General features: G+C 37.6%; 2 protein-coding genes across 3 annotated transcripts; one reads left to right on the forward strand and one right to left on the reverse strand.

The window, feature by feature from the left end:
- Positions 1-7,758: 7,758 nt before the first annotated feature.
- On the forward strand, positions 7,759-22,680 carry LOC145997020 (carboxypeptidase B-like). Its single transcript, XM_083133641.1, has 5 exons — positions 7,759-8,271; positions 11,445-11,544; positions 17,953-18,108; positions 19,260-19,799; positions 22,284-22,680. Exons 1-5 carry the CDS (start codon positions 7,858-7,860, stop codon positions 22,481-22,483), a joined length of 1,410 nt encoding a protein of 469 aa, XP_082989767.1. The 5' UTR covers positions 7,759-7,857; the 3' UTR covers positions 22,484-22,680.
- Positions 22,681-25,159: 2,479 nt separating this feature from the next.
- Positions 25,160-40,301, reverse strand: LOC145997398 (carboxypeptidase B-like). 2 transcript variants are annotated; one of them, XM_083134394.1, is made up of 5 exons: positions 39,872-40,301; positions 37,003-37,108; positions 33,529-33,684; positions 31,938-32,477; positions 25,160-27,025 (listed from the first exon to the last, which is right to left on the reverse strand). In XM_083134394.1, exons 1-5 carry the CDS (start codon positions 40,271-40,273, stop codon positions 26,820-26,822), a joined length of 1,410 nt encoding a protein of 469 aa, XP_082990520.1. In that variant the 5' UTR covers positions 40,274-40,301; the 3' UTR covers positions 25,160-26,819. The 2 variants fall into 2 exon arrangements, with proteins under 2 accessions (XP_082990520.1, XP_082990521.1); XM_083134395.1 differs by lacking the exon at positions 25,160-27,025 and adding an exon at positions 28,550-29,171.
- Between the last annotated feature and the right edge of the window lie 20,698 nt (positions 40,302-60,999).

A 60,999-nucleotide genomic window follows, 5' to 3' on the forward strand; every position in this document is an offset into this window, starting at 1 on the left:
AAACCCCAGGAAAGAAGAGGATATCAGTAAATGTGTGGCAAATTTAGATACCTTTCAGCAAGATGCTACTCGTTGCCATATTTACTCTTATTATTTATTTTATTTATTTATTTAGCAAAAGATCCTTAACAGAACCAATAGTTCCAATTACAAAGAATCATATTAAAAATATTTATAATAAAGATTAAATATACATTTTAAAAATTACAAAATTACAAAACTACAAAACAACAGAATTACAATATTACAAAATACAAAGCAAGAGATAAAAAAGATAAAAATGGCAGGAGGTATGTTACACAAAGTAACAGAACAAAATACAAACACAATATAGTACAATCACAACAGAGTACTGCTAAATACTTTCAGATACAAACATATTATGCATCGCACAATAGACGATGAACACTAAGATTAATTATACAATTTGTACAAATATCAAATCCATATAATAGTAAATAAGGTATGACTTTAAATACATAGTATCAATAAAAATAATATAATATAAACACAGCTTCAATCAAATTTACTGTGAATTTAAATGATTAGGCAATGACAATATATGTCTATTTATTATTGAGCTATACGTTTTAAAAGGAAGCGCGAAGTCTACTTTAATTCCCTTTTGAACAAGGTTGTTATAATTTGTGCATAGTCTGATAACAACTGAAGATTTATGTATATTGTTTCTCGATTTATCAATAAAAAAAGGAAGCAAACACCTAAAATTTATTGGCTTAACATTAAGTTTAAAATATTGCAACACTTCAGGCGAATCTATTAAGTAATTCATAATCTTATAAAGTATAAAATATTGAGCTATTAATCTTCTAGATTTCAAAGATGGCACCTGAAAATCTACAAGTAAAAAATTATAAGAAATTCTATTTAATACTGCTGAACGATTATACTTTTTAAAATACAAATATCTTAAAAATTTAAACTGAATTCGTTCAATATTATCTGAATGTACTGTACTTGATAAAATGGATCCCAAATTTCACTCAAGTATTCAAGTCTTGAACGAACGATTGCATTATATAGGTTCATTAAAACTTGCGTATTCTTAAAATCTTTAGTTGACCTAATTATAAATCCAAGACTTTTATATGAATCCGAGCAGATGTAAGAATAATGATGTTTATAGTTTAAATTCTTATCCAATATTAATCCTAAATCATTGATTACATCTACGCGTGTAAGTACACTTCCATTAAGAATATAATTAGGAAGTACGACTTTTGTTTTATTTGTAAACGTTATTGTTGAGCATTTACTAATATTAAAATATAATTTATTCTGAACGCTCCATTGATAACAAGCATCTATATCTTTTTGTAATAAGATAGCATCTTCTGGAAGTATAATGCCTTTAAAAATCTTTAAATCATCTGCATACAATAAGCAACGTGAAAACTTTATAACAGATGGAAGAAGGGGACCAAGATTTGATCCCTGAGGGACACCTGAATATGCTGTATATACTGTCGATGTAGCATATTCATAAACCACTTGTATTTTCTGTTTTTCAAATAAGAGATAATTATTTTTAATAAAACATCAGATAAACCAAATGAAGAAAGTTTATTTAATAATAACGTATGATCAATCTTATCAAACGCTTTAATAAAATCAGTGTATATAACGTCTACCTGAATGTTTTCATTAAAAGAATCCGAAATATATTGAGTAAAATACATTAAATTAGTGAAAGTGGATCTTTTTGGATAAAAACCATGTTGAACATCAGAGATATAAGGCTGAACATGAAATAAAATTTTACTATACAGGATCTGTTCAAATATCTTCGCTGGGGTTGAGATTAGCGCAATAGGTCTATAATTTTCAATGTTATTAATATTTCCTTTCTTAAAAATAGGCGTAATTTTACTAATTTTCCATTGATCAGGAAAGGTTTGTGTCGATAAAATTAGATAAAACATAGTGGAAGTCGAAGAGGGTCGGCACAACCTTTATAAATATATGAGGGTATTTCATCTGGACCACTTGATTTCTTAGATTTAAGTTTTTTCAATGCTTTCACATAATCCCTTGAAGTTATAGTATTTATATTTAAACAGTGAGAAACACCCAAAGTTTCGCCTCTAGGAATATCATATGTTGGAGTTACCTTATCATAAACACTGCTAAAGAACCTTGCAAATCCATCTGCAATATCCTGATTAGACGTTAGTGTGGCCTGTTGATATGTCATAGTAGACGGTTTTAATTGAGGTTGCTTCTTATTTCTGATATATTGCCAAAATTGTTTTGAATCATTTCGAATTTCATTTTGCACATTGTTTACACAGTTTTTGTAGGCTAAGTTTATTAACTTCCTAGACTCTCTTCGTAACTGAATAAACCATTCATTATGATAATTAGAAATAAGTCTTTTACGCCTATGTAATTCCTTGCGTTTCAATATTCTTATTATTTCACCATTAAACCAACAAGGATACGAGTTTGTTTTATGAATTCTTTTCTTTGGAACATGTTTATTAAGTATATCATAAAAGGTCTGATAAAACTTATCAACAGCATTATTTGGGTGTTTACATTGAAGCAATTCTTCCCAACTACCACCAGCAAGATCCTGATGCAACTTCAAAAAATTAGCTTGCTTAAAGTTAAAACCCATAGCTGAGTACAATTTATTTCGAGAGCCCTTTAAATTAAAAGGTAAATTAAATAGGAGGAAAGATCATCCCACTGTTGGGAAACTGCGCGTTTCGTTGAAAGATTCGGGACTTTTTCAAAGTGGGGAAACATCTTTAAGGACAATCATAAAATCTCTGGGATTCACATACAAAAAAAATAATGAACGCAAAATACTGATGGAGAACCGTTACATTTCTGCATGGCGATGTAGATTCCTCTGCGAAATTACGAAGCACAATTTTATCTCATGTTATATATCTGATGTAACTGACTTGTCTTATCTTTTTTTTAGCCATATTTTAAACAAATGCATATAATGTAAAGTATGGAGGCATATGGGGATGTGGAGGTAGGACTCCACACATTCTCGACCTCGACCTAGGCCATATTATGGAGGTGATGTGGTTCACCGACCGCCTTTACCCCAGGTTTGCTCCAGGTACTCACTTGGACTGAGTCGATCCCGGAGCCGCTCGGGATATTTGAAAAAGTTCCACAAACCACCGTGGGTCGGTCTCCCGCGTGAAAGTCAGACGCCCAACCAACTGGACTTTTGTGCACTTCAGTTGCGGTATAATTGAAAGATGGGCAGACTTTAACGGCGACTTCGGAAAGAAATGGTTATTGCAAGTGTATACATATTCAATATTTTCAGAATGGATTGAAAAGGTAACCTGTAAACAATGCCCGTTTCGTTAATTCGTTCATGTTGTAAGGGAGATGGAAATGAAGAGAGAAAACAAGAACGCATTCATCATTGTTATTCTGTTTTCCTCGAAAAACAATAAGACATTCATCATTGTTGTTCCTTTTCGTAACACGTTTTCCTCGACACAGCGTCATACGGCTGCACTGCGTACCGTACCGCACGATATGGCAACACCGCGATGCGTGTTCCTTCAGCTCTCAATGCCAAACTAACTTTGCTGCAGGTATAGCACTCTGTGTTTGGCATAATGGAAAAATCCAGCATCATCTCGAAAACTTGGGTCCCTGGAAAACTGAGAAATTGAGTTCTAATGAAGATATTTTGAATAAATATACATTTAAAAAAATCTCCAGATCTTCATTGTAACGTGTGAACATTTTAAAACCGGCCCGAGCATTTAGTTACAATACATTCCGGGGTCGGTTTTAAAATGTACACACTACTTTTACTCTTAAACCTCTCACGCGCTTTTAAGGATAAAGAATGAAAGGGAACTTTAGTTGGCGCTGGACTGGCTACCCATTTGCTAGTTTTCGCCTCACACGATTAGGCCCGTAGCTAGAATTGATACCAGGGAAGGCTCACGAGCTATCTGGGGGGTTTTGTAAACCAAATCCATTTTTATTTTAAGAAATGACAGCATTAAATGAAGATGTGTGTATGTAGGGGGGGGGTCATTAACGTATATAAAATTTATCAATATCTTACAGATACTACATTTTTCTACTCTTTTAAACAATCTCTTGAAATGTTAATTGACTGATACTGAAATCATCCCTTACACACTCCATACTACTTCATATTATTCAGATATTTATATCATACACAAGAAATGCACAATATTCAATCACATTGCCTGCTACAGAACATTTCACCCCCGGCCGAAGCAATGAAACTCCCCATCGTTCCCAAAACTTGGAAACTGTTAACCTTTGATTGATGCAGATGCGAAGTGAATTTGCATGATGACATCAAAGTCACAGATTTCTGTCTAAAGGGAGGTCGCAACAGGGACAGTGAAGGTACAGATAGAGAAGCTTCCCTATGAAAAATCTTACAAAGTGTAGATAATCTTCAAAATACTTGCAGCTACTTAGACTCAGCTCATAAACAAGATGAGAGAATGTAATAGTTGCTCTTCATGTTCTGTGGATTTATCTTTAAAGTTGTGAGCTGTCTACATTTTCACACTTAACTGCAAACAAATTATTCAAAATAGTTTTACCTAATGTCAAGGGTAGCTGATGGCAGTGCCCGGGGGGGGGGGGAGTGACGGCAGGTCCAGCCCCCCCCCCCGGCCCCTGTCTGGCTACGGGCCTGCACACGATAATTGTTACACCATAGCTACTTGTCGATAGTCTTTGTTCCTATAAGACATTGAGCAGAGCGAGGGCAGACAATCTCTGTAAAAATGGATGAGCAATTTGAAGAATGTTGTAGGATAATTACTGCTTTGTGCTTTTATTAAAAATTAAAAAAGAAAAGTGTGGACCAATGCGTACCGAACAAGCTTTTTAATTAACTCCGGTATGCATATTCATTATTCATACATGAGATTAGCAGGATTCATTCATTAATACTCTGGCCTTCTTAAACCCGAAGATATATGGCTGCACAGTGCCGCAACTTCTGGGGGGCGGCAAGGGGCATTGCTCCGGCCCCCAACCCTGGGTGGAAACCAATCACAATCCCCGTTTTTGTTACAGTCTCAAGTTCATAGCCGTAGATTGGGGGCGGCAGGAGTCTAAAGAGGTGGGATAGTTAGGGGACAGAAATAAAACACCGGGAATCGAATCCGGGACCCCTTGATTACATACTGAAATAAAGTAAATAAACATAGCCTAATGATGGACGATTTGCTTAGTAATACTTACGCATATTGAGATCGAGCCAAACTATACTTTTATGAACCTAATACATTCATTTGCTTATTGTGCCGCTAGAACGTGGCTCGTGTAGCGACTGGAAGTACGTCGCTTGAGTCGAAATTGGATACACCAGTGCCGTCACGTGGCCTCAAATTTGGCCGGAGCTTATTTTTTTTACATAATTTAAAATATAATGACAATTCAAATGAATTACAAGAGAAACAGATATTGCTGTGAAACATACCTTTCTACCAACGTTGACTCTCATTTAAACAAGAACTGTGCTCTCCTGTTCTTCTGCTCAGCAAATTTTGTTATTACTTTTTCGTTGAAGCCCTCTAAGATTGAAATGTATTTTTTCTCTATTGTAAGCAAGTGCCAAGGCATCTTAAGCAGGTTTTAATACGCTTCAACCTGCTGAAACATTGTTCAGATTCAGCTGTTGCCACTGAAGTTATTAAAACTATGTTTGTCATTTTTACTATTTCTGAAAAGGTACCCTGTAAATTATTTTCAATGAAAAATTAATGCAATCTACTGATAGAGTTTATGTTTTTAAACCCTTCACTATAATAAAGAACACGAAGTTCACTCTTTAGCTTTCCCTCTCCTATGAAGGGATAATAAATCTAGGAAAATGCCTGTTTATAGGTTGTTCTCTTTCATTATGTCCTCGTAGAACAAGTTTATTTCGACCACGGAATTTTAAGCAATCAATAATTCTATTTAATATATGCCTATTTTCCAGGAGTAATTCATTTTATCTTGTAATTAACAGCCTATGTCCTTCATCAATTTGTGTTCGAACATCAACCTTGCCAAACTCACTCTAACATAACATAAAAGTCACCAAAACACTACAGTACAACACGCGAGATCGAACGCGACGCGACGGAACTAGTAGCTCCGAATCAGCACTCAAACCCATTGCACTCTCCCTTTCTCTCTCTGCTAGCACGTGACCTTCACTGTAGCGTAGGCCACGCCTTCCTTTGCGACGTGCCCCGGAGACCGATAATTGACACCAATGCCGCTAGGAGCGCTGTCGTATCGATTGCAGCAGACGATGAACTTACGTGGGTAAAAATCGCCTTTTAAAATACTGTGTGATAGTTATGCGTTATGGTGATTGATAATTACGTCCCTTTTTTCTTTAGGGGCTAAGCCCCGGAAGCCCCAAGGTACGAGGCGCCACTGGGATACACGAAACTCTAACTCAAACACGTAGATTTAATTTGATGAAAATATTTCACAATTACAAGTAATCACGTACTACTTACATTGTAAACATAACAAAACATGGCATAAGAAAATATCAAATTTGCTGGAGAGGACAGGAGGGGGAGGGGCGGTGAGGCGCTAAACCACATTTCTGCCTAGGGCGCCGAAGTATCTAGCTACGAAGCTGATATGCTTGGTACTTGCTGTATTGCTGTATTGTAAGTTGTAAGTTGTAAGTTGTAAGTTGTGCCACATCAGTGGCTGACCCAGAAGTAACAGTCGGGAGAGGTGAATTTCAGTCGGGTACCTCTCATTTCCCCGAGAATCAATTCTAACCTACACATGAACTGTTTTGTGTAAACAACATATGATGCTGAACAGCAACCTCGCTAACTTGCATGTTCTGTCGATTAGAGTAGCTATTGTGTTGGAAAAAAAAAAAAAAAAAAAGGAATTCAGGCCTGGGATAGATGGTTACTTTTGTATGTGGTTATCAAAATTCCTTCCATTTGTATGCTAAATTGAATTATCAGATATGAGGAGTAAAGATAATAAACAGAGAAAATAAGACCAATCATCAGAGGTTCTCCGGTTCGATTCCTTTTGAGTCATGTTTTACAGTGGTTCGGATCAAATTTAAACTGTATATCCAAATTATCCTATCATGTGCATAAAGTGGACTTTAAAATAATAAAAAAAATATTCTCGAGCCTGTTGAACAAAATACAAAAAATTCGAGTCATCAAAAATATTAGGCATGTTAATATATTAAAAAACCTGCCAATTGGGAGGGGCGATCACCCCTATAGCCCTCCCCGTGGATCCATGCTTGTGCCACATTTCTCAATAAATTAAGGTAAAAAATAACTTTTGTATGACATTTTCATTGGATATTCACAGCGGCTGCATGATCGTCCGTATTTCAAAGAAAACGACGTTCATAGTTAAAAAGACTGTTGCAGAACTTTACAATTACATTAGAGGGAAATCAATCATCATAGCTGGCATTAATGATCCCGACAACTTCATGATGCAACCCAACAACATGCCCGCATGCACATTACCGGGGTTGAGAGAACGGTTCAATCACAGTTTTCAATACTGGTAGCGCCCTCCTAACGCTGTTGGCAACACCAATTCACAACAGGAAAAGGCAGTGAAATCAAGCGTTGCATATTCCGCAAGCACTTGTTTGCAAACGTAATTAGCAAACGGTGTTGCTAAACTCACCTTGACATATCTGTGCCCACATGCTGGTCAGATCTTGAATAAAAGCATGTAGTTCGGGACAGTGTTTTGAGTTTTGTGGAAATTCTTGTTACCTTAACCTTGTTTGAAGCTGCTGCTGTTGTGATGATATAAGAGTTTGTTATTGTTGAATTACGTTTGACGTCCAAGATGATTTTGTTCCATGCCTGTCTTGTATTTCTGCTAGGTGTAAATTTGTGCACCGTAGCGACATCTATTACCAAAAAAGACAACCCTCTAAACAGTGGCGTTCGGGAAAGACATGTAGGAACCAAATACACCGGTTCTCCTGAACCTGTTGAAGATTCTATGAACGAAGACACTTCTAGAGTTGAATACGTTGGCTACAAACTGTACAACGTTTCAATCAGAAGTAAGCAAGAAGCTAGAACAGTTTATCAGTTTTCCACTTTGGACGGTGTTCACTTTTGGACCATTCACAGGTGGACGTCCAAGACTGGAGGATATGCACATTTGCTGCTCGCACCAAACGTCATCGACAACGTCACATCCGCTCTAGACTCCATGGAGATATCCTACAGAGTTATGGTAGAAGATATACAGGTATGCACTTACGTATTTTCTTTCAGGAAGGGGGAGGAAAGTTGTTCATGCTGAGAAAGTAGACACACCGCTTGTTTGTCTCCTCCTGTGGGAAAACAAGCGCCAGTTTTGCAAACTGAAGGGTTTTATTTTCTATCAGAAGGTGAAATTTGTCCTAGGGTTGAATGTATAAGTATTCCAAGCAAATTGAACATCAATATCAATATACCTATTCGTTTTGTTTTACACAACAAAAGCTTCAAGAATAGAAACATAACGGCAAAAAACCTGCAGACAACTTCGGCGCTAGCACACACAAAAATTGATTCTGGGTTGAAGAATTCCATTGAAGGTCATTGGGGCTGTTGCAATCCCCAAAGTGTTCATGACTGTTCAAGTAACTCATTACTTCAAAACAATTATTGAGTTATTTTTTGTTTTAAGTCCACTTTGTGCACAAAAAGGCTAATCGGGACTGGACCCAGTGTGCGAATTAACGAGGGAGATGCCGGGTATCCTCACCTATTTTTTTATTCCCTGCCAGGGATGCTGTTTTCCTTCTCAAAGAAAATTGAATTGAAATGATAGTGTTGATATTTTACATTTATTAATGCCTTCACAAGAAACTTGTAGGCAGGTTAATTTAATTTTAATTTCATTAATAAATATTAATTTAGGCTAATCATTTTGTGGTTTTGATAGTACTTTTCTTAATTCTATAATTAAATATTGTAGCTATATTTTTATCTTAAATACAATTTCCACTGTAGTATAAAGGATTACACAACATTTAAATAAGCATATTTCTATTCTATACATTGAGCATATAAAGTCCATCAAACGAATGGGCTACCCTACAGATTACAGATATATTTCATATTTATTTATTTATTTATTGATAGAGTCCAACAGGCCGAGCCCAATTATAGTGCTCTAATTAAATAATTACATAATATTACTACAACAGATTCACTTCAGTGTTCCAGGAATAGTATTAAAATTGTATAAACTCATTGCAAAAGTCAATTGTGTTATTTACACTTGAAATTGTGTTGAAAGAGTTGCACTGTATATCTTTATCTGTGGTTGCACGCTCTCCACACCGGAGAGGTAGAAAGAATTGATGTTTTCGCTTGGGCAGTGCCGGACCTACAAATCTTGTTACCAAAGCCCCCTCCCCCTTTACCTACCTACACACACACACACACACACGCACGCACACACACACACACACACCACACGCGCGCGCATAATGTACGTGTATGGGTGTACAATTATTGACCTCATGTTGGCAAAGTCACATATAAGGGCATAGAGGGTGATTCAAAAGTCCCTTACATACCTTATAAAAAGTAAAGGAGTTAGGCTGGATGCAATTGGTCATGATAGAAACAGGTTAGGCTTAGGGGGAACGACATTGGTGTGCTCCATGCGGAAGTCCGCCATATTGGTGCCCGCCATAATGAATTCAACTTATTTTTTTAAAAAATGTACGACACTCAGACCTGGAAAATGATACATTTGTTACAATCATGCAGACTTTTTCCTGCATTTCTCGAAAAAATTCTAGGCTGACTGCCACGCGGGAAATCCGGGGTGGGTGATCAATGGTCGGAATTGTTCCGGCTCTAGGGCCCACCCAGCCTCAAATCAAATGGTATCCGGAGGGGGGGGGGGTAAAGAAGGCAGCAGCGTGGTGCTGATCACATTACCTCCAAGATGGTAGACAGAAAATATGTGGAGCCATACCCTAAATGTGCCTCCTGGCAAGGTGCCTTGCACAGGATACTTTCACTTTACCTTTACCTGTATACACGTATTGTATTCGTTTCTCTACCCATGAGTAACTACGTTTATATTTTACATACGCATATACGAACTCTCTGCTATGTCAATGGCTGAGGGCCCCCTAAAAACTTACTTGTTTCAGGGGCGCGTATTTCACGTGTGCACATTGAAATAGAGATTGGAGGCGTGGTTTGTGTATGAATGCTTCCTATTGGCTAGCAGACTGGGTTAACACTTTTTGTAAACCACAGACTACTATGCCCCAGCACAAGCAGAACCATCTGGTGGGGAAGACAACGCACTCGAATAGTAATCAATATTCGGAAAGCGAACAGGCTTTCTTATTGTAAATAATAAAGGAAATAATTTAAAAAATATTACGTTTGAAAATTCTTATACAATTACTAAATATACTGGGTCATTTTCCGGTTTTCGTCGCATGCAAGCAAGAAACATTTTGAATTCTTACTTTAAAAACCTGTCAATCCCTTGAGTAGCGCCAAAACCTTAATTTTGACTATGTTAGCGCGCGCCTATTTGTTTTAAAAAGAGTTGTTACAAACCAGATGTAGCAACACAGAATGAAAAGAAAGGAGTTTCAAAATAGAAAAGTAGATGGCAGCACAAGGTAAAAGAATGTAAAAAAATCGTTGGGAGGATAAGTATCGGTTTAGTGAAAGTGAAGCTGTAATAGAAACATGTAGAAAAGATGAAAGCAACGTATTAAAAGTAGATAGTAGATGGGAAATAAAAATATAAGTGGTTTCCAGCTTTCAACAAGTTCAAATTTATAGTCAAATTGTTAGGCACGCCATAGAAGTACTCAAAAAAGTAAAAAAAAATTGTGACTCCAGCCAACCAGAAACTTCTCCATTACAAACCACTTCCCCAATCTCCAATCTCTAGTTCAAATGTGCACATGTGAAATATGCCTCCGGTGACACCCGCACTGCGTGGTTTTGCGGGTTGTAGATCCGGCACTGTGCTTGGGACGTGTTTTCGAAACGGGAACATTGAACGATACGGTTGATAACAAGCTGGAATCGTCTATTACACCTTATACTACTTAATACAGAAACAGCAAGTCATTTACTTGTCGCCGGAGTGCTAGTTGGCTGAAGTTGTTCACTGAAAGTAGATTATGGTATGAATGGAAAGTTGGATGTTCTCCACAGGTTAAATTTGATGTATCTAAGGAACTTTGACTGAATACGTTCTAGTCTGTGAATTAAGTCTATTTGAGCGGGATTCCAGATTATTATTACATTATACATATATATTACTATAATATTATTATGTAATAGTATTTAATTAATAAAAGGTTATTCTCCATGTTCCATATAAACTGTCAAATCTGTAAACATTTATTATAGTTATATCTAATTAAGCACACTTTATTCTTGCAGAAATTCATTGATGCATTCCAAGCGGAAGAAATAGACGACGAGGAATTCGAAGTAAAATATGGTCACCGTATGTCCTGGGATAGATATCACCGATTGAGAGGTATGTAATTCAAGTTTTTATAAGACCACAATATAGACCCTTTTCTATATCTTGGTTAACTCGCGACGTCGAGGATGAATGAAGAAGAGATGAAATTGATGTGGTAAACATAACTAGCTCATAGGCGATTCCTCCATGTAGGAAGTGAGGAACTTCCCACAGTTCATTCACACTTATTTCCAGTTTTCTTCTTTTTTATAAGTTTAATGAGCGTTATGAGGGCAATGTGCTTACATTTGCTCCAGCTGCAGCCCAAACGACAGTCGTTCTGCTGCTGAGGAAACTCGATCTTCCACCTACAGCGAGATGGGCGAGGGGTGTGAAAGGGAGGGGGTTGCTCGGTTAAATGGCCAGCGAGGAAGCATCCAGGGTTTCCTCATTCAGTGATGCCAACCCTAGCATTATGGTTCTAAACCTCGCATAATTTGAACTTTGCTCGCACCTAGTGGAACCATAAGCAAAAAAGCCTGCGCAGAATCGCGGCTCCTGTGCACCGTACTCCCGCATGGAGGGGAGGGGCGAGCTGAACGGAAGAAGGGAATGGTGCGCCGATACTTTTCGTCGAAGGTTCTTTTCCTCGTGGTCACTCTATAGCACTCCTTTGTTTGGTAATGTGCTCTAAACGCGCGTCCTTGGGAGACAGATGAATTTAATTTAAAGGAAGATACTTTGAGGAAATATATTTTATATCTAATTTGTACTTCTCTAGAAGACTTGTTTCAAACAAAAGGAAGTATGCCGACTAAAGGACAAGCATTTAGAATCACATCCCGGTCCTTCCTCTTGTTCTAATCTTTTCTATATCCTCCCCGATTAGGAAATGAATATTTTATGAAAGGAAATCAGTAGAATGTTGGAGGTCACAAATAATTTTCTCCAATATTTTCAAGCACACAATACTGCACCCATTTCATTGGTTGAACCATTGTAATTGAATTGATGGGCAAAATTCTCAATGTTGCTTAACAGTAGTAAATAACCCAAGTTCCACAACTCCAAAATAGCTGCATAAATTGAACTTAAAACTACATAATTAGTTGCATTTGGCATAATTTAAGAGTTGCAGCAGCACTTCTTCTTATCAGGAGGTTGGCAACGCTGTTCTCAATACACACAACAGACAGGGAGGACCTCAAGAACGTCGAACGACAGATAGACGTATTATGTGTAATACGTGTAGTCGAACCAATCAGCTTGGTTCACTCAAAAGTTCGAGTATGTTTTGGAAACAAGTGGCGTGGTGTGTGAATTTTTATAAGCTAACTAGGCCCATACTCAGGATTTTTTCTATTCTTTTGGTGGGGGCAGATTCGAAATGCTGGTGGAGTATCAGATGCGACAACGACGCTATGGTAGTATTGCAGCTAGACTCTGGACATACAATTCCAGAGTTGGAAAAATTCAACTTACCCTTTCCCAACCAGACAAGCAATCAGCAATACAATCGCTTACAGACCAAGGCTGTCACACAGAGTAGAGTTTGGTGCTTCTTGTTTACACTCAATTCTCGGGAGTATTCGAATATCATGTTTTCAAATTTCCTTTCATTTTCTTATTCTTATGCCACTATCATTTAACAGCCATGATAATTCTATGTTTAGAAATTATATGCATTAGCAATGATTCTTGTAATGAATCGGGTATCGAGACATCTGGTAGCCTCCTTATTGGTCTTAAATTAAAACGACCAAATATTGCAGACTTCTGGAGCTTGCCTATCTCCACAAACAACCCATTCATTTACGCAAGAGAAAAATCGAAATTCTCTCATATCTGAAAAATTGTCAATGATATTTTCGTATTATTTTTGGGACTGCATATAAATATTTCATTGTTAGAGGGGCATGGCCCTCTTGGATACAGGGTTACAGCTAACATTCTAAAGCAACGGATGTATAGAATTGAACGCATTTTCAAAGTCTTTCCTCGGTCTGGGGCCCTTCAAGCATCTGAGCGACGCTCGCTCAGCAAGATTTTCGCTCGTTGAGCAGACGGATCGTTTACTTGACGCTGTTTGCACATTGATCAAAATATCAGTGCCTTTGAATAATCTGTGGTCAATGTGGCTGCGTCGAGTGGACAAGATTTTGGAGTTTGAAAAGCTGTTAAGTATGGAAATGGAATAGTTGATGTGAACAAAACTGTCGAAATTTTCATTTTCACACCCTTGCACAACTTTCCAAAACTACGGTGTAGTATATTTAATATTTGGAATAAACAACACTTTCATTTTAATACAATTACAAGAACTGTAATATTACATCACCTTCTGTTACTTGAACCATAGTCCATGCTTGAACTTCCTCTTTAATTACGCTATATCGCAAGCCGTTCGTCATAAATATTTCCTCGTTGGTCGCCCTTCACCCGCGGCTCGCCACTCCGCCATTCTAGTTAATACAGTTTTCCTCTTCTCTCCCTTGCCTCACGAGATCGAAACACAAAAACGCTATATTCTGTGGCGAGCAAGGTTCAAGTTCGCTCAGCGATCAAGTGAGCAGCGCTCGCCGAGCAACGCCTATTTGGCCGTCAAGTAGCCGAGCGATCACGTTGCTCGCTGAGCGCTCAGATACTTGACGCGCCCCAGCTTACCATAACTTTCTACACCTAAAAAAAAGCCACGGGTCGCCACTGATACCAGCTCCTTCTAGTTCGCTGCACTTTTTGACTCTCTCTGCACTCGCGCGTCTTGTTGGTTACACGGTGCAACACTGTCTCGTCTACTTCGTTGATTTGATGTCAAGTAGTGTGTTTGGTGTCTGCACCGTTTGCACTACGTACTGGAGCAGCGTGGTGTATGGTCACGTGGTGCGTGCTATAATATCTAACCAAATGAACGTTTAAAGCAGCAGACAGGCATCTGTTGAATCTTCTGAACTTGAACACCGGTATAGACGGTGTTAAAGGCGGAGCTACAGCGGAGCATGCGCACTCGTCTGATCCTCCTTGAACATCCGGTTACGCTTACGATGCTATGGACGGGCAAAGTGGAGATTCTTTTACAAGGAAATAGGGTGTCAGCTGTGTAGCATATGGTTGCACAGTTCAATCGGGAACAAATTTATTGAGTCAAGTATCACTTCGTAGGTTTCCGAAGGACGTAGAGAGACGAAACCTGTTGATACAAGCAGAACGAGAAAGGATTGGTACGCGGAAAGGATTTGTACGACTTGCATTTTGTTACAAGCATCTTGATCGTTTATCTGCGTATTGTGTTGTGGTGAAAATCACGCCTCTTAGTGAGGTTTCAAACCGAAGCGACACGCGACAGCAGTGGTTCGTACCGAAGTGACAAGCGTCACAGGCCCATTTAGTCTATAAATAAGCATTTACCGCTCATGGGAAATCAAGTCTCAGGCGACACAATACACGCCATTGGGAATCTGAGTGACACGTGCAGCTTGTCGTGTCGCTTCGGTTCGAAAAATTTCATTGATCACTGAGGATTCACTTTATTTTAAGTGGCACGGAGATTACACACCGAAGCGACAAGCACAGCCCCTTTGCTCTAAAGGAAACAATTCACCTTGCATACGAGTACAAGAGAGCAAGGCGACACGATGCATGGTACTGAGAAAACAACAGTCCAGTCCAAGCGACAAGTGCATTTTCTCGTGGTGAATTGATTCGAAAAGGAAGCTTTCAGACTGCAGCGATACGTCTCTCTTGGAAACCAACATTAAAAAATAAACACCTTCCGAACGACAAATTGCAGATGTCGCTTGGACTGGGCCGTTTTATTAATACCGCGCATTGTGTTGCCCCGGCCTGTTATTTGCACAAGCGTGACTGGTGAATGGTTTGCTTTAGATCGAATGCTTCTGTGCGAAATCCCGATATCGCTTGTCGCTTCAGTCTGAAAACTACCTTGTTGCTTGAAGTAAATTCGTGCAAGTGAAAGTGGCATGCCATATCATAGGCGGAAAGGCGAAAGCACAAATATTTACTAGCATTTGTTATGTGTCATTACTTCTGCTGATTTGTTGGCAAACATTCACTTAAGCATACTTTATAATATGATAATATCACTAGTTTTATAGAATTATCTTTTCCTCACTTTTCCATTTCCAAAATAATTCAATATATCTAAACGTCTGTCGTGCGTGTACATGAGATACTTGTATGTACATAGAGATACTTAAGTGTGCTATACAACTGGCGGCCACAAAGACACGTCATATTTTAATAATCTGCTCTGCAGTTGATCATCCGACGGATTCTAGACGTCCACTCTTTCAATGGAACATTAACAAATACCTTTCTTGACTATCGTCGCACAACTGATGAAAACAAGCGCCCATTTCTTACTTCGTATGCCGGTGAATCTGCACTGGCAACAACGGGGACTGGCCTAAACCGGAAGTTCCGGGGGGACCGGACAAGACCTCGCCAATGTTTATGTTTACATTTTTAACACGGTCTATTCGTGGACTTGGTTGAACGTCATTTCCTTGCACCAGCCTGAGCCCGTGATACGAGTACACCTGCACTACACCTAGTGTCAAGAAGTGTAGCGAACTAGACTGGGCTACTGTAGGTTCAGGTCAAGGCATGTAGCAAAGGTGGTGTATCTTGGTACACTTCCCGCCACTGCGCGATCTGTCGTGTAACGTACGTTAGAGGGCAAATTCTATTCCGCTGGCCATCTGATATACCTGCACCCTGACACGTTCTTTTATCCTAAGAACATTATTTTAAAAAAATGATCACACGAATACTAACAGCATTCACGTGAAGCCTCTCAGGCAGTGGCGGCAATTAGGCGGCGAGGGGGCAGTTGCCCCCTACTTTTCGTCACTTTTGCCCCCGCACTATGATAAACCTTATCTACAAAGGGAAATATACTGTCTTTGCCCCCCTTCAGTATTGGCACCTTGTCCCCCTGGTTTTGGAACCTAATCGAAGTCACTGCTCTTAGGGTATGGGTAATATCTCTGTTCGTTCGTTGCTCAAATAAAATCAAAGTCAAGTTTTTACAAATAAAATTAAGTATGTTTTACTTCTTAGCAAAATAAATACTTATGTGCATAAATCCATTTCAGTCCAAGAAATAACAGCTTCTTACAATTCAGCTTGACCACTCTTAACACTCCAAAGCCCGAACTAAAGACAAAACACAGTCATACTTCCCATGGCAACGTCTCTAACAAGATATGTATATGTAGGTCAGCCACTATCCTGACATTATCAGTGATAGGTCTAAATATTAAATAACAGAGATTAAGATTAATAACAATAAATATTGATCCAAGGGGAAAGGACATGTCAACCCTATGTGTCGGTTACGTTCAACTCCCCTCTGCTGTAAATGTGGCAAACAAGTGTTCAAACTTCCCTCGCAAAGGGAACTGCGGGGTCTGGTTGGCAGAAAAGCGACAGCGGGCAAGGTGTTTCAGCAGACAACACACGACCCAGTGGCGGGAAGTGTACAAGGGTTAAGTTTCTGAGGTATAGGAGCCCTGCCTTTGATGTGCATTAAGTTGGCCGGTCCTTACAACATATTATATACCAGGGACATGAATTTTTTTCCGAAGCCGATAAAGCAACTATATTAAATTTACCGATATCAATAACCGATATTCTACAAATCGAATCAGATATAAAATTGCAAATGTTTCTTGAAATTGAATGGTTCATGAACATCCTTAATTAATCTACGTTATCAGATGACCAAAATAGTTTTTCTTAGAAAAAGAAACCGTGCCATTTACATATTTACTTTACAAAACCTATGAACACCTGCAAACATAACAAAATAGCAGGATTTTGCACAGTGCCGTAACAAAAAAGACTGGAGGCACGAACACGTGTCAAAACTTTGCCCCCCCCCATGCCATTATCCCAACCATAATATTATTTTGCTATGAGGAGTGTATTACAATTATGCATTCAATACAAAACGAGGCTCATAGTGTTTTTATTTAAATTCCCTGTTCAGATTAAAATGTATGCATTTTACATCAAAACAACGAATGAATATACTTTTAACATATATCGAACAATCAAGATTCAAGAAATATGTAACGATAGTAAATTCAGTACATACACACACACACAAAATAAAAAAGAACGCTGGATGAGTCCAGTGCTTTGGCCTTGCTTACGCCGTTGGTATTTTCTTCACTGATTTCGTCCTAAATTATAAACTATCATAGATATGTCAGATTCGATAGCGTTACCAATTAACCGAAACAGTAATATGCCTATATCAACCGATACTTGTTACCTTTTGGAGTAACTTGCCTATTTTATATGGAGTAACTCTTAATCATCCATGATTAGATGTTTTAGAAATGGGCATCACACATGTATTGGTTTACAAAATGTTATAGTATGAGTATACCTTTGAGCATTACCCACTATACCATATGGGAATGAAATAACATGTACGTGTTTTTTTCCCTCCAGATATCTATTCATTCCTGGACTACCTAAATGACACACAGCCGGATATATGCAGAACCATCGTCATTGGAAAAACCACAGAGGGAAGAGATATGGTGGTGGTGAAGGTGTCAGATCCGACTTCAAGACAGAACAAGCCTGCCATTTGGATTGACTCAGGTTAGTAAAATGGTGCAACATGGTACTAAGATGAGAAAGAAACTAGAGCCTTTGAGACAGAAAAATATAAAATCTAGACGAGAAGAGACTTTGTTACCAAGGCTTTAGTAAACTAAAATATATGATTGTAAATGTTCACAAACAGAAATTACTTCACTGGGCCAATTCTACCAACATACCAAATGTATAACTATCAAATAATGTATAGATAAGTCATAGCCTATACTTTTTTAACATACAATGTTAATTGGACAATATCCATAGGTGTTCTCACAAGACGTAGTGTTAGAACAGTTATAGTTTAAAACACTAGACAATGGATACATTTATATTGCATGCTAATGTAGAGCCATTGTCACTAACATTCAGAGAATTATTATTATACTTTACTTGTCGTAATAGCAAAGTTTATCTTTTAGTACAACTGAATTTGTATGGTCTAACTTCACACATCTGAATGATCCAGATAAAATTCTATTTTCCCAAAGCTTGTAACATCGAAACAATGCATAAAATTAGAAAACCAGTGTGCCCGACCCTGTGGCCGAGTGGTTAGCACATCGCGCTGCGACGCCAAGGGTCCCGGGTTCGAATCCTGGTCGGGCTTGGTTGTTTGTGAATGTCCATTCATCAATTTCATCATTTCATCACTCATCCCCATCTTCGCAAATTAGCCAAGAGGCACAAAACGCGAAGTAAAATAAACTAAATCAATCAAATCAATCAAGAAAACCAGTGGACGTAAAATACCTTATAATATGAAAGTGTTTAGGCTTATGAAAAACTGATAAAACAAAGCAAAATATAATTTCTAATATGATAAAACAGCTAAGGCCTGTTTTAACATTTTAAGAGTAAGCTGGATAAAGGGTGTAACTTCAAAAAGGTAGTTTGAAGGTACTCAATAAAAACTAAATGTCCCCTTCATCTCTTGCTCAAATATGACAATAATATTCGTGTATATTGTAGGTAAATGCACATGAATATTGTCACATTCCAGCAAGAGATGCAGGGTGCAAATAATTTTTGTTGATTACTTCCAAATTATGTTTTACGAATTACACCCGTCTTCCAGCTAGCCCTTCATTTATTTGTGAATGCACTCATAGAAAACACTACAGTAAAAATAAACAAATCTTGTACACTTCCAGGCATACATGCAAGAGAATGGGTATCCCCAGCCACCACCACATACATGCTCCAGCAGTTGGTGGACTCCCGAGAGCTACTCGAAGACTACGACTTCTACATCCTTCCAGTCTCGAACCCAGATGGCTACGAGTATACCCACACCAGGGATAGACTCTGGAGGAAGACAAGATCCAGAAACTCCTATTCCTACTTCTGCTACGGTTCTGACCCCAACAGGAACTGGGACTTCCACTGGGGAGAGTCTGGAAGCTCCCAAAATCCTTGCAGCAATATTTATGCAGGACCCAAGGCATTCTCTGAACCGGAGACCAAGGCGATGTCTGACTTCATCCTGCAGAATAAGGACCAAATTAAAATATTCGTGACCTACCACTCCTACTCACAGCTTCTCTTGTTGCCATGGGGACATACTAAAGAGCTTGCAGAAGACCATGAAGAGTTATCTCAGGCAGGAGCTGAACTTGTGAAAGCCATCAAGGGTGTACATGGGAAGGATTATGAGATGGGCTCCACAGCCAATATTCTATATGCTGCGTCAGGTGAGTGCAATACACGATTCTTCCCCTGACTATAACTATCCTTATCACGAATGTTGTTTTTAACCGGAACCCTGCATCTTCGATTCATGGCATTTCATTCAGTAGTTGAGGTCTCTTTCTTGCTGTCAACATGTCCAAAAGTTCCTCTGTGTTTTGTATTCCTTTCACATAACCCTCTGTTGCCTTTCTCTTCGTTTCTCCTTCCACATAGTCCTCTGTTGCCAGTTTCTTCCTTTTCCTTTTTCTTTCCACATAGCCTTCTGTTGCCATTCTATCTGTTCCTTCTTTCTTTTTTCCTTCCACATAGCCCTCTGCTACCTTTCTCTTCCTTCCTATATTTCTTTCTCCTTTCACAAAGCCCTCTGTTGCCTTTCTCTTCCTTCCACTTAGCCCTCTCTTGCCTTTCTCTTCCTTCCACTTAGCCCTCTGTTGCCTTTCTCTTTATTTTCTCTCTCTCTGTCGCCGTTCCCTCCCTTCAATCCTTTCTTGGTCCTTTCACATAGCTCTGTATCAGGCCCGTAGCCAGGCAGGGGCAGCCGTCAGCCCGCTTGACATTAGGAAAAATTATTTTGTGTAATTTGTTTGCAGTGAAGAGTGAAAACGTAGACGGCAGACATTATTTTGCTCATAACTTTGGTGAAGGATAAATTCACAGAACATGAACAACAGCTAATACATTTGTTCATCTTATTTATAAGAAGTCTAAGTAGCGGCAAGCATTTAGCAGATTCTCTTCACTAGACTCTAGAAAGTTCTATCACAGGAAGCTTCTTTATCTGTACCTTAGTTGTCCCTGTTTCAATCTGTGACTTTAAAGTCATCACGCAAATTCCCTCCACATCTGCGTCAAAGGTCAACAGCTCCCAAGTTTTCGGAACTAAGGAGAGTTTCATTGCTGCGGCCGGGGGTGGAATGTACTGTAGGCACTATGATTGAATATTGTGCATTTTTTCTTGTGTGATATAAATATCTGTTTCATCAAAAGTAGTATGGAGTGTGCAGTAAGGAATTATTTCAGTAGCAGTCAACACTTCAAAAATCGATGTTTTAAAGGAAATAGAAAATATGTAGTATTTGTATGATATTTCTATTTTTTTTATAATTCCCCTACTTCCCTCCCCCCACACACATAGAATCTTGAATTTTATATTAATCTGTTCGATTGTATGGGATTTTATTATTTTATATTTTATTGTACTTTCTTGTTCAATTTCTTTGTAATCTTCAATTTTATTATATTTTTATTTTAACCTGTACTTTTTGGTATTACGTGGTAGATCAGCAACAGCTGAAACTCGCCAAGCAATAAAGTCAATTCAATTCAATTTACCTTCATTTAATACTCTTACACTTTTGAAAATTGGACTTTGCTTACAAAGCCCTCCCCCTGATAACTCGTGAGCCCCCCCTCCCCCTGGAGATCAATTCTAGCTACGGGCCTGCTCTCTATTGCAATTCATTGAGCCTTGCTAATGGAATAGTGGCAATGTTGTCTCATTTTAATCGAGCGGTGCCATGTTAGATTCTCGATGGATGCATATATAGTTCTGATCCTACTTTAAACTGTAGGTCCAGTCACGATTAGCCTACCTGACCATAAAATGAATCTAAATAAACTTTGACTATTGTCATTCACTTCATTTCCCTATTTTTTCATCCAGATAACCATCTGCTGCTGTTCCCTTCCTTCCATTCTTCCTTTATTCTTCAGAATAGTCTCTTCTTTCGGGGAGAGTGTGGTAAGAGTGATGTGTTCCTGATCCTGAAATCCTCGTACGTATCTAGAAATTCATTTCTTGGAAAACAAATTCGATTTAGGTGCTTTGTTAGGGTACATGTATTTGACCATATGTGACCTACATGGTTTCAAATTCCATGTAATTTTTACTTGTGTCTCTTCTATTCTTCGTCTTACTTACATAGTTCACCCCATGATGAAAAATAATTTGTAGTAGCTACGTAGGATAATTTATGCAAGTATACCTCCACCTGCTTCATTGTCTCCATGCTAAATCATACAAGTATCCCCAAACTCAACGAAGCATCCTTTCCCTTTCCTAGGAATTTCCACTTCAAGCCATGGTTACAATTGCCGTTACTTTACTTCCAAAAGTAACACTGTTACTATGTCATGCAATAAGGGCATGTAACTGTTTACACAAGTATCACCTGTTCTCTTTAATGTATGCTTTCCCAGTATAACTTTACATGCACAAATTTAAAGCCACACAAAAATCATGTTTAATCCTGGTAAATAAATCTTCTAGTTCTGAATTTATGAAGGCAAATCAAGTAAAGTTCTGCAAAGTAATGATGTACCATTACAATTACTCTCTTGTTAACAGTAGCATATCACTAACACAAGAACTGAAACAATAATACACTACTAACTAACATCATACTTGCAATACATTACTTCCCAACTCTGATTCCACGTACTTAACAAGCTAACGATGATTAATTCATTTTGTTTTCATGTTTTAGGTGGCTCTCATGACTGGGCCAAAGGCGTTGCAGGAATAAAGTATTCATATGCTGTTGAGCTGAGGGACACTGGCGACTATGGCTTCCTGCTACCACCCTCTGAAATTATACCAACAGCAGAAGAAAACTGGAAGGGTCTTATTGCTTTGGCAAGAGCTGTAAAGTCATTGGAGAACAATGAAATACCAATGGGGCTTTAACAGACACAACATGCACTGGCTTGGAATTTATACTAGTCCATTATCATAGCTTTACAGGGTATATTGTGAATGATTCAAGTTTTGTACATGAGTGAATCAGTAGGCAAGTTACAATCTAGAGTACAATGTACAAAATGTATGTTTGGATATGGATGTATGACTTACTTAACTTGGAATAAAGTGTTTAATATGTGAAAGATTTTTGTGAATTTCGTTTTAAGTTTATGCTGGAGTTTTTCAGTCATTGTGTTACCTATCAAAAAATATACATAGAGTTTAAGTTCCACTCTTAATACCTCTCTTCTACATGAATATCTATTTTGAAGCGTATGCAGCACTGGCTTTAAGTTCATGGAGGTTCCACTATGTTTGAGCCTTCAATAATTTCATCTAATCATGATTCATCATGATTCTTGGGATCAATCGAGAGTGGATTTAATAAAATAAATTACTGCCTTGGTCAGCATATTTAGTTTTTCATAATCATGGAAACAAGGCTTAATGGTGTTATAATTGGACAGAAAAGTATATAAAGGTTAGAAATATATTTAAGAGGGAAATAGAGAGAGATGTACAGGAAATGAGACAAAGAAGGAGATAGTAACTAGATGAGAAAAGGTAGAAAATATACTATGAATAAAAGAATGAGCAAGGAAGAAGAAAGAAACACCAAGGAAATGAAAATGGTAAGGTGAAGAAGAAAGTTACAAGAAAGGAAAAAGGGAATAAGGAAGAAGGATAGAATAGAAATTGATTGATTTGCTTCATTTTACTTTGTTCTTCTGAAACTTTTGGCTAATCACAAAAATGAGGATGAGTGATGAACAGATACTCACAAAGAACAGCAATGTCAAGATTCGAACCTGGGAACCCTGCAGTCATAGTGTGATGTCAACAGAATGAAAATGAAAGGAGAAGAAGAGTGAGAACAATAGGATAGGTAAAGGCTAGGCGTGATAGATCACTCAATGTTACAACTTTTATAGGTTTTATATTGCAATAGTTATAACCTTATTGAAGTCGTAGTTCATACAGGATATTCATTTTCATGTTGCTTTTTCATAGCTGCCCTTTTACATTGCTCGACCGGTTGAGTATGTGAAGACCATAGAAGGCAGGCAGAAGATTTTTCTGTCCCAAGTTTGCCCCCATCCCCTTCGCCTCCAGCCCTTCGATGGCTGCAATAGTTGGTTGATAGGCCATTATTTCAGGTAGTCTAATCTATCACCAATAGGGACTGATCGTGGATTGTTTTCCCTTAATGCACTTTCATTTTACCTGAGAAACTCGTGAGGCGGTGGAAGGGGGGCAGATTTCTGTGGTCTGTAGCATTACCAACATAGTGGTAATATGCATAATAGCATGGTACAGTCACGTCCCGCACCGTGGCTGTAAGGTTTAAGGCATCATATTTGGTTCTGGCTACGGGATGCATGCAGGTTCGAGTCCCCTGGGGGAAGCGTAACAACCTTTCTCCTGAGATTTTGGCCTGTGTATAGGGCCAGTGGCCACTGCCCATCGTGAGGAAATTGAGGAGCTATGAATGAGTAGCATAACCTGGTCATGAAATCCTACAATGACTGGAGATTTGTTGTACTGATAATACGTCACCTCGTAACTGATTGGATGATCTTCCACCTCGGATGAGTGAGTGAGGCTGGTAGGCTTGAGCCCTCAATGGGCTGTTATGCCATTGGTTATGATACAGACACACAGTTAGAAGTCTTTCTTATTTATAAAATGGTATGGTATTTTGCGTATGGACACAAATACTTGGAACTGGTACAATTTTCTTAATTTTCTCAGTGAATAGGCTAAGTAAACAACAAATGATAACACACCAACTTTATGCACAGATAGGCTAATCGAGATTAGATCTACAGTTTAAAGTGTATGTCCACCGGGTATCAAACAACTTGATCACAAGGCAACACTATTAATATTTTATCTGAGATAACAGAATTGCATGAATATGAAATTTTAATAAAAGTCAGTTACTTCTTGAAAAACATTTATTTGAAGATCTTAAGATGATGTATACATGAAAATATACATTTGAATGGCTTATTGCAGAAAGGGACCTGAGTCACATTTTTGAGGTATCGGAGTTAATTTTTTCATCTCCACTGTGTCTAGCAGCATACTGCAGGGGGGTGCATTGAGGGTTGCAAAATTAACTATTCATTATGTTGAATATTTGAGCCAACAACGGCACATTTCTTTCTTACACTATTAATATTATACGATTTTTCATTGTTTTTCTCAGAATTGTGCAAAAGTGACTCAGGTCCCTTTCTGCAATAAGCCATTCATTTATATATCTTATGGGAATATGGTATTTCCAAAGCCAATTTTTTATGACAGTATGCAGATGACCTTCCTGGAATTACAATAATATATAAAGCATGTGTGCAAGTATTTGTTAAAAATCTAGTCATTGTCTCGTCATTAGTACAGATTTTTTATTGAAAGAACAGTGAAAATGTTCAACATTTCATTAAACAAAATAATAGGGAACCCTGGCAGAATGTTTTCTGCTTTCTAAACATTTTATCTGAGTTAACACAATTACACGAATGTAAAAATTTAATAAAAGACAGTTATTTCTTTAAAAAAAAATGTTTATTTGAAGTGCAAAATCAATCATCTTATACATGAAAATATACATTTATGCTTCTTATGGGGATCTGGAATTTACAAAGAAAATACCAATGTATTTTAGTCCAGGCTGTATGCATAATATTTCTTGTGAGTCTTGTGACAGTATGCTTAATGAATTCGTCTCAAGTCTTATCCAATATTCGTGATTTCTTAATACAGTATACTGTATGAATGTGCCTCTGTTCAAGTACTTTATAAAGATTTATTGTTTCAGTGTTTCTCTTTAATGAAATAAAGTTTTCTTGTGATAGTGTGCTAAAATAATATGTCCTAGTCTCACCAATCCACAGAGATTTATTGCAATTTGCAATAGTATCCATGAAGAATTTTTCTCAGTCTAATCAATGCATGTACATTGCTTGTGACAGTGTCTTGGAAGAATATTTCTCAGTCCAATTAATTCATAAGAAGAAAACCTTGTGACACTATGCTGAAGGATTGTGCCTCAGTCTAACCAATGCACAAGGATTTATTGTAATTGTTTGCTGAAAGAATAGGTTTTAGTCTCACCAATGCATGAAGATTTCTTGTGATAGTGTACTGAAAGAATAACTCTCAACCTTATGTGAAGGTTTCCTGTGATATTTATCTTTGAAGAGTAATAGTCTTGTCAATGTATACATATATGTTTCGTGTTGGGTTCATTAAAAATATGTGTCTCACCAATATATAATGAGTTTTGTGACAGCGTGCTCAAAGAATATATCAGTCTTTCCAACACAAAGCTTTCTTTTAATCATATACTGAAGCATCAAGAAACATCAACACATATGAATGTACTGAAAGATATTGTCACAGTATCATCAAGGGTTTTGCAACAGTTCACTGAAAAGTTAGCAAACATCTTATCGACACATAAATATATCACTTGATCTACACTGAAAAATTATACTTGCAAAAGAATAAACATTTCTTCAGATGTGTAGTGATATATTTAGTCGCACTTTCATCAATAGATGAAGAATGCTAAAAGAAAATTATACACAAATATTGCTGATGTCAGTGTGATGACAGGTTCATTCACAGTTTTACCAGCAAACAAAGAGGTCTTGAGGCACAATGTTCTGAAAAATTCGATCACATACACAAAGATCTATTCTGAGAGTTAGTGCTTCGTACATTAGGTGAGAGTCTCATTATTATATATAAAAAATTTCTAAGTCAGAGTCTCATCTTTGTATTTTGAAGGTTTGTCCTTACGTCAAGGTCTCACCACCACATAAAGATTTCTTCTGTCATTATGTCAGTCTCTCATCACCACATAAAAATTTTCTCAATGACAGTTTAAGTCACAAGTCTTTTTGCTATTTAAAAATGTCTTGAGACGTTTTGTATGTTAGGTCAGCATCTGATCACAACATGAAGATTTGTTGCGATTGTAACACCAGCGTCATCACTATGTAAATATGTCTTGCAATAGTATATACATTAGGTAAGGGTTTTGTCACTATCAGTTTTAGGAAAATATCACTTACAGCCTCATTAGTCCAGTAGAGAGATTCGTTCAGTGTTAAATATGTCTGAATCTTTCTGTTCTAAAATTGAGTCATAGTGTTATCATGCCTTTTCGAGACAGTTTGTTCAGAGAATTTATGTCTGCAGCCACATAAATATCTCCTGTGCTCAAAGTTACGTGCTCCAATGCCTTCAATCAACTGAATATTAGGATCCATAACTAGCCAAAATAATAATATTCATAATATTCATCAGCCCTGTCCAGTACAGCTACAGCCGTGGCTACAACACCCTGCCAGTTCTCTTCCGCAATTGGAATAATGTCAGAAGGCCTCACGAACATTCCATTTTCACCTCCACCAGGTGTTTGAATCATGTAAGTGTACTTTATCCCAGCTACAGCTTTCGCCCAATCAATTGATATCCCTAAAAATAAAGATATGCTTTATAGTTCAAACAGGATGTTATATACTTTATAATGGAACGGATATTCACTACTTGATTTTAATTGGTTTTGAACAATACTTTCTACATTTCATGTATTTGCATTAAGATTTCTTTTTTCATTGATCTTTACATGTTAAGTAAATCTAACCTTGCTTCAGGGTTTTACCTGCATTTAATATTACCCTACTGAAAATTTCTACTTTTATGCATAGACAAAAATAAACTGTTTTCCATCTGTAAAGTAGGAAATGCACTACAATCCAACTGTACAGCTTGTGCAATTACTCTACAAGCACTGAACAGTAAGTAGTAGTTTAAAACTGAACAAAAATATTTTCTGAATAATGTTAATACTTGTCTCAGTATGTTACACATTCGCTTACTGACTCTGAAAATAGACAGCTTAATTCTTGTTCTGTAGAATTAGAGGTGTGCCTACAAAACAGAAGGCACATGAAAAGCATTAGAACATCCATTGATCTATTGGAAAAATCATTTATAGCAAGGTTCAGCTATTGCAAATAGTTGAAAATATTACAGGTAGTTACAGTTTCAAAACACCTACTTAAAATAGCAGATTGAATTTCGAATTTTTCACAGGGAAAAAAGTAGTAATAAATAAATAAATAAATAAAAACATTCTAAAAAACAATCACAAAATGGCAAACACATCTGCATATGGCACCTTACCTTGAAACATGAAGTGTATAACACAATTACAGGCACAACTGTGTACACAAACACGTTTACGTATACTAAGAATACATAAATTTATTTAAAATAAATAACATTTCGCTCACATCTGAACACCATTCACAGCACAATATTTGCCCATTGTTTATTATTGTGCTAACGAATCAACATTATCCTCACTGTGGAAACGATGCAATGACAGCAAGAATATACCAATAATGCTTAAGATGTTTTCTCTCGATCCATGGTAAGAGTTCTGGATAAATTTTGACAGCTATGGCACTCTCATCTTCACTTGAATACCAAAAGATGAAAATCTCATTACCAAACCTTGAATTTTAGAGTAATTTCCTATTTTGTTCCCATTGAAATAAAAAAGAAATAAAAATATTTTGACAGTTCATGTAAAAGTACAACAATTTCCAGTGTTTTTCAGTGCCTTTTGGTTGCTGGCATCTATTGTACTGCTTTGGTGCCCAAATTGTACATTTCAGCATATTTTTAAAGTTTCCATTAACGTGATAACGTTATAAATATACTTTTACTAGATGTACCAAATGTCCTCCGAAAACTAAATATACTTTTCACAGTTATTTGTACTTAATTTTAATGCACAAGTAAAGGTGAGTTGCTATTAAGTAATTGCACAGAATTTTAAAACAAGTCAATAAACTTATGGTCTCCTGTACTCAAAATAACAAGTGTAATTTAGAAGAATGCCTTAACTTCGCCATGTAAACAAAGTCGTAAATAAATAAATAAATAACTTTTAGGTCATTTCAGGAGTTCTATAGCCTATTCAGTAGTTTTAGCACATATTCTAGTATTTTAGAGATAATTGGAAGAGTTATAATAACAATTTTAATAGTATGTGTACGTAGTACTGAAAATTATGTAAACTTATTCGGTCTGGCCTGTTTGACACTATAGTACTTTCTTAGACCTTATGATCTAAGGAATGGAAATAATTAATATTAGTGTTTATTAGGAGGCATGCACCTAGTGACTAAATGTGTAGTTTTAAGTGTCTAAAACCAAAGTTTTGTCATTATCTCTTAAAATATCCAAATCTTATCCGACATTTACTTGATCAATAATAGAGAAAACCTCTTCACTTCTTGTTACACTGTCTCATCATTCAGCTACAAACCACTACATCCAAAAACAATTTGAGCATAATAAAGCTTCCCCAGTTTCCCCAAATTCCAACAACGAGTTTGGTATCAATTTGATAATAAACTTCAAACTTCATTCTCTTTCATTTGCTCCTTCACTGCTTTCAACAAAGCTGTGACCCCTTGCCAATTCTCTTCGGCAGTTGGGACTATTTCAGTTGGAGGAAGGAGAAATCCAAAGTCTCCTGTGTCACGCAATTCGATGCCGAATGAGTACTTAATCCCTGCTGCTCCTTTAGCCCAGCCAGTGGAGCCTCCTAGAAGAAGAGAGGAGGTTCTAAGATTACAGAAGGTGAAACAGAATGTTAAATTTTGCATTACATTTGTATCGTGACAAGATAACGTTAAAACATTTGAAACACCTTGATCCCATACACCATCATTGCATAGAAACTGATGATCACCCAGGCAAAGGAGCAGCAGGTCACAACAGAATAGTAGTTACGAAACTGAATAGATGTTCCAGGCTAAACTAGAACCTTGTGATTTCTAGGAATGTCTGATATATGTGGATGAAGTCATAAGTCACGGCAACTATTTTCTTTCTCGCGAACAGGGGACAACACAAAAATCTAAGATATACGTTTAAAAGTGTATGCAATGTAATTTCGAAAGAAGCCACTAGATGGTGTATGTGAACAATGCTGGAGTAGTAAGCATGCACTCAAGTTCAGTCGGCGAGTGACAGGAAGCACTGAGTGTGAATGCCATAATAAAACACAAGTGGTTAACCTAGGTGAATACTTTGAAGGTTGTTAAACAGTGTAGTTTTGTGTTCTTGTTGTTCATGCCATAATAAAACACTGTTGTCCAATGTCCTGCCTCTTTCCTACGAGACTCTCCTACATCGAGACTTCATCTGGTGGCTTCATTCGAAGGTACATTCCATACACTTTCAAACGTATATCTTAGATTTTTCGAGTTGTCCCCTGCTCGCGAGAAAAAAACAAATAGTTGCCATGACTTACAACTTAACCCTCGTAATTGCATAATTGGATGTAAGCAGATTTATCGATTATTGGATATAATACCTGATGCTGTGACTACTTTCTTGTGGGGTGTAAGGCGTGATTCTTTCTAGAGATACCCACATTCCAAGCTATCTTCCATGTAATACACACTGGACTGAACCTTGCAGACTAAAGAGGCTCTGGCGCCTGAACTTGCAGCAAGGATAATTCTTTGTGGAGCTCATGTTGTGGTTGTCTCTGTATGTTTGTGATTGTCCCTTCCATCTTATTAGCCAAAAGTGAAAGAGACACGAAGTAAACCAATCAAATCAAATCAAATCAAATCAAGCACTTTCTTGTCATCCACGTAAATTCTGTTGTTTTTTCAGTCTAGAGATCGAATATAACATTCCAAATCTGCTTGAACGTTTTTGCATGGACTGCTACAACTGAAGTATACACTATCAGTTATGTCTGGTGGTTATAAATTATTTCATTCATTGCATTTCAAATATCTTTTTGCCATTTTGTGGCTTGGTCTTCTTGCTTTTGATTGATTGATTGATTTGCCTCATTTTACTTCGCTTTTTTGTGCCACTTTTGACTAATTTGCGAAGATGGAGATGAGTGATGATATGATGGAATTGATTAATGGACAATCACAAACATCCATGCCCAAGCCAGGATTCGAACCTAAGACCCTTGTCGTCATAGCATGATGTGCTAACCACTCTGCCACGGGAGCGGCATTTGTCTTCTTGCGGATGGAGGTCTGGGCCTATACTCTACCAAGACCCTCCTAAGTCAGAGCCTTCATGCATAACTCCTCTAGTTGCTGATTTAACAGTGTCTTATTCCAGGGAGTTAACCTAAAACTGATATTTATTGAATTACCTTGACAAGGATATATTTACTGTTTGAACACTAGAATCACCCACAATGTATGCACAAACATGCTATTTCACCATGATTCATACATCGAAAACACAAGTGAGCTGTTGCCAGAGCATTTCGTAAAGTCATTGCTAATGAACATTTTGTAGAAATTTTTAACTGATATAATATTGTTCCCTAAAGTCTCACACCATGGAATTGTGCTGGGATATCGGTCAGTGTATGGTACTGATACCCACTCACCATTGTGAGGAAATTAGGGAGCTACAAATGAATGGCATAACCTGGTCATGAAAAAAACCTACAATGACTGAGGGTTCGTTGTACTGACCACACATCACCCCGTAATGGTTGGATGATCGTCTATCTCTGCTGAGGCATGTAGGACTGAAGCCGACAGTTGGTAGGGATATTATTATTATTATTATTTATTGTTCCCGAAAATTGTATTTTCCCCCATTTTTCAGTGAAATAGTGTCGTACTTTGTACATACATGTATATTTATACTCATGTTTTTCTTTACGTAGCTTAGGTCATAACTTAATGTAAGTTTCCAATCTTCTCTATCATTATTATCATTAATATTCTGTATGTTACCATCTTTTACAATTTTCCTAATTGTATACTACTTCCCCAATGGCGTAAAGGTAAAGTTGTCACCTTGTAATCAAGGTGTCTCAAGTTTGATATCTGGTGGAGGCATATAGTGGTTTCGATCCCACTTTAAACTTTAGGTACAGTCTCGATTAGCCTATCTGTGGATAAAGTGTACTTAAAATGTAAAAAATAGTCTCATTGTATACCAATTGTATATTATTTCATAATTATGACCTGTCTCATATCACCATTGCTTGAAATGAAGTAGGATGTGGGGGAATGGTATCCGTCGGGCTAGTAAAATTTTCACAAAACATCCCCACAGCTGTCTCATTGTCACAATGTTAAACCATAGGAGCATTTCCACAGTAACATTTTCCACTTCAAGTGGAAGTGGTGTACCTGTGTACTTATATGATCAAGTGAGTGACGATCAATCAATCAAACCAACTGGATGCAGTGTCACAATTGCTCTAACTCTGAATTCATTTCAGCAGAATATGAAAGAAATCTAGGATTCCATAACATGCAGAGTTAAAGATACTGATGTACCAACTATCTCACTTATGCACCGAGCTTACCTGAAGCAGGATAAAGGATATTAGCAGTTGATCCCAGCTGGTACTCTGTTCCATGGACAATCCTCATGGCTTCAACAGCCTTCTGTGCAACATTGTACAACTGGTCATAGTCCTCTGGCAGTTCCTTTGTGTGACCCCACGGCAGAAGGAACAGCTGGGAGTAAGAGTGGTACGTCAAGTATATCTTAATCTCATCCTTGTGTTCCAGGATGAAGTCAGATATGGCTTGGGTCTCCGGCTCGGAGAATGGCGCAGGACCTCTGAATATGTTGCTGCAGGGCCTCTTCGAGCTTCCGTACTCTCCCCAGTGATAGTCGAAGTTCCTGTTCGGATCCACTCCGTAGCACAAGAAGGTGTACGGATGCTTCGATCTGGTTTTTCTCCACAGCCTGTCCTTTTCGTGCGTGTACTCATAGCCGTCTGGATTAGCAACCGGAAGGAAGTAGAAATCATACTCTTGCAACAGGTGGCGTGACTGTATCAGCAGCTGAATCATGTATGTTGTCATGGCTGGCGATATCCACTCCCTGGCATGCATGCCTAAAAGTAAACACAACGTTTAAGCCTCTATAAAATATGGATCTCTGCAGGGATTAGTCATCAATTTCTGACACTTATCATAATAATGTTTTTATATCCATTGACTTGACCTAATACATATTTATACCACAGGCAAATTAATATTATGAATTTGTCTGTGTTTTTACCTCTGGCTTTGGACCAGTGACCTTATCGTCGCATGTTTAAATCACTTGGAAACATGTAGTTTGAATGTTTTCCGTAACTGCAGATATCATGGCAGTACACAGCGGGTTGGAAAATGTCAGTCTATGTGTATATTGTGCAGCTTCCAGTCCACAACAGAGCAATCTTCAGTTACACATCAGCCATACTAATAATTTCAAAATAACAGAAAATTTATTTTATCAATTATTGTACTCACAAAAAATTGAAAGAATATGATAACATATCATTGTACATAAAAACTAATGCAGAATGATTTAAAACAAAATGAAATTCCTAGAATACAGTTATAAATATGTCTACTTCTTAGTCATATTTCATGTGTGATAATTTAGCGTACAAGAACAATACGTTATGACAAATATAACAAAGTAATAGAATGGCTTATTTCAAAATAACAAAATGTAGAATTTTGGAAAAATACATTAATTTAAGCTACATCTCACATTTTATGTATAGCTTATATTCAGAAAAAATACATTTAAATATATTTTATTGCATGGAGATTCTTCCATTTAATTGTATTCATTAATGCTGTGTAGAGTTATTTTCCCTCATAATTATTTAATTAAAATTTGAAACACTTTTTCTCAATTTTTGAGTTTCCAAAATTCCAAATATCCCTTTGCAAATAACATATTAACAGTTTTTAAGCAATTAGTGTAGACCTAATGTTATTGTTTGACAAAATGTTGCATTCCAAAAGAAAATTTTTATATTTATATCTTTAGAAGCTAACAATTAAATATGATTGGGTGCCAATACTTTCACAGTCCCTCTCTCGGCCTCAACATGCGACATTATAGCTATCATTATGATCACAACATAGTAAATAAAGTTAACTTACCGCCGTCAATCCAGATGGCTGGCTTCGCTCCCCTGCGGTCTGGCTGCGACACCTTCACCAACTTCATCTCACGGCCTTCTGTTGAGTTTCCGATGACCATCGTTTCGCATATGTCCGGATAGGTGACGCCAACGTAGTCCAGGAACGAGTAGATGTCTGAAGGAAGTAGATAAATACAGTCACCGGTTCCATGTCACTCAGCAATATTGGACGCTCAAAAATAACTTCTTCGAGCAGGCCTCATCTCCAGGAAGGTTTCAACTCAGGGCAAGCCCTGGCACCTACCGACCTGTTGGGTGAGATGAGTCAGGCAAGGACTTTAAGAACCTTTTCCTGCTCCCCTCAAATTAGGGAATAGTTAAGCTGGCGAGTTCAATAAACTAACCGATCTCTAACTATGGTTAGGCTGAGAGTTCATGTGAACTAACCAATCTCTAAATACGGCTGGAGAGTTCATGTGAACTAACCAATCTCTAACTATGGTTAGGCTGACAGTTCATGTGAACTAAGCAATCTCTAACTACGGCTGGAGAGTTAATATGAACTAACCAATCTCTAACTACGGCTGCAGAGTTCATATGAACTAACCAATCTCTAACTACGGCTGGAGAGTTCTTATGAACTAACCAATCTCTAACTATGGTTAGGCTGGAGAGTTCATGTGAACTAAGCAATCTCTAACTACGGCTGGAGAGTTCATATGAACTAACCAATCTCTAACTACGGCTGGAGAGTTCTTATGAACTAACCAATCTCTAACTATGGTTAGGCTGGAGAGTTCATGTGAACTAAGCAATCTCTAACTACGGCTGCAGAGTTCATATGAACTAACCAATCTCTAACTACGGCTGGAGAGTTCAAATGAACTAACCAATCTCTAACTACGGCTGGAGAGTTCATATGAACTAACCAATCTCTAACTACGGCTGGAGAGTTCAAATGAACTAACCAATCTCTAACAACGGCTGGAGAGTTAATATGAACTAACCAATCTCTAACTATGGTTAGGCTGGAGAGCTCATGTGAACTAACCGATCTCTAACGGCCGTTATTATGAAAATGACCACTCAGGAATATTGTTCATATGGAAGGGAATCGAGGAAAATCAATCTTCTATCTTTTCTGCAAATTCCAGCGCTCCCCTGAACGTTGACATTAAGGACACGTTTTACAAATCGTGATACTTAAAGTAATTGTTTTAGCGTTAGTCTACATGAAATTTAGAATAGTTATAATAATTTATTTTAATAATTCTGTGCTTATAATATACAGTGCGTTCGATTTGGATCGTTCACGCACTATCTCGACCCAAACTTTGAACAACTACTCGTATTATAACACAGGTAAGTATAATTGTCTACATGCTGAAGATATGTGCGTAAATAAGCGAGACGTTACGGGACGAAAATGCCGGAATCTGCGCCATGTCACGCGCTGTCTCGGCCCAGAGCCAAAACGATCGAGATTGTGTTAATTCTGGTATGCTGACTACGGAGTTGCTTCTGCTTGCAGCATCATCATTTGCTTTCGGCTGGGCTCGGCTATTTCCGAGAAAATCAACATTTCTGGCAGGCTCTGCTTTTCTTAAATAATATTTCTATAGTGTGTGTAAGCAATCACGCCATTGAACTCAACGACCAACTACACAACAGAGGGGTTTTAGTTCGCCACCCGTCAAGAAATTCACATAGTTCCACCGTTCAATACTCGTCTGAGGACGAGCATTGTCTTGTAGGAGACACGCTGAAAACGGTAGCAATTTTGGTCCTCTCTGACGGAAGAACACGAAGATTTGAGAGGCTCAGAGCAGAAGTGGCGTGACTCCTTCCAAGACAGTTTTGAGGAAAAGGCCCATTTAAATAACTTAGTACTATGTTTAACTGTTGAAGCACAAGCATAGTGGTGCCTCTATGAGCAAGAACTTGAAACTTAGGAGATCCTTACTTCTAACGCTGAAATGTTGATACTTCACACTTCTAAGTTATACATGTAACTCCATTTCCAGGAGAAGTTGAGTTACGCCACATGTGCTTTGAACCCCTCGCTTTATGGAAAGGGTTACATCTTCTGCAGTAAACGATATAATGATGCCTCTTAACAAAAGAAATAAAAATCAAAACTCATTTTACGTTACAAGAGAAGGCGAGACACAATCTAACCAAACGACAATTACACCCCGGAAACAACGTCATTACTAGAGCCCGGAAGTTCAGGCATTTATTTTCTTTAAAATAGGCAGGCAAAAAGACATTTATAATATGGAAAATAGGCACTAAAAATGAGAAAAAGGCAAAAAAACCTAAAAAAGGCACATTTGGAAGTCGCTTACTTTTATCTATAATTTCTGGCAAAATGTTAAGATCTACATTGGGAAGAGCATTTCAATTTCCTCCGTCTTGATTGCACAAAACTACAAGGTGTTTTTTTAAGTTCTCAACATTCATTGATAGTCGTCTATCAGAGAGAATGTTTTTCATAATAGAAAATGATATTTCTACTTCGACAGAAGTTATTGGAGCATACATAAAACAAGCTAATGTAGCTGCACTCATTTTGGTAACAGCATTTTCACCTTTTAGAATATCACAAATTGTTTTCAATTGTTTCAAGTCCTCATTTGCACTCACTACCCGTTTACACTTTTCCACAACAGCTGCCCCCTTTTTTCCTGGCACTTCCATCATCTGCTGCATAGATTCCTCGTAGATTTTCATGGATGCTATAATTGTAATTGTCTCTGGCAATGCACCATAATGTGCAAAAATAAACTTTAATAGCACAGGAGTTTTTTCACTTCACGAATTGAAGCCGCTTCATTTTCTGGAAGAGCATCTATCACCTCACTAATTTTTTCAAGGTTGTTAGCATAATATATAGCTGCTGATATCCAGGTTCCCCGTCTGGTGAAGATTGGTTGCGGAGGTAAACTAAGCTCAGGCGCAACTTCCTGAAATTTTCGGGTTCGAGAGGGATATTTCAGAAATATCTTCTTTGTGTTCGAAATCAACCTCTCTACTTCAGCAGTCAATCATGCACAAGGAAATGTTAACCGAAAGGCAATATCCTAACTGAGCATGAAATACATTTTTCTCACACTTTTCTCCTTCAGCAATGTTGAACACGCATGAGTTCAATATTACTTAAATAAGGTGAAAATTATTCACATAATAAACGGAAGAAAAATAAATGCCAACAACGTTTTTTGGGAGAAAAATAATTTATATACACATTTTTTTTTTAAAAAATGGTCAAATTTCATTGAAAAAGGCAAAAAAAGGCATTATAATTAAAAATAAGCAGTAGGGTCCCAAATAGGCAAAATGAAAAGGCTTCTAAAACATTCGAAACAACATAAGAAATGTATAACCGGAGAAATTTTATCAATATATGCAGTAGATAAAAAGAGGCATTTTGCCAAACTTCCAGGCTCTAGTCATTACTGAGTTATAGCGACAAGAAAGAAGATAGCCCTACCTTTCAATCTGTGATATCTGTCCCACGACATTGCATGTCCAGACTTGGGTTCGAAGTCGCTTTCATCTTCGCTCGGATGTTCTGCTGCAAATTCGTCAATCACCTCCTGCAAAGAAGAAATGCGATGGTGAAATTTCAACAGAATGATGACCAAGGCATGATAACTGATATACACTAGAAATTACGGCTCTACAGTGGGATGCATAAGCAGGAGTAGAAAACTACAGGGCGCCCCCCAGTCGCCATTGCATCTAAATTTTGTAATTCAGTTCTACATTTTTTTTTTTGTGATTCATTTGATTTATTTCACTTCGGCTAATCGCTATGATGAGTATGAGTGATGATATAATGAAATTGATGAAGGGACACTCACGAAAAACATTCATGTCCAAGCAGAGATTCGAACCCGGAAGCCCTAGTGTCGTAGCGCGGTGTGATAACCACTCCACCACGGAAGTCGGCACCATACATGCATACATAATATATATAATTTTTCAGTTCGCTTATAGAAATTTCCATCACTTAAAAAAATAAAAATAGTAAAGGTTTTTTTAAAAAATGTGTGTGTTTTCTATAGTATCATTAAATCACAAGAATATGGTAGAGTCGGTATCCATAGTTATCCATTATGTTACCAGTTGGGCCTTCTTTAGGAAGGCCACCCCGGTGCAAGAATTAATTACTTTTAATCCAATCACGTATTAATTAATAAATTAATGGATTTAAGATCACATTTCAAAATGTGTGGCCTTATCTTGGATTCATGCCTTTCAGAGCCCGTATGTGCAAATATGCACACATACATCTGAGAGGAAAAGGGCCTGCCGCCTGATTTATTTTACGTTTTGTCCACCGCTGTGCATAAATATTATCTTTGTTTTGCGCGATAAGAGCTTCAGGAATTAAGATAAAATATCAAACTGCTGACAACCTCTGCAGCACCATACGTAACAATCCAGTCCTTAAAAACATGAAGAATGCAAGAGAAAATAAATCAAAATAGCAGGAACAATTTGACAAGCAATACTTCTTCACTTCACTGTACTTAACATGAGGTTTAAGGCTATAGTGTGACACGTTCTTTCAGTCAAAAGAACATGATTAACTAAAACACAATAAAAATGATCACATGAAGACTCGTAGCATTAACATGATGCCTCTCAGGGTATTGGGTAATAATATCTCTGTTCGTTCGTCAAATAAAAATCAATGTCAAGTTTTCACTAAGAGAAAAGAAGTATATTTTACTTCTTAGCAAAAGAAATACTTATGTGCATAAAATCAATTTCACTCAAAGAAATAACAGCTTCTTGCAATTCCACTTGACCACTCTTTTCAACTCAAAAAGCCCGAACTAAAAGTGAAGACAAAACACAATCGTAATTCCCATGGCAACAGCTCTTACAAGATATGTATATACAGGTCAGTCACTATCCTGACATTATCAGTGATAGGTTTAAATATTAAATACCACAAGAATCACAAAATAAATAACAGAGATTAAAATTAATAACAATAAACATTTGTACAACGAGATAGGTAATTATAAACAATAAATATTTGTACAAGAGGAAAGGACGTGTCAAGTATGTACAAGGCAAATTGGTCTGTTCAGATATCAAAACAGTAGCAATCTAAAAATTTAGAGATAGACAATGATCATTAAAATTAGGAAAATATGCCTTATTCAAACGAAGGATAAACGATGCAAAAGGGAGGTAAATATATCAATACACAAACAAGAGAGAAATAAACAAAGTAGAAAACATTCCATTTTAAATGTAAATTAATACTTTGCAACACAAGTTACGGAAGCACCGTTAAGGTTCAACTCTCTTTGAATTTCACACTAAACATGAAACAGGGATTCTTTTGTATGAAGTACATAGCGGACTAGTATTCCTTTGAAAGCCAAAGCCTGTCAAGAAACTATTCGATGTGTGGCACGTCATAAACTCGCTAAGGCCCATCGCCGCTGTTTTCTGGCTTTCGAGACCGGAGTTCGGTACAGTAAACCCCCGAGTTATGTAAATAACGCGTTCCGTAAAACTTTACGTAACTTGAATTTTACGTAAGCCAAATTTGTAAATTCCTTAAGTGTAACTTCGTAAGAAACTGCAGTATTTATTATCATTATATGTATGTATATTATTTACACAGTATTATTTTATAAATGAAACATCATGCAGCAGTATTTCCTCGGATATAAACTATAAAAGTATGAAAAATATATAAAAGAATATAAAAAAACTGAAATCACAGTTTTCAAATAAAAAAAGTCTTGTGACAGCTATGTACAGTTATTACGTAACTGCGAAATTACGTAAGTCGCGTATTACGTAAGTCGGGGAGTTACTGTATTTCTTTTCGAAACGGTTCTCCAATTTTCCTCACGATGCTGAGACAACACTGAGATTTTGGGAATCCACTGGGAATCGAACTCTGGACCACTCCACCAAAGGTACTAATGGTATCACTATTGAGCCTCATTTACATGTTTAATAGCTAAAACACTAAAGAAATAGACCAAGGCAGAATTTATTACAAAATAACACACTGTAAACCTTATAGCAAGATCTTCCTCAGACTCTGAACCAATTAAAATGATGAAAAAAATGTTATTTTCATTTTAATTTGGTTCAGAGTCTGAGGAAGATCTTGGTTGAAAGTCACGTTTATAGTGAGTGTGTTTTTTTGTACTAAATTCTGCCCTGGTCTGTATTTTTAGTGTTTTATCAAAGGTACGTAACAAATTCATATTGGAATAACGTCATATGAACAGTGAAAAACCTCATAACACGTACGACACTCGGCTATACACTGACGACATAATTATATCCTTCACAGTTAGACAACCAGAACTACTCACCTGTATATCATCCAGCATAACATTGTAGGATATATTCTTATGGTTGAGAGCGGACGTGACATTGTGGAAAGCTTTGGGCGCCAGCAACATATGAGCATAGCCTCCAGTTTTGGACGTCCACCTGTGGATCGACCAGAAATGAACCCCAGACCATGAAGACATGCTGTAAACGACCTTGGAGTCCTGTTTGCTCCTCATGGTGACATTGATCAGCTGGTATCCATTGTAGAGGACTCTTGAGGTGTCCTCATCCTCAACATTCTCCTCAGGGTCATCCTGGACGGAGTTTTGCCTTAGCAATTCCTCGCCTTCCTCCTCAAGCTGCGTCGGACCCATGTCCTCCTCAGCAACTGCCGACAGCACGAAGACGGCCATCAGCATTCCAAGACGTGGAGCAACCATCACGACAACAAATCTCAGCAATAGTCGCAAACCGATCCGAAAAGAAGCAGAAATGAAGGAAAACCAGTAGAAATCAGGCCGACAGTATATATTTGGATCCTGACCCGCATCCAATCATGCTGGTAGCAGTGTTGCTACATGAAGGGAAGTTTTTCTAGGTTCAGGGAAATTGGAGTGAAATTTAAAAGGGGCTCGCATGTTACGATTTTATTGTATATCAAATTATTTTCTTTGATTTTCCACAATCCACAATTATTTCGACTGTTGACTGCAGTAGCACCATTAAATTGGTGATGCCAATTTTGGTAAATCGAAATATGTTCTCCGAGGAAGAAATTACACATAGAAATTAATCAAAGAATACTTTCTCAGCTAAAAACTGAACTAAAAATACATCAATTCAAAATAAGAAACGACATATCATGGGAACCAAAATTGCTCTTCTGCTACTTTTGGCTAATTGCTACAATGCGGATGAGTGATGATATGATGAAATTGTATGAATTTGAAAAAATAAAAATCCTTACATCCTCAGATGTTTGATTTCATGTCAGTACCCGAATTCCTTTTTGTTATTTACTTCTTGTTTTTCCCATGCATATAGCGAAAAGTTGGACAAAAGGTGGAGGCTATTGGTGAAAAAGATATTATGTGGAACTGGGAGAGTTAATTGATGGGCAGAACATTGTTAGCAATATATCGGGTGATCCGTTTGAAATGTCAGAAAAGTAAACATGTACAATAGGTTAACGTACGTATCTCTGAGCAGTTTGTTGTAATATATGCAGAAAGGATGTAAGTTTCGAGTGAGTGGAGGTTTACAGACTTCAGCCGCGTGGCGCTAGTGTTCACGGTAGATAAAGATAAGTGGTCACGCCACAACAGCGCACAATGTATCGTACGGGATGTGAAATTTTCGAGTGTTATATGCACACTAGTACAGCCACATGGCTTAAGTCTGTAAACCTGCACTCACTCAAAACTTACATCCTTTCTGCATATTACAACAAACTGCTCAGAGATACGTACATTAACCTATTGTACATGTTTACTTTTCTGACATTTCAAACGGTATTAGCAATATGTTAGAAATATATTTCCGGGGTGGAAATTACAGAAATTTTAAAATTAATACGTTATATATAGTCTATTAATAATTAATAACATGTAAATTAACTATTACTTATTAACTATGGTATTAGAATAAAGATATAACAGCACCTTCTTATAATCTAGCTTACGTGTAGTTAATGCTGCTAAACTTTCTGTAAAAAACAACTGTCCTGGCAAGGAAAATAATATCAAAAAGATAAAGAATTGGGGTATTTATTGATTAACAACAAAGGATTTTAGATCCAGTTGACGAGAAGTAACGTTCCTGATGAATATTTTATGAATATTAATAAAATTCGTAGTGTGAATAAATCTTCTTTGTGGTGTTGTATGATCCCTACATAACACTCGCCTTACAATAAGTTCAGCTGAAATAAATAATCCTCGATTATTCAACAAATGCTAAAACAAGCATATTTTCATTATTAAATTTTAGTACAGTAACACCTCGTTAATCCGGACCCCGATAAGCCGGACTTCGTTTAATCTGGACAGGCAAAAGCACCCCCCCCCCAAAAGCAGAATATAAGGTTTTAAATGTGGCTAGAAGTCAACAATTGCATTCGACATATTGCTCCGTAACGGCTAAAAATACATACCCAACGTCCATGAGAAAACTTCCCAAAGAAAAGGCAGTCAACCATTGATGAAATTCTGTTTCCCGTAGACTTTCGGGAAGAATCTGCATTGACATAGGAATGCCCTTTAAATACACCATAATAAATGTGTTTTGTTGCTATAAACGGAGTTTTAATGCACTTTCTACTGTTCTTTTATGCTATTTCAGTTAATCTGGACTTTCGTTAAACCGGTCAACTTATCCCCCCATTAGTTCGGATTAACGACGTTTTACTGTACTTGGTAAGCCTTTCGAGGAGGGGTCTAGACCCACCTAAATACGTCCTTGATTGTTAGATAAGTAAAATCACAATGAAAAAGGTTGATTGGACATCCAGAAAGAATGGATAAGGATAAGGAATGTAATATAGTAGGGAAAGTTCTACTGGAAGACATAATGTACGAAATATGGCGATTTGGGATAGGAAAGAAAAAGCAGGAAATTGGAGAAACTGGAGTCGAAGCCAAGGTCTACCAAGGGCATAGGCGTCGCCAGAAATGTTTGTAGGGGATGTCAGGCCATTGATAAATCCTGAATAGCAGAAATAATAATAATAATAATAATGAGTATTATTATTAACATTATTATATATTACAAAACGATTTTATTAGAAAAATATTATTACTATATGCTCGAGGAGACTTTTACCCAGATGAGTGAATACCCAGCACAATTTTCCATAATAGTTTTACATTCATACAGCTATTGTACTCAAATGATTAGTTATTCTATTTTATTATTAACTATTATGCACTATTAGCTTTCCAAGTTACGAGGAAATTTTACTCACAAAGTTTATATTATGTGACTTCTTACATACAACTCTTAATTTATGGAATTTTGAGAACTGTAGAACTATCTATTCTTTGGTTTAAGTGGTAGCATATGAAAACAGAACCTGGTTCCTAAACTTTACACTAATGTTTTCGATCCAACGCATTTTGTACTCAGGTTATTCTCTCTGAATATTAACTAATTGAACTTTATTTATGTCATGAACAATACCTTTTCTGAGACACCTCCATAAAACAGATTTTATGTCTGTCTTAAATTTCCAATCACCACACACTCGTTGCGAATTAGCAGATATTAAATTTTTGCACAAAATCGTGAATGGCGAATTTAAATCCGATTTTCCGATCGACAAATTTCATTTTCGAGTCCCCACAAGGCCAAACCGCAACGTAAAGTTGTTTTTTCTCAATCCCACCACAAGGCTCTCCCTTCTACAGGGGTCTCATTTCTGCAGGCTTCCTCGCTCAAAAATTGTTATCAATGAATGTGTAATTTAATTTTTCTTGTGCCATCTTGTACTCTATTGTTTTGTCGTTATTATTATTGTTGTTTTTCTGCTGTTATTGTTTCAGTATAACGGCGTGCTTTTGTGCAACTTGAAATGAACGATGCCAATTTACAGGGAGGGTCTAGGGAACGGTTCGAAAGAAAGGTCGGGGGGGGGGGGGGGTCAGTATATTTCAAGGAGTAATTTTAACATGTGTGAAAGGGGAATCGTTCCTTCATATACTGGCAACACTGACTAGCATTACAGTTTCGTAGAACTCGGCGCAACTTTTATTGCACGTGGCCCATCCACACGTAACAGCCCTAAGCCTTTATTATCTTGATGGATTGGCATATCGTTTGCCAAGTGTGTCACGAGGGTGCCATCAGTGCTATGCTCATACATAATGTCAAAACAGCATAGGGGCATTGATAATGGTTATGTCATTGTTACGTCGACAACAATGGAAATTTGGGTAACGTTTCTGCTTACAATGTTCTTTCTTTACTTTCTTAAACCATTAATTTCCATGGAGGGGTTACATCTGAAGATTGTTTGTGTAGATGAAACCTCATTTTTCTACACTGGATAAAATTGAAGTCCACATTTGATTTTATTGATAGAGTTGTTTTTCATCCGTTTCTTCCTCTATATTTATTGCACCTACACTTCGAAGTCCTTTACATCTAGGGCCAAGGCGGCGAATTTTCTTTTTCCAGTCAACTTGTGAATGCGGTTTCATTTCTTGCTCTCTGATTGGCTGTTGGAAAGTTACGGTGCTGTGATTGTAAGAATGTCTTATTTCCTATTTTTAGCGCAAATTTGCTGCTTTCTAATCTAATCTAACCTTACCTTACCTAACCCAACCTAACCTAACCTAACGTACAGCGCAAACAAGATATTCCCACAATCACAGCATCGTAACTTTCCAACAGCCAATCGGAGAGCAAGAAATGAAACCGCATTCACAAGTTGACTGGAAAAGGAAAATGCGCGGCCAGGCGCGGATCCACGGGGAGGGCGATCGCCCCTCCCAACTTCCAAGTTTTTGGATATTTATCGTATTTTTAGTTTTATTTGTATTTTTCTTGTGCGAGCTGTACGCTGTACGCACTACATATTTTTTTCTTTACACACACTTACTCTTTCCTTACAGTCATGTATTAATATTGTACCCTCTTAGTAGTTGATCAGATATAAGAAAATAAGAAAATTAGACATAATAAGTATAGTTTAGCAATCAAATTAAGTTATGTGTCTGGCTCGTTTGGTGTCCAGTCTCTATATACCTCTATTCCAATCTTTCACTTCCCACACAAACTCCCCCCTTGCATTATTTCTCGGGCTGCCTTTCACACTTCCATTCTCCCCTCTTCTTTATATGATAAGGGGTGTTCACGCTTTACGTTACACTATAAAGATGGCTCGGTTTGAGCATGATCACTAATTTCGCTGTCTTCTCTAATAGCTTTCCCCGCCGTTCTCTTACTTCCCCACTTGTTGCCCCGCTTCTTTTGTCTTTATTCAATCGTTTATCAGTTCTATCGCCTCCCTCGCTGTTCAGAAACTTGTCCCTTTACGTATTAGTCTATCATGCCTAATATTAAAGACTCAAATGTTCTGCCTTTCAACACCAAGTGTAACAGGCTCAAGAATATGTTTTAAACTCTGCATAAAGTCCTCTTTATGTTCATGATAGGCTAATCGGAACTGGACTTAAGTTAAATTTTGATCCGAACCACTGTGCAGTGTGGCTCAAAAAGAGATCGAAACAGAAGCCTACTGAGATAATAGGTTTTTGTTTCCTTTGATTACTCACTATACTCGTCATCTGATCGTTCAGTTTACCGTGTCAGTGGGAGGAAATGTGGCAGCGGTTAGAGCTTCATTTCCCAGTTGAACACAGTCTTGGATCTTCTCAATCTCGTTGTGTTAGTCTTTGGTTTATTTACGTTAGCCCAAATGTGTCAGTTTAAGCAAGTTTGTGGTGATGAGGCGCATCCATACCCAACAACAGTGGTTTGCCAAAGTCGCGAAAGTTCCAACAAGCACCCAGCAATATTTAAGTCATGCTTCTTGTTGCCTTGAAGTCGTTTTCCTTTGTCAAACAGTACCGAAGGGGGTTGCTGTGAACAGTAAGTACTACAGTAACTTTCTGGAGAATCACCTTCGTTCAGCTATTCGTAGGAAACGACCAATGCTTCCGGCGAGGCACCTGATTGTTCTTCACCACAGCACAAGGTGCCATGTTACAAATTCAGTGAGGCAACTGCTTCAGCAGTGGGGATGCTAAAACACCCACCTTATAGTCTGGACTTGAGTTCTTGCGACTATGTCTTGTTTCTGAAGTTCTGCGAGGAGTCGCTTCAAGACCATCGAATAGATTGGGCGGCCCTTCAGTGATATACGGGAAAACGATTCCGCTGACGGTATAACAAAATTGCCAGAAATTTGGCAACATGTGCTATATCGGCCGAAGACTAGAAATGAGCCGATACCCTCACCAATTCCTACCAATACTTGAAAATTTTAATAATTAAAATTTGTTCAAAATATTGATCAATATTGGTGTGTAAATAATCTTCTCCAATTAAATGCATGAATTTGCCAATAAACTTGCTTTAGGATATTTAAGAATTACATCGGGATATTAAAAGTAGATGTTATGTAATAGAAAGTAGTTTTTCTTGCATAATTTGTACAAAATATAACGAAACTTTGAATTTTGCATGATTTCCTAGACTCCGCGAAAATGTCGCCCGGTATTTTTGCGGACCCCGTGAAAGACCAATATGCAGGAAAACTAACGACTGGTATCGGTAGATGAATTCCAACCGATAATTTCCGATACCTAAATCGGCTCAGCCCTGCCGAAGACTTACGAAGGAATACAGTTAACATTTTTAAAAGTACGACAGTTATGAACATGTAATCACTTTTTCAAATGATCTTCGTGCATATAAACTACACATTAATGTGTATACACATTAACACGCACACATCAGAGAGCAGAGAATTAAATTTCTTAAAAATCGTCGTTTGCGTGTTTCTGAAATCCTCACTCCCGACCCTACTCAAGAGAAACGCGAGTCAATAAGGAAAAGCTAATATAATTTTGGGGAGCCACAACGTCTGTATATATAAAAAAAAAATCTAGGAAGATGTTAAAGTTGCCGCCACGTAGCAAGCGAATGGGTTTCATGTTGACAGGACGAGGTGTTGTGCACGACTGGACAAAAATCAGAAACACTGCCCCCCCCCCTTTCCTTGAACCCGTTCCTTGCCTTTGGTTCCTTGTTTTTTAACAGACTGCCATCTAGCGTTGAAAAAGAGAAACAGTGGGATACAAGTAACTCTTGTTCGAATGGTTAGATCTCGTTAGTGGACGAAGACCACAGAATAAGAGAGAACGGATCTCCCATTGGTTATTTTATCTATGAACTGAAGGTAGAAACTCTTTGCGCCGGGCTGTCTTTAGTTGCTCTCTGCTTTAGTCATGGTGGAAACATGCAACAGTTGGTTCAAATCAGGGGCGCCGACTTGTCAAAATTATTGGGGGGGCTCTGATCACTGAAATAAATTAATTAATGACTCACTCTCTCCCTTTTTTAAGTTTTAATCTCAGTGCTCGGAATCACGTAAAAGCCCATGAATTCCTCAAAAATATCAAAATTTTTATTCACAGTTATTATGCAGAATATTAATATTGTCCACGAATGGATATTTCACAAGTTTAGTCAACAATAATAGCAAAATATTCCCGACTTTTAATATCTGCTACCACGGAGCGCAAAACAGATCTCCCTAACATATCAATGATCTCGTTCTGAATGTCATGTTAGAGCCATTTGTAGCCCAAAAGTCTCATCCACTACCCTAGTTCATGCACATCGTCTTTTGAAACTCTTTTTAGTAAAAAATTTAACAATACTCATAATTACGTACTTAGTATATAGTAATAAGTCATGTGTTTTGCTGTCTCTGGTCATAGCCCCCCCCTAAAGTTGATGGTTTAGCGGTCTCACCCCCCCCCCCCCAAAGTTGATGGTTTAGCGGTGACAGCCCCCCAAATTGATGGTCTAGAACATTTCAAATGTGTATTTAAAGTTAAGTTCATGTGGCACAATTCTGAGTAAACTTTACAAGAGAAGCAAAATAATGCATTAGATCCTCTCCCACATCGTTAACATTGGGGGGGGGGGGCTCGAGCCTCCCCAAGCCCCATGGAGTCGGCGCCTATGGTTCAAATATACATTCAAGTTTAGGCGGTCTATATATCACCGAGAGTTGTTAGGAATGAAAGAAAATACCCAACCAAGCAACTCTTGACAAACATAACAGTTTGGCTCTACAATTCCCCGATCCTGGGGAAATTACATGCTGGGAAAAATTTGTTTGGAACATTGGTCGGGTGATCTTTGTGGTAGCCCTGTCACGCTTGCGCGTCACCCCAGTGGAGTTGCCCGCCGGCGCTGGGCCAGTCGCCTGGCAAATTCAAAGAAAGCTGGCAAAGTTTCCAACTCCTAAGAAATCAGGTTCATCTTCTTATTGAAATGAACAATTTTATGCACATTTCCTGATAGATATTTCTTTCTGTATCTTGGTCACTGAGTCTGGGCTTCGCAGATAGCCATGATAGCCCGGAATATACGCCTCTGGTACACAAACTACCTCATTCATAAAGGCAAAAACATTGGAAATAACTAAAAGCTTCCTCACAGACGGTGGAAGAGACCAGTTGCAAAAAGCTAAAAAAAACTTTGATAAAATACTGTTATCATCGTCCAACAGCGACGATAGAAATATCCTGGATACGGGCCTGATGTTAACACGAACCAACGTATGCTCAAGTTATCATACTGTTGGCCATTCGGCACATATCCTTACGAAATCTCCGCCAAAGCGTCGCCATTCACTAGTTAAGCTAAATAAAGTTTATACTATATTCTGTCCCAGCTAACTCTGGAACAGGCGAATGGATACAGCTTTCTGCGCAAGTAGTGACGCGAGACTGCTCCACCAATGAACACGTGAGAGGGGCAGAATTGCGTGGTGGTGGGTGGAGCTACTGCAGTTACCAGTCTTCGAGCAGCGTGTAGAGCTTCGGTTTGGCCACTCAATTTCCCTCGCTTCTCTGACACTATGACCGGCCTTGATCCACAGTTAGCTGGATTGATTCACTTCACTGTTCATTGCGAAACAATCCGTTGTCAATTTTACCTACAGTGTTTAGAGCCAATCATTCACTGCGATGTTACACTCCCAAGGTATCCACATTGTATTAAAAAAAATATTACAACACAATAACGCAACCTCACGTCAAGAAATATCTAAGGAAACTGAATTGGCAACATCGCTTTACTAGACGTGAACTTGACAAGTTCTGTCCGTTCCTAAAACGGACGCTATTGGTGGGAAAGGTTTGAGGAGAGGGAGGATATACTGGGCTCCACGTGGACTTGACTTGTCCGAGAGGAACTGATCTTTCTGAACTTTATTTCAAATAAAGTGGCGATCGAAACAGGACTTGAACTTTACCACATGCTACACATTTGACCTAGCTTCATAGCTAGGTCGCCGCGGTGGCTCAGTCGGTAACGCCGATTCAAATCCGGGAACTTTTCTAACATTGGAAGCGGCCCCGGCGCCCACGCAGCGTCGAATGACATGGGTACCTGGGGGAAACCCTGGGGCAAAAAGGCGGTCAGGGGCGTGATGCTGTTCACATCATCTCCACTCACGACCGGATCAAGAAAATGTGGGGCGTTACCCCCACACCCCCTATACGCCTTCATGGCGTGGTGCTAAGTACAGGGGAGCACTTTACCTTTTTCTTACCTTTGTTAATTTTCATCGCCTTTCGTACACATCTATACTGAACGCAACTCCAAATGGCGGCTGGGAAACAGCGAATCACCGATCAGTTGAATCTTCTTCGACTGAAATCGGTCATTTTCGAGTCACAAGGTACCGAACGTTGTTCGCGGGACCAAACAAATGAGCGTTGGGTCCACCACATGGGTCCACCAACTGAGTTTGTTGACGCCCATTGAGCCACACCCCCCGAAGACGATTGGGGACAGAAAGGGCCAGAAATAGCCGTCAAGGTCAGCCGCCAGTTGGAGTTGCGTTCAGTATAGTACTAATAATAAACGAAACTTAAAATGTATGATAATATTCCCGATTCAAAGTACAATATAATTCCACATCATTGAGCAGGGGATGTGGAAGTTGTAAAACTAATTCCTGGCTACAAAAGAACACGAACGGGTCCACTTCTAGCAGCGTGGTAACAATTAACACACACATATGCATTATATATATATATATATATATATCCTTTTGTAATGAAGGTGTCCCGGGTTCGATATCCAGTTGAGGCACATATTGGTTCGGATCACACTTTAAACTGTAGGTCCAGTCCCGATTAGCCTTGCTGTGCATAAAGTGGACTTAAAACACTAACTCAATATATATAGGTAGGCGATCGTCAGCTTAAAGTTTCATTCTGCATTATTTTCAACTTCCCCTCCTGCTTTCCTAACACCGAGGAACCCAACATACACCTCGTTCCTTGGAAAGAGAAAACGATTCAAGGATTCATGATTCAAGAACGAGTTGGAGGAATCGATTCCTTTGGGTGAGCGGAACAAAACGAATCGTATCCACAAAATGAAAGACTTTTTCCCTAACTAAATTGCTGAGAGTTGATAGGAATTAAAGGAGAGACTCAACCAACTAACTCCCTCCAAAAATGTATCAGGTTAACACGTTGAAAGAGACTTACTTCTATCAGAACTGCACTGCACTGAAGAAATTTAAATTTGAAGTTGTGTAGTTAAGTATCGAGCTTGTTAGGCCCTTGACTCTATCCAATTTAGCTAATTCTAGGACGGTAACACCCACAGCTATTAGTGCATCACACATTACATCAGTATTGGATCTTTCAATGAGAGTCAGATCATCAGCAATTCTTGTAAAACCTTTGTATGTGGGATCGGCAATGAGTTTCTGGAGTTTTTTTCGATCGGACACCAAATTACACCTTACTCGATTTCTTTTGTTCTCTATACATTTTCCATATATTGCATTATTCATTAATTTATAAGAATTTTCTTCAACTTTCGAATTTGTTTGTATTCGATTGTCTGTATTTTTCTCAATATATTGAGCTAACCATTTTTCTTGGTCAAATTTTAACCCCTTATGGATTTTTATTAATTTCATACCATGTTTCAATTAATATTGTAACAGTCGATAATGAAGCACATAATTATTTTTGTTCTCAAATGATAATATCAATTTTGTTTCCTCTGTACCTGGGACCTTCTGAGAAACTGGTGCCATAGCTAATCCATGGCGTTCGTCATGCAGATCTGATGGATATTCCAAATCAACTTCCAGTAGAAAACCTTTTGGATGATCTTCAGAACAGTTTAAGAAATCCCTGTCTTCAAGTTCTTTCTTGCTCATCCATTCGTAATTACCGATTGGCAGTGATTGAGTCATCAAAAATATGTATTTAGATGGTTGACGAGGATTGTAGCTAGATAAATATTTATTGTTAGCTACATCATGTCTTAAAGGGCATTGGGTTATACCACCACGTTTAGCAGATTCAACAAACATGTACTGGTCGACATCGTTGATGAGACCAATTTCAACTTTTGTATTTAAAAGCATAGCTTGCCAGGATAAACCCGGTGTTGTATACAGTGGCGGAGCGTGACCTTTCCAACAGTGTAAGCCTAGCATGACGAAGGCTATTTCCCGTTGTGCTTATTTTTGGGCTGACATGGTTAGTGATTTATCCACACACATCGACCCCCGCCCCCCCCCCCCAAATTTTTCAGAACACTTCCCTGGAATTTTTCACCAAATTAAAAATTCTGGATATCTGATAATTAAGTCAGTGTTATTCCTATCACAATGAGTAACGTAACGATAAAAAATATGCAAAGTTAGATAAAATTAATAATAATAATAATAAACAAACGAAAACAGAAGGAAACAGAAAAGTGCTGATTACTTTTTACAACCGCATAACCAAGTATCAGCTCCGTATCATGAATCGCAAAATCGGCGCACTTTATTTTTCGTTTCTGTTACTATGTCTGCTAGAGAAGGAAGGGGTGTGCCTACCTATATCCACAAGTTTCTTCTTGGCAGCAAAATCCTTGCTGGACAACGGCGTCTTCAACAAGTTCTCCACCCCACCGCACAATCACACTCATTTTATTCCATAATGCACTTCACTACTGTATTACACCACAGCACAGGGACGACAGTCCGCTTTTCAATAGATGGAATTCGCAAAAGCAATATCTCGAGACTTTAACAAACACACAGCAAGAAGGGGAAAACAAAAAGAAACCAGATCCAAAATCGGTCACTGCTCAAAGCAGTGATCTTTCGGACTGTGAGGGGAATATCCCTTTCGGATATAAATAAATTCCCTCTCTTGCCTTAAAATTCCCTATATTTAGTAAGAGAAAAAAATACAATATAAAATATAAAAGAAATGCTCACAAATTGTAGGGATATATCCAGAAATTTCTATCAAAGGACATGTAAGTGTTTTCTTAGGATAGTGTAAAAGCAAATCTAGCACCTAAAAGATCAGAAACAGGCTTTTCGTACGTTGTTCGAAGAGTGTTTGAATCACGGACTATGTAATTAATAATATTTGGTTCACATTTGACATGAAATTTGTAAAATTGGTTCAATCTTCAGTTTTCATTAACATTTATTTATTTACTTATTTATTTCACTTTTTAGCTCAATTATTACCAGCTGAGTTCATACATAAACGGAAAACAGAGTCTTAATATGTCTAATGTTTATGCTCTCCTACAAGCGAAAAACAGAAACAACAAGAATTTAGCACATCAATGTGTATCTAGTTTTTACGTATCCCGCTCATTTCTAGGTTTCTCCTTTTTCCCCTTCCTGTTAGTTTTTTGCTTCAGAATTCCCTGTTCCTGGAAAAAAAAACTCCTTGAAGCACCACCGGCTCAAATTTCCTTTGCAGTCAACCATTCATACCCGACAACGCTGGAACCCCTCCTCTTGCAGGACCTGTGTCTCGCTGCCGCGTATTCAGTGAAGCCAACCCAAGCATAATGGTGCTAAATCTCGCACAAGTTTAAAAAGTCGTTTGTAAGTTGGAGATATAAATAAAACAACAGGGCCGCTTTTCGTTGTGGTTGAATTTTCTCAAACTTTTCACATAACGTGGAACCCATGTCGTTGGTTGAACCATTCAAATTTATATTTGTTTTTGTTATAAATTAATATTTATAATATGAAAATCCCAGAACAATTTAGTAGTATGTAGCATAATTTCGGAGTTTAAACGACACCATGGATGTCCAGAAGGGGCAAGGGGAGGAGGCACTTCCTGAAAAATGAATGTCAACCATTTTCACACATATAATTTCATTTCAGTCACATCAAATTGTTAATTATTGTAAGGGCGTTGCAGAAAAATGTTAACTTCAAATTGAATTAGTATATTTTGAGAAGGGAAATATACCTAGTTTACCCCAACCCCTGAAAAAATACTTTGCTTAATCCTCCCTGGTGGAAAGAAATACTGCGGACGTCCATGAACAACACTTTTCTAAACATGAGGTTTGCAACGCTGCTGTAAGCCTCTGGCCGTAGGTTTACACACCTAGGGTTTCGACGCGCTCTTCTCCCTATATTCCCTGTTCTTCTCCTTCCAGATACGGTGGGCGACGGTAGGCACTGCTCCTTCGCGGTCAGAAATTTGTAAGGCAACATTCAGACGGCTTACAACTTTCCCCAAGCAAAAGGAGGGAGTTCTCATGTGCCATCTGGTGTGAAGTGTTGCAATCTAACAAACAGGATCTCGAAGACTGGTATCAGGCCGAGATGAACTTTGAAGTTTTTACGAATTTTGCCATATAATTACATACATTTTACTAGAATTAATAAAGTGTAAGCCCGGCTTACACGGCTTACATGGACGCTCCGCGCCTGGTTGTATACATAAAAACAGGATCCACTTCATATAATTTAAAACAACATTTTCGAAAAGTTTCAAACACATCAGCTACCTGGAGAGTATCTAAAATCAAATATTTGTCGTGATAATCCCCTATTGTTTTGCAAGTTAGTGTTTCCCAGATTCTCTGTGCATATTGATAATTTTCCTCACTACATTCTTCATCTTGAAGTTTGTTATAAAATTTATCTCTCGATGGTAACTGTGTCTCATTGATTTTTTTAAATAATCTATGGAATCATATGGGTAGACCCCTTTTTTTCAGCAATTCTATCTTATCATCACCAAAATATTATTTTATGTGAACAAATTCATCATCGGTTAATTGACTCACCAGAGTAGCTAAACTGCTGGAAAGAAACTGATATGAATCCAAGAATCTAAGAACAACTTTTTTTTCCATTTTCTAATTTGATAGTTTTCTCTATAGAAATATATTTATCTTTACTGCGTGGTATAATATTGATATTCTCTGCATCATACCCCAATTCTTTGATAAATAAATGTGCATCAAAATTTCGCAAATTATGAATAAATACTGGAATATAATTTGGTTTTTGTATTTTCAAATTACATGAATCACAAATTGTAAGAATATATTCTCCATTAAAATGGTTGTGATGTTTATTTTTTTCACTATCAGAAATAAAATATCTGCCACAGTATTTACAACTTAAACTATTATCACGTTCCCATTTTTGTTGTGGTGTAAGATTGTTCATTGGTTTTTCATTATGTAAAATTGGAGCAAGACTTTTAACCCACTCTCGAAGTGTTTGAATAAATATTTGAGATGCATCTTTGCCTCGATAAATACATGGAGGTGGATTATTTTTTTCATAAGTTTTTACTAATTTTAGTCCAAAGCTACAGGCTTCATGCTTAGCTATATTTGTTGTATATGATGCATTCGATTCTGGGATACATGTTGCCATTGGTTTTTGTATTGTTTCAAAATCAGCATAGATTACAAATAGATGTTGTACCAATGAATTATAATTAGAAAATTTTATATTTTTGGATGGAAGTTTGTAAGTTACATGAGGATAAAGATAACATTTTTCAACATGTTCCTCTAATTCTTGTTTGCTTGTTTTGGTAACCCGTTCCATAAAATATTGACAGGCATCTATCACATATAATAATTTTATAATGAACTGATGTTATTTGTTTTCTTACCAATTTTGGGAGATCCTGTATGAGACAATAGTGGTTCTTGTTTCCCTTTGTAACATATAATAATCTTATAATATGTGCACCATATGGTGGTAAATGGTGTCTGTGTATATAAATATCATAATTTTCATTATAACAATAAACATGCACAGCTATCGATTGATTATTATACTGTTTATATTGTTTTTCAAATTGCTTGATAGCTGAGATGTCTACTGGATATTGTATTCCTGACATGGCTTTTTAAAATTTTGTTTCAAATTTTTTGTATTGGGAGACACGGTATTTATTTTTATTAACTGGATGAAAATATGCTACGATGCACTAGAGAAAACATTTATTATCATTATTTTGAATATTCAATACAGCTTTTTTGTTTTCAATCTGTTCGGGCAATTTAATATAACTAGATCCACCAAATGGGTATATTTTGCTATTTTCAATTCAAGTTTATGGTTTTCATCACAAAGTGACCAACCCAAACCTCTCCCTTGGAACTATTGTTGTTTTAACTTAAGTTCTTCATAAATTTTATCATAAATATCATCTAATTGATGAATGTCATCATAGTGTAAAATTAACACACGGGTAGGATGAAAATATTTTTCTTTTTCATTATGAGGATTTTTATACATTGATGATAAAATAAAATATATTTTAAGGGAACATTCTGTAAGTTTTTTACAGATTTCATTTTTAATTTTGGATTTAAGATTAGTTAGAAAATTTGGAATATCTAATGCTTCATTATCTATGTCCGTTGTATCATATACAACATGATATAAAATTTCTTGTTTTTGGTTTAATTTAATTTGTTTGTTATTCATTTTATTTTTATAATTAGGTTTTATATATAAAAAAATTAGGTTAATATATTTAATTAAAAATAATTATAATTTATATTATTAAAAATCTGTAGAAAAATAGAAAATTTTATAAAAAAATATACTATACACTGCAATAAATATTTACTTTTTATATGTTTATTCTCAAAACTATATAATTTTAGGTAATTAATTATTAACAAACCTCTTCTTACAACCTCTAATTCACAAATAATAATTTAAGATAGCAAACCTCTATTTATAAGCTCAATTTACTAATCGGGAAATTCCCCTTAGCCAACCAATCAGCACAAGTCACATGACCTTGTGGGCATGACATTCTCGAGCCAGTATTTTTGATGTGACATTCTTAACAAGTCAATGCCTCAATGTTCACACACACCCATACGTGCATCAATCTCCACACACACGCACACTCAGGAATGTTTGCAATGCAAAGAATTCTCGTGACAAGACTATTGATTTGTCTCAGTAAAAAAAAAACTAGGTTAGATGAGAATTCCTGCAACATTTGTGCTAATATTCAATTTGCTTGAAGTTACTGTTTAAGATAAAGTTCTTTAAATTAGAATCATCTGCAATAGATGGGGGATTTTGAAATTCAACCCTATTCAAAACAAATAAATAACATTTTTTTAAAAAAATAGTTATTTATTTACACTTAGAATTTTAAAAAAAGCAAAATTTTAAAGCATAAGGGGAAATTGTCTAAATCTTGCGATTTTACTCTATAAAAATTGAAAAACTAAATATGCTGACCAAGGCAGTAATTTATTTTATTAAAAACATAAACTAAACGTAACGTTTCAACCTTCTAGCAAGGTCTTCTTCAGACTCTGTATCACGTACAAAAGTAACAAGATACAAAAACAGGGCCTTATATATACACAAACATTACTCCCTCCAGACTATTTAGAAAGTTGTTTGGAACTTTCTAGAAGGTGACTTTCACTTTCACCAACTTTACTTTCACCTCAAAGGCTAAACTCAATTACTCCCATATAGAATGTGGTTGGACTTTTAATCTCATGATCTTTTCCCTTCATTTTTCTTCCTTCTCCTCTCCTCTTTCTCTCTTGTCCTTTCCACTCTTTCTAACATCTTCTTCCATTCTTTGTTTAACTTCAGTCCCCCATTCCAGTTCATTGTGTCTGAAGTTAAACAAAGAATGGAAGAAGATGTTAGAAAGAGTGGAAAGGACAAGAGAGAAAGAGGAGAGGAGAAGGAAGAAAAATGAAGGGAAAAGATCATGAGATTAAAAGTCCAACCACATTCTATATGGGAGTAATTGAGTTTAGCCTTTGAGGTGAAAGTAAAGTTGGTGAAAGTGAAAGTCACCTTCTAGAAAGTTCCAAACAACTTTCTAAATAGTCTGGAGGGAGTAATGTTTGTGTATATATAAGGCCCTGTTTTTGTATCTTGTTACTTTTGTACGTGATACAGAGTCTGAAGAAGACCTTGCTAGAAGGTTGAAACGTTACGTTTAGTTTATGTTTTTAATAAAATAAATTACTGCCTTGGTCAGCATATTTAGTTTTTCATAATCATGGAAACAAGGCTTAATGGTGTTATAAAAATTGAATGTTGAACTCTTGCGTGAAGCAAATTTTCACTTTTTTCCACTTAGAAAAACAGCTAAATTTTGATTTTTGATGAAATTACACTTGAAGAGATCACTATAAAATGATTAAATTTAGGGGGGGTGAGCCAGAACGTATCGTTTACACTACTACTCAATTTCATTTCAGTTACAGTAATATAAGTTAATTATAGCAAAGGAGTTGCAGGAACGTAGTAACTTCAAAGCTAAGGAATGTTTTTTGAGGGGGCAATACTACATGGTGAAAATGTGCCTCGTTTGCCCCCCCCCCCCCCTGGAAAGAAAAAATAACTTGCTTGTCCTCCCTGAAAAAATCCTTCAGACTTCCATACATTCTCTGAACACCATCAAATCCTCGGCCCATACCACGAATATCCTATACTCTATCTCGAGAATCTCTGTAGCAAGGTCGCGCATAATGGTAGGGAAGGGGAGAAAGCGAGAGGGTGGAGCGAAGCAGTAGGAGTAGAGTTAGGGCCTCACACTTTCTTGATCAGGGCCGAAGGAAGGGGTGATGTGATGACTTTATCCCCTAGAGTATCCTCCATTATCCACTTTGTCCGGTGAGTGGGCACCGGAGCAACTTGAACAGATGGAAAAAATCCCGTTCCTCCACCGGAGATCGAACCCGGATATCTCGCATGGTAATCAGACGCCATAATGACTGAGCTGGCGCGACATTTATACATATTGTATATATGTGTGTTTACATTTAAATATTTAGTAATTTACTTTTATATGTATCATTACATATTATATATATAGGTATAGGGTGACCTGTAATTAGATATATTCCCTGAAAGGGGTTAAAGTAGAGGCAATTTGCAGTAAATTTGAAAATTAGTAGTTTTCGAGATAATCGAATTTTTATGGTTTTTCTTATTACGATATTCCACATAAAAATACGAATTGAGAAAAACAGCTCATTATGGCACTTTTTTCAGCGTTTTCTGATAGCTAACAAATAAGTGGTTCGTTGAAATAAAAAAGTTTGTCCCAAATAACAATCACATGTAAGTAACGGGTGGGTCCACACTTACAAGTGGTGATAAAAAAATGCACTCTTTGTTTACTTGGCAACGTATTAATAACAAAAAATGGCATGATACGAAGCGTATAAATTACTTAAATTACTACCTTGTGTCATCAGCTATCCAACAAGGTACAAAAGTTGCTAACATTCACATTTGTGTACAAGAAATAATACTTCATTCATTTTCATGTTTTCCTTAAAAGCGAGATATCTGGGCCCATGTTATTCTCGCTTTGGTTGTTACATGGTACATCGTACGCCCACTAGAGGACACTACTTGTCTTATCATGTAAACAAGTGATACAATATACCGGGTGCGTCAAAAAAATGTATACACAGTTGGAACTGTCAGTAGAAAATTTATTTTCCAACCTACAAGGTTAAATTTCTGGGAAAAGAAAGGCTACAGTCCAATTTGAAAAATAAGTGTACTTTCTGGTCAAACTGAATGTTCCGAATGGTGGTTAAAGTAAATGTTCAAAATGCTGGCTTTCAGCTTCGATACATTTCTGAGTACGAGTCACGACTGATTCCGTTCTTCGCACCAAAGTGTCCAATGGGATTTCTGCACACACCGCTTCAATCTCATCCCGAAGTGTGTCCAGGTTACGTGGTTTACGACTTTACACCTCATCTTTTACTGTGCCTCATAAGAAAAATCGAGCGGCGTAAGATCTGGAGAGCGTGCAGGAAACTCGATTGGTCCCCTGCATCCTACCACTGGCCTGGTACATTTTGATCCAGGTATGCTCGCACATCCCTATGATAGTGCAGTGGGGCGCCATCTTGTTGGCAATAAAATCCACACAATTCTGCCTATTGACAGTTCCATTCAGTTTGAATTGTGCTTCATCCGACCAAACAATGCTACCCATAAATCCCGGTTCGCATGTAACCATCCCTTGAACCCGTTCACAAAATTGTACCCTGCGATCTGGGTCGTCGTCACTTAGCTGTTGCACCAGCCTTAGAATGTACAATGCAACTTGCCTTTCTTCAGAATCCGTAGCACACTACTAGCACTTACACCACTCTTACGTGACCCTTGCTCAGAAATGTATCGAAGCTAAAGGCCAACATTTTGAACATTTACTTTAACCACCATTTGGAACATTCAGTTTGACCAGAAAGTACACTTATTTTTCAAATTGGACTGTAGCCTTACTTTTCCCAGAAATTTAACCTTGTAATTTGGAAAATAAATATTCTATGACAGTTCAAACTGTGTACACATTTTTTTGACGCACCCGGTATATATATATATATATATATATATATATATATATATATATATATGTGTGTGTGTGTGTGTGTGTGTGTGTGTGTGTGTGTGTGTGTGTGTGTGTGTGTGTGTGTGTGTGTGTGTGTGTGTGTGTGTGTGTGTATAGCTGTGCGTGTGGTGGTCTACCCAAAGTGACCAACTAGCTACGTCCCTGCAACGAAGATCAAATTAATGGATAATATTCAAATTGACGTCATCACATTGAGAAGTGATGATGTCGGACGAACAGATTCACGAGTATTAAGGAAAGCGTTTAAGCAGCGAGTTATTTGCGATATTTTATACGTGGCATTACCTCAAATGATGACGATAATCACCTCATGAATCAGTTTGGCAAAGTTACTCTGTGATCATAGTCAGAAATGCTTACGCGGCATTTTTTCAGCGCATTATATGGTCTGTTTGCCCGAAATATGGTGGCGGAGAGTGATCTCTCGCAATAAATCATGGACGGAAAACTTTTTATCATAATAATTTGGCCAGTAGAGATGAGTCGTTCGCGAACGAACGAATCTTTTTGAACGAATCTTTTCAACGAACGACTGATCCGGTTCACTGATTCGCTTCGAAACGGCTCAGTCGCGAACGAATACCGAAACCGCTCCGCGCTCGCATAGGAAAGACTGAAAGACGCCTCGAGCGCTCGGGGGAAACAGTTGGTCCCTTTGTTCACACTCCGCGCCTGCGATTGAAAACAAAATTCCAGCAAGTCACGTGATACCCGAACCAACCCCTCCCTCCTCCGCATCACCGGCACCCAGGGAAATAGGACGGGTTTCCACTAATGTGGTCTTCAAAGGAAATTTCCTCGTCAGAGAGAAAAAAAGCGGAAGTGGCTAGAACCAGGGAGGGACAAGACGGGCACTTGTCACCCCCCTTGGAAAAAGATAGTGCTGTTCATTTGGTGCACTGTTCTTTTACCTTGGAAAGTAAAATAAATATAAATGTTATTTATTCCCTTACTAATTAATTCAAAATAAAGCATCGCCATAAGTACGGGTACATATTCTTTGTCCCCCTGGAAAATAGTTTTGATTTATCCCCCTCTGGGGATAAAAAGTCTCGACACGCGTATGGTTAGAATTATTTGGCAAATTTGTCGTTCATCCGAAAGAAAGGAAAATGTGAGAGGTATTTCGATCTAGGGATGTCCCGATTGATTGATTGAATTGGTGTTTTTACGTCCACTTTATGCACAGTAAGGCTAATCGGGACTGGACCTACAGTTTAAAGTGGGATCCGAACCACTATGTGCATCCACCGGGTATCGAACCCTGGGGCCCTTATGTTAGCAAGGCGACGACGCTACCACTGTGCCATCGGGGAGGCCACATGTTGGTTCGGATATCGCTTTAAACTGTACATCCGGACTCACAAACTTTGAGAATTTTTTTGATAAGGAAAGATCTCGAAATACAAACATTTAAAACAAGAAAACCTCCATGAAGACATAAGTTTGTACATTAAAGAGCATAGATTCTTTGTTATATTCTAATACGTCTTACAGTAAAGCAACTTCGATTTCGCCGAAAATCGTCGACGTACCACTGAAGGTCTGGGTTCGAAAACTTACATGCGCATCGTTATTGCATACCTTATGAGAGTCTCTTCATCATATACAGTAATCATCATTCACCTTCGTCGTAGCAATTAGCCAAAATGGCAGAATCGACACACAAAATAAGGAAAATAATTTTAAATTAAGACTCTCGAATATTTAAGTTTCGATCTCGATTTTACATTCCC

The sequence above is a fragment of the Lepisma saccharinum genome, chromosome 13 (assembly GCF_977018435.1).
Source record: "Lepisma saccharinum chromosome 13, izLepSacc3.1, whole genome shotgun sequence".
Lineage (NCBI taxonomy): Eukaryota > Metazoa > Arthropoda > Insecta > Zygentoma > Lepismatidae > Lepisma > Lepisma saccharinum.

Bases quoted from the DNA above. Each gene is read 5' to 3' on its own strand.
- LOC145997020 (XM_083133641.1), top strand. From the start codon at position 7,858: ATGATTTTGTTCCATGCCTGTCTTGTATTTCTGCTAGGTGTAAATTTG. The intron at 11,545-17,952 runs GTATGTAATTCA...TTTTCCCTCCAG, and splicing joins TAGATATCACCGATTGAGAG to ATATCTATTCATTCCTGGAC. The intron at 18,109-19,259 runs GTTAGTAAAATG...GTACACTTCCAG, and splicing joins TGCCATTTGGATTGACTCAG to GCATACATGCAAGAGAATGG.
- LOC145997398 (XM_083134394.1), bottom strand. From the start codon at position 40,273: ATGGTTGCTCCACGTCTTGGAATGCTGATGGCCGTCTTCGTGCTGTCG. The intron at 37,109-39,871 runs GTGAGTAGTTCT...TCTTCTTTGCAG, and splicing joins TTATGCTGGATGATATACAG to GAGGTGATTGACGAATTTGC. The intron at 27,026-31,937 runs GTAAGCTCGGTG...CTTTATTTTTAG, and splicing joins TATCCTTTATCCTGCTTCAG to GGATATCAATTGATTGGGCG.